This window comes from Capsicum annuum, chromosome 12, assembly GCF_002878395.1.
Source record: "Capsicum annuum cultivar UCD-10X-F1 chromosome 12, UCD10Xv1.1, whole genome shotgun sequence".
Lineage (NCBI taxonomy): Eukaryota > Viridiplantae > Streptophyta > Magnoliopsida > Solanales > Solanaceae > Capsicum > Capsicum annuum.
Window position 1 is genome coordinate 187292135 of NC_061122.1, and position 68321 is coordinate 187360455.

Sequence of the window (68321 nt, forward strand, 5' to 3'; positions counted from 1 at the left end):
ATACTTAGAATTTTGCAGCTCAAGACCCACCAAATTATAGATAATTGAGTCATCTCTTCAACAATACTAATTTTGCCTTAATCCGATACCCGAGAAAAAAGTTATGGTATTTTACGTGAGAGGCAGTAAGCTAATGCGATTGGGGCGGGGCATGCCTGTTTCTAGACATGATAAGTGACGCGACATGTGTCTGTCCCAATGCTATATTTGATGTGATGTAGAGCTTTTTCACTCGTTGCTTCAGTTCCTAAAGGGTTTAGGGTCACTTTGGTCATTTTCCCTCACCCAAATCAGTCCATAACACATGATTTTAGCCCTCAAGGAGCATTAGTTCCCCTTTACTCATAATTTCTCTCCAAGAAAGCCTCCCTCTCTCTGGAATAAAACCTAACCTCCAACCAATAACTTCAAAACTCCATTAGAATCTCTTCAAGATAAATAAGAATTTAAGTCCTCTAGTTCAAGAATTCTAAGAAAAGCTTTCAAGATCATCTCCAAGGGTTTCAAAATCAAGCTTTCTACATCAAATTCATGATTTCTTCAAGAATCCATCTAATTAAGGTATGTGGGAGTTCATCCATAGATCCCTTTTCACCCATGGATCCCAAGAACCCATTTTCAAGTTTAAAGGTATGATCTTTACATGTTAATATGAATTATATCCATGAAATTTTATGAATTTCAATTATGTATCATGTTTACAAATAGTTTTCATTGAAATTTCCTTGATATGTTAGAATGGTGATTTTCACATGTTAAATTCTTAACCCACATTTCTAATATTGAAATTTATGTGAATTTCATGGTTTAACTACTCCCATATTTTAAATCATGATCCCCATGTGTTTGATTTCAAGTTAAGAGTATATGTGTTTTCAAGTGGAATGAGCCAATGCATATTTTGAATGTTATAATCTTTATATCAAATCCCTAAGTTGTGAATTGATTCATGTAACCATGATATTTTCACATGTTTGCTCATTCCAATGCACAAGTTGATGGTCCTCATGTGTTTGATGAAATGCGTATGTTGAATATTGAACAATGATTCTCTTATATGGCTTCAAAGTTTTCATGTGGTCCTATTATTATTTCTATCAAGTCCCGGGGGTTATGAATACCCAAAACTTAGTTGTTTTCATAGTCCGTTATAGTATTTTCAGAATGGTTTGTATATAAACCTTAAACTATAATAGTTCAATCAGTTATTATAATCAGTTAAGCAAAGATCAATCCAGAAATCAAGGTCTTTCAGTTGGGAGTAGGATATTCCACCAAGCGAATATAGGACAGCGGCTTCTCCGTCAGTTAGGAGGATTCATTAGTAGTAGTACTTGTATTGTAGAACTACGTAGCCAATGTGGGTTATGAGGAGTCACTGATCAGTTTAGGCTTAGCTACCTCCAAGGAGTCACCCATCAGATTAGACTTGAATCTGCCAGGTTTCACCCATTATTTTAGGCTTGATATTCTAGTTCTTCAGTAGTTTAGTGGATCCATACAACCATTTTTAGTACCCATGGCATGGTACTGACACCCCCACCAACTGAGGTTACAGGTTGGACCCCTAATCAGTTCAGAGCGAGGCACGTCAGTTAGATGATACCTCCAACAGTCTCAGTTCTGTATTTAGTGTATTCTCAATTTAGGTTTGCTTGATCAAGCATACAGACTTTCAGATATTTAGTTATATAATTTACAGTCTTTTAGATTTTAGACTTATTTTAGATTACATATTTATGCTTGGTCTTGCATTCTCAGATTGTACAGTTTTCATGCATTCATGTTCAGTTATCTCATATTGTTCAGTTAGTCCTTACCTCATATGCATATTACTCCATAATTTAAGTCCAGTTGTTCAGACTAAGTATAGTTCAGTCTTACATGACCAGTATTCAACTATTAGTCATTCAGTTAGTCAAATAAGCTTAGTATGTTTTATGTTTGGTTTGTATGTTTATGTATTCGTGCTCAGTATAATTGTATTTTCAGATCTTTGAGTTATGCTAGTCTCCATCATATAGTTTCAGACCCAGTATTCATATAGTACCCATGTTTTACTATTTTCCAGCTCCAGTTCTACTTATATTTCAAGAGCTAAGTTTTAAGATACTAAGTTTAGCGGTTCACCAGCTTATCAGATTATGTTTGTTACTCATGCTTTTTAAGATATCTCATTTTTCAGTCTATTTTGATCTCTTGGTTCTACTTACACCTAGTTATTCATGTTTTAAGATGACGTATGAAACCAGTTTTACTTATTGACTTCAACCCGCTTACTCAGTATATTCCCGAAGTACTGATCCAAATATATGTCTATGTTCTACATTGTCTCATAATGTAGGTACCAATTATAACCTATACATCATAATCACACAGTTGTAGATTCCAGCCAGTAGGTGGTGAGTTCTCCTAGTTTGGGAACTTCAGCCAGATGTTGTTTGTGTAATTTATTTTATTACTTATATGTATTGATAGTGGTAGTTGGAGGCATGTCCCAACTACCTATAGTCAGTATAGTAGAGGCTTCATAGATGTCAGTCAGAGTTAGTCATGTAATTTCAGTTCTCTCTTTAGTATTATCATATTATAACCTTTATCAATATTGTATTTATCCATATTATTCCATGATTATGTTTTCGCACAGCAAAGTCAACTAGTTTATAAATATTAAATTAGTTGCTCAACAGTATGCTATTTCATGGGTTAGCTTGGGATAACTTATGGTTTCGAGCATCGTGTGGCGTCCAGGGTGTATTTTTGGTGCATTACAAACTTGGTATCAAAGACCAGAGTTAAAGTGTCCTAGGGTGTCTATGAAGCCATGTTTAGTAGAGTCTTGCAGAACGGTATAGAGATGTCTGTACTTTTCTTCAAGAGGCTACAGGACATTTTGGAAATGTTTTCCTTCTTTCATATCTCAGATCGTGCTATAGAAAGGTTCTCTAAGAAACTTATACAGATTCTCATCTTTCTTTATTTATGCCATCTCTGCCTTATTTTGAGGTAACAAAAATAGTCAAGCTCAAATTCCTACAAATAAAGTTCTCTAAGATAGTTCCCATAGATAATTATTGGATTGTATACAGGCTCAAAAGTATCCCATCATTGACCTTATGTTGTATAGTTTGAAATATTTCATTCATTTTCATGAAAATCGTACATTGAGCAAAAGTCAGATGTGCTTTTGAATCCCTTCTTAGAATTACTTGAGAGCATGTGATCTAGAGTTAAAAGCATGGATCCAGAAGTTTAGCAGTAGTAGAGTTGGGATACTGTTATCTAGATTGAGCAGATTATGTATTCATGGGGCTAGTTGTATGAATTGTGAATCACTAGGCTTGAAATAGTGTATACAAAAATTTAAGTTGTTGATTTGAAATTAAGTATGATGATATGTGTATGATCTAGAGGTGTACCTAAGGTGATATAGGATTTTAGTATTTCTAAGTTTTTAAAGTGTGCATTCTTAGATAGTATCCTTGAGTTGCTAAGCGTGAATGAAGCTAGTAATGTAGCATGTAAGGCTCTTACCAACTAATTTATGGGCTATAGAAAGTTAAAGGTTGTATATCATAAGGAAGTACTAGCAGCGGGTTCTACACTTTCAGGTGCAGGCTTTCAGGGTGAGTTTAGTATTTATGTGTATTGATATATCTCGGGCTCTAGAGTAAAGTAGTTGTAGTTCAGTTTAGAGTTATAAAAAGGGTCCACAAACTTAGAATGATGGCTTAAAGCTAAGGGGGAGATGATAGAACAAGTAACCAAGTTAGGCTCTCAGATTTTAGTAGTAATGCCAGTATGTGTAGAAAAGCAGTAAGGGAGGATGATTTCCAACCTATTTTTACCTCAGTGCAAAGTTTTTTAGTCATCACGACATCTACTCATGCCTTATATGTCAGCTTCACGATCATAACTCATATTCAGACACTTTCTAGTTCCTAGTATTAGGAGTTCCTATTTACTCAGCAGTACGAATCATGTTCATGAAATCATGAACTCCGAACTCAGGTCATGCAGCTCATAACTCATGCTTTACAGTATGTTCAGTTTTAGGTACTCATGCTACACTCCTAATGATCAACAAAATTCAGTTTATTGCCATGTAAGCCCTCAGGTTAGATCTCTTTGATGAATCCATAATATTGATACTCTATTTCTCGGGCCTCAGTTAAGTGTCAAAGTTATCCTTTCATGTTTCAAGTCCTCATGTTCTAACCTTTTAGTGACCTCTCTTTATGTACAAATAGTGGTGATGAGTAATTATTTGGCTAAGAGAAATTGTTGTATGCTTGTTTGATCTAAGGTTATAAGTGTGAAGTAAGATCGATGCCAAGTTTTTGATATATTTTATGGTTAGTTTGAAATTTTGTGTGTGATTTTCTAAAGAATAGTACATGGAAGTTATTAATGATAGAGGTTTAGAGAATGTGAGGAAGATGCTTTTATGGTTATTTGCTTAGAAGTTCATGTATGGTTATGAAGATAGGCTTGAATGTTATGTTTGTGTATAAGTGGATGAATACATTGTGCACTAGTAAATTCATGGAAAGAGGTTGAAGTTAGTTGTTGAAATGGGAATGAGTACTATTCTTAAGATAAGAAGTTGTGAAAATGTATGGTGTATTTAATTCATGATCCAGACTAGTATTACAGTGCTATGTGTGTACTTTGTAGATTGGAGTAGGCTTGAACATAGTGAGAGAATTCAATTCAGCTCAGACTTTAGTAGGTAGACTTATCAGTGCACATGTGAATATTGTCAGTAGCCACAAGTAAAGTGCAGTTTTGAAGTGGAATGTATAGTTAAGTATAAGCTTTTAGTATGAGTTAGTCCGTACAGCCAACAATCCAGTTTAGTAGTCAAGCAAACAAGTTCCTATGGTTTTTCATCTTTCCTATTCATGAGGTAATTCATTCATGAGTATGCAAGTCGTAAATTTAGTTCAATTCATGCATCAGGCATTAGATTTAGATTCTAGATATTCCATCATAATACAGTTAGTAAGTGTCCCGTGCATCATCTCGGCCATTCCTTAGTATTTTAGCCAAGTCGATATCATTCGGGGGATAAAGTATCCCAAAGGGGAGATGTATTATAATACCCCTAGTATTTATGTCCTAACCCTTTCATATTTTCTTCACGAAACAAGATCCATCTTGAAGTAATTGTTACTCATCAGTTGATTCTATCGTTTCTATCTTAGCCTTATAACCATCCTCATGTCATTGCATGTATTTATGAAATCGGTTAAATTCATGTATCATGCTCAGAATAAGTTATGCAGTCATGTTCCAAGTCATTCATGTTCAAAATATGATCTTAGTTACCTTCGTACAGTACTCTCAGTCTAACTAGTCTCACTCGAGGATGAATATTCCCAAGGGGGAGATAATGTAAGACCCCACATTTTTTTGCTAGTCTTTGAACCATCGTTCCTACGTGTATAAGCTATAATACAAATGATTCCCATGTAAATATAAGTTTTGTCATCTTTATCCTTGTAATTGATGTGCTTTCAAGCTGAAAACTGTTCATAAGAATCACTTAGAACAAAGTTGAGCTAAGAGCCTTTGAATCGTCCAAAATTTGGTATTTAATTCTACAAGGGTCGACTTTGAATGCGTATAACTTTTCATATACGCAGAATTTTGTAGCTCACGACCCACCAAATTGTAGATAATTTAGTCATCTTTTTAACGATACAAATTATTCCATAATCACATACCTGCGAAAAAAATTATGGTATTTTTTGTGAGAGGCAGTAAGCCGATGCGAATGGGGCGCGGCAGGCCAATTTATGGATGCTATAAGTGACGCGATGCGTTGCTGTCCCAATGCAATATTTGATGTGATGCAGAGTTTTTTCACACGCTGCTTTAGTTCCTAAAGGGTCTAGGGTCACTTTGGTCATTTTCCCTCACCCAAACCCGTCCATAACACATAATTTTAGCCGCCAAGGAGCATTAGCTGCCCCTTTACTCATAATTTCTCTCCAAGAAAGTCTCCCTCTCGCAAGAACAAACCCTAACATACATCCAAGAACTTCAAAACTCCATTACAATCTGTTCAATATAAACAAGAATTTATGTTCTCTACTCTAAGAATTCCAGAAAAGCTTTCAAGATCATCTCCAAGGGTTTCAAAGTCAAATTTTCGACATCAAATTCATGATTTCGCCAAGAATCCATCTAATTAAGGTATGTAGGAGTTCATCCATGGATCCCCTTTCCCCCATGGAGCCCAAAAATCCATTTTTAAGTTCAAAGTTATGATCTTTACATATTAATATGAATTATATCCATGAAATTTCATGAATTTTGATTATGTATCATGTTCAAAAATGGTTTTCATTGAAATTGCATTGATATATTCGAATGGTGATTTTCACATGATAAATCCTTAACCCATGTTTCTAATATTGAAATTTATGTGATTTTTATGGTTTAACTACTCCCATGTTTAAGTCATGATCCCCATGTGTTTGATTTCAAGTTAGGAGTATATGTGTTTTCAAGTGGAATGAGCCAATAAATATTTTGAATGTTATGATCTTCATATCAAATCCCTAAGTTGTGAATTGATTCATGTAATCATGATATTTTTGCATGCTTTCTCATTCTCATGCACAAGTTTATGGTCCCCATGTGGTTGATGAAATGCCAAAGTGTTGAATGTTGAACAATGATTCCCTTCTATGGTTTCAAAGTTTTCATGTGGTCCTATTATTATTACTATCGAGTATGGGGGGTTATGAATACCCGAAACTTAGCTGCTTAGATAGTTAGTTACAGTTTTTTCAGAATGGTTTGTAGATAAACCATAAACAATAACAGTTTAGTCAGTTATCATAATCAGTTAAGCTAAGATAAGTCCAGAAATCAATGTTTTTCTGTTGGGAGTAAGATTTAGCACAACTTCCCCGTCAGTTAAGCGGAGCCATTAGTAGCAGTACCTGTATTCTAGAACTACGTAGCCAGTGTGGGTTATGAGGATTCACCCATGAGTTTAGTCTTGTCTACCTCCCAGGGGTCACCCATTAGATTAACCTTGACTCCACCCAGGTATCACCCGTCAGTTTAGGCTTAACATTCTGGTTCTTCAGCAGCTTAGTGGATCCACACAACCATTGTAAGTACTTGTGGCATGGTACTGACACCCCTTCCAACTGGGGGTAAAGACGGATGGTGGTGAGGGAAATTTCTAAGCATACCCTTAAATCTTTTCCAAGCTTGGTAAAGATTTTCTCCTTCTTTCTACATGAAACTCAGAATCTCGGTTCTAAAACGTGTTGTCTTCCCTGATGGAAAGAATTGCCTAAGGAATTTTTTTGATCAAGATCATCCCAGAAAGTGATGGAATTTTGTGGTTCATCATATAACTATCTCTTCGCTTCCCCAATTAAAGAAAAGGGGAAGAAAGTCAGTCTGACATAATCAATAGACACCCCTGTTGGAATATAAGTATCACTGATTTCCAAGAAAGTCTGTATGTGCTGTTGTGGGTTTTCATGGGAGAACCCTAAAAATTGTCCACTTAAACACAACAACTGCACCATATTTTGCTTCAATTCAAACTGATCACCCGTCTCTGGCTTACGGATGCAATTTGTAGCATCGTTCGTAAGTAGGATTTCCACTTTATGAACAGGTTTGGCTTTTGCTCAAGCAGGAATAGCTGGAATCACCGAAGCTGGAACACGTGCAACATCGCGGTCTAACACACACGCAAGTTCATACAATCGTACAAGTAATATAGTGACTTGGATAGTCGAATATCGTACCAAGAAAGACTACTTAACTAGTAATTCAACTAACTTTTGTTTCGACAAGAATATTAAGTATTTCAGAGTATAAAAATGATTGTGAAGATTCAAGTAATGATATAATTAATATAGAAATAACAATGTATGACAATAGAAATGTAACAGGGTTGTGAACAATATTAGTGAGAATTCCAGGGTTGAGACACTTTTAACAATCTTACAAATCTCTATTCTTAGTGTAGCATAGTTTATTATCAGGTTATTGATTCCAAGGATTTAAAGTATGATCATGTTCTCTCAATCCTTTAATCTTCTACTTAGATGGACATTACAACTACATTATTGAGCGGGGATGTAATAATTCATTTAGATGCATTAAGATGTCATCTTGCAAGTGAACCAAACAAGGCTTCTAGGTATATCTCTATCCTAGACGCTAATTCAAATCCCTTATTTTAAAAAAGAATAAGAACCTTGCTCCTTAAACTTTTTGATCTATCCTATGATTCTCCTCATGGATTCACAAAGAAATATAAGTGTATTTAAATAGTGGTCAATCATCAAAATAGTAAGAACAAGATATTAAGAATAACCCATATGATAATTCAACAATAAACCACTCTAAAAATATCAAAGTGTAATCATGTTTTCGGCCTCAACCCCAGAACAAGGGTGTTTAGCCACTCATGTTCGAATTCAATATAAAATACAAATAATTAATCATACCAAAATGTAATGTTGAAAGAATAAAGTTCCAACATCCCTAAAAGAAGTATCACAGTGTTTTTAGCCTTTGCAGTACTTATGCAAAAGTATCCCCAATTGTGTTGAAGTGTTCCTTTTATAGTAGGACAAGTTTGGCCCAACAAATAGTCACTACCACATCGGACGCTCACTGGAATCCGTCATTGTATCCAAAATTACAAGGGGCGACGTGGAGCACAATCTAGGGGAATATCTTCTATACTGCATAACTTACTCCCCCTCAAGCTCATTGCTCTTTTACTTGTTTCTGTCTCTAAATTCATGCTTTTCGAGCTTAATCCAATTCTCCACATATCCAGAAAATCAATCCCAAAGCTCAATCATTATTCACTTCCCGTAATGCATCCAATTGCATCCAATTTCATCAAAAGTCAACCCTATGTCACTAATCATGTCCAGTAGCTAAATCCTGCAATTATAACTCAAACACAATAAGAACGACATATTTTAGCTCATAGAACAAGCCCTATTATGGGTAAATATTGGTGCTTGGACATATAAATATGCCCAAGATCATTTCCAACACCTGAATCCCACCCCATATACAGCATAAAATCATAATTATACTATGAATTAGTTCAATCTATGAAAAAGGTAAACCTAGCAAATCTGAAGAACTACTATACCGATGATTTACCCTTTTGAGAAGCTTTCTCAAGAATCTACGCTATCAAAATCATAATCTACTTATCAAAACAAGAACAATGATACCCATATTGCACTACTGTTCTTTGGGACCAAAATTTTATAAAAATCTTATGTGGGGCCCACTTGCGAAATCACACTTTCAAAATCGACAATACGTCCCTATATACTCAAAGAACAATTACCCTCAAGAATAGGTAAATTCCAAACTCTAATAGTGATCAAATCAACCCACCAATAGTCTAGGGATTTTGAAAAAGGATGAAGGATTTAATCATGAAATTAGTGGAACCTTATAATGAATTCGAAGAAAAAATACGTAACTCAAGCTTACAAACACTCTAAAATCACCCACTTATAGTTATCCTAAGTTTTCACAATTTTTAGGGATCTACACTCTTGGAAATTGGTGTAAAATGGAAGAAAATGGGCTAAGTGGGGAATTTATAGGATTCCCGGGTGTCCAGGTGCTGCTAAAGTAGGCCCTGCATTGCTTAAGCGGTACTCGCACTGATGGGGCGGGTCGCTTAAGAGGTCAGTTGTGCAAAATTGATTTGTACTTTAGCGGCCAACATACCGCTAAAGCAAAACTTGCAGAGCTGTACAAGGTCGCTTAAGCACCGGGAGACTGCTAAAGCACCTAAAGGTCGCTTTAGCAGTTTTACTAACTGAAATGCATCAGCTCGAGACTTGGAATTATTCTGAGTTTCAACCGACCCCTTAAGATTTATCCAAAATCCTGTACTATCAAATTTGAGATTTCAGACTCAATGGCGCAGTCAAAATTTCCATCTGAGGTCATTTCGATAAAAAGCAGGGCCCACATCCACATGCCATTTTTCTTAGCTTTTAGCCAATAGGCTAAAATGAATCTGGGATCCTCGGGACGCTGACCAAGGGTTAACCTAGCCTAAAATTGATAGTTTGGTATTTTTGGAACTATCAGAACTAGTATACGAGGTAGTTTGACTAAAGTTTTCACCCAACAGACAATTTGAACTAATAAAGGCTTTAAAACAGGGAATTGGATCTAAAGATCAAACAAATTATTCGGTAATTGAACTGTCAGCTCCAACTAGTCACCAAAGACTTAGGGTAGCTGTAGGAAAGCTCTAAATGCCAAAAATGAGCCAAAATAGAAGAAATGACTTGGAGCACCATTACAATATCCATTACTAAAAGAACTTTCATCCGCAAAAGTAAAGGATTAGGATGTACCTGAATCCTCGAACTGTTGAGGATACTGGGTCTGCATCTCACTCTCTATCTCCCAAGTAGCCTCTTCTACCTATCGATTACTCCACCAAACCTTAGCTACTTGAATCTCTCTAGTGCACAACCGTCTAATATCCCTAGAAAATATGAATACAATCTCCTCCACTAAGGTCAACCACTCATCCAACTGAATGAAGTCCCATATAAGTACATGCGACACATCATGAAAGTATCTCCACAACACAGAAACAAGGAAAAATGTATAGATAGCACAAAAATATGGGGGTAAGGCTAACTCATAAGCCACCTCACTAATTGTGTAAAGAATCTCAAAGGGTTCAATATATCTGGGGCTGAGCTTGCCTTTCCTCCCAAACCTCATCACAACATTAATAGGCGATACTTGGAGTAATACCCGACACCAATACCAAATCTCAAGGCATGAAGTCTATGATCTGAATAATCCTTCTGCCTGCTCTGAGTTGCCCTCAACTTATCCTAAATCATCCTAGCTCTATTCAATGACTCTTAAAGTAAGTCTGTGCCACCAGGTCTAATATCGGTGGTCTCAAACCACCCAATCGGAGAACGACATCACCTACCATACAAATCCTCAAAATGCACCATCTCTTACTGGAATAGTAACTTTTATTATACACGAACTCTGCCAAAGATTTGTGTTACTCCCACTGAACTCCAAAATATATAACACAGATTTGGATCATATCTTCAAGAACTTAAATAGTCTGCTCTAAATGGCCATAGGTCTGAGGATTTAAGGTTGTACTAATATCCACCTAAGTACCTAACTCCTTCCAAAAAGATCTCCAAAAGCTAGACGTGAACCCCGAACCTCGATCTGAAATAATAGATATAGACACACCATGCAAATAGACTATCTCATGAACATAGATATGGGCTAACCTTCCGATGATGAAGGACATTTAAGTAGGAATAAAATGTACTAATTTGGTCAACCAATCCACAATGACCCAAATACCATCAAAGCCACTAGAGGTGTGAGGCAAACTACTAACAAAGTCCATGGTAATCTACTCCCACTTCCACTCAGGAATGGGAAATCCTAAATCAAGCCACCAGGTCTCTGATGCTTGGCTTTTACTAGAAGACAACATAAACAATGAGCTATAATCTGCCACATCTCTCTTTATACTACTCCACCAATAATGCTGCCTTAAATCACTATATATTTTAGTTACACCTAGGCGAATAGAAAATCTAGAGTTGTGAGCCTCAGGTAAAATCAACTAGAGTTGTGAGCCTCAGGTAAAATCAACTAGAGTTGTAAGCCTCAGGTAAATGAACTAAATTAAGTCAACAACCCTTGTAACACAAATATGGCTATCAAATCTCAAAACACCCTCAAATCTATGGTAGCCCTCTTAGACTCACCACTCAACATATGATCACGGATGATGCAAAGTCTAGTATACTCAAACTAATGACTCCAAATCCACTCAAATAAAGTTGACCTCACCTTAACACTAGTAAGAATCCTCCTAGGGTTGAAATATCAAGCCTCACCCTCAAGTTGTCTAAGGACTAGATTTCATGTGCCAATAGCCTCTAAGAAACTAAGATAGAAGTCAAACTACCCATACTCACCTTTTTTGGCTTAAGGCATTCGCTGCCAGGTTCGCCTTGATCGGATTATACAAAATAGAGATATCATAATCCTTAAACAACTCTATCTATCTACGTTGCCTAGAACTAAACTCTTTCTGGGTAATAAAATGATCAAGACTATGATGAATTGTGAAAATCTCACAATGCACACCATAAAGGTAATGTTTCTAAATCTTAAGCGTGAAAACTATCACCGCCAACTCCATGTCATGAGTGGAGATGCCTCAATTTATAAGTAAAAACTTAACCCTGCTGCATTAATACACAACCCAAACCAATACCTAAAGCATCACAATACATGGTGAATCTTTCACCCTCGACGGGAAGAGCCAAGATAGGAGTTGCAGTGAGAAATCCCTTGAGCTTTCTAAAGCTCAACTCACACTTCTTGAACCATCAGAATGGAATCTCTTTTTTGAGTCAATCTTGTCATCGATGCTATAATAGTAGCAAAACTCTCAACAAACCGTCTATAGTAATTGGCCAAACCAACGAACCTATAAACCTTAGACGGAGATGTAGGCCTGGCCCAAATGTGAGTAGCCTCAATCTTCAATGGGTCTACCATAATCCCATCCTAAGACATCACATTCCCAAGGAATGTCACCTACTCAAGCCAAAATTCACACTTAGAGTATTTGGAAAAAAGCTTACGATCTCTCTAAGTCTGAAGCACAATCCTTAAATACGATAGATGCTCCTCTCCACTCCTTGTATACATAAGGATGTGGTCAATAGAGACAATCATTATATATATATATATGTATATATATGTGTGTATATATATATATATAAAGAATCCAAATAAGGCCTAAACACATAATTTATCAAATCCATAAATGCGGTTGGGCATTGGTCAACACCAAAGACATCACTAGGAACTCATAATAACCAGACCAGGTTCTAAAGATTGTCTTTGGAATATCCTCGACCTGCATCCTCAATTGATGGTAACCCAAACTCAAGTTGATCTTGTAGAACACCACTACACCCTGAAGCTTCTTAAACAAATCGTAAATGTGAGGCATAGGATATCTATTCTTCATCATCACCTTATTAAGATGTCGATAATCAATACACATATGCAAGGAACCTTTCTTTTTCTTCACAAACAAGATAGGAGATCACAAGGAGATCGACTCGATCTAATGAAATCCTTACCAAAAAGTCCTGAAGTTGAGAATTTAACTCCTTAAGCTCGGCAAGAGACATACAAAAAGGTTTCATAGAAATAGGTCGGGTGACCATCTCAAGGTCAATAACAAATTCAATATCATGCTAGGAAGAAGACCAGACAAATTGGTAGGGAAAATATCGGGAAACTCAAAGACTATTAGAACAAAGTCAAGCAACAGACTCTCTACACATACATCACAAATATAAGCGAGATAAGACTCATAACCCCACAAAATAAGTCTCTAGCTGGAACATAAGAAATAATCTTCATTGGCTTATGGCTAATAGCTCCCTACCACACAATCGGGGGGTATGACACGCATAGCTAGGGTGATGATCTTGGTAAAATAATCAAGATTGCATGATGGTAGGATAACCAGTCCATGAATAGATTCACATCAAAATCTTTCATATCCAACAAAACAAGATCAACCTGAGTATCAAACTCTTGAACATTCGCAACACATGATCTATAAACCTAATCCATTACTAAGGAATCACCCATAAGAGTAGATACACATAATGGCACAGATAAGGAATCCCAACATGACTCTAACCACGGGGCACAATAAGTAGAGACATAAGACTAAGTGGATCCCAAATCAAACAAAGCAAAATTCAACTAATGGTACACTAAAATTGTACTTGTGATAATAGCATTCTAAGGCTCAGCCTCAAGTCTAGTAGGTTTGGTATACAGTTGAACACACCCACTACCTAGATGGGCTTCTAACCAATCTTCTAATTCTACCTATATGAAAACATCTAAAAGCACCCTGGGATCACTCTAATGACTATGCATACCACATTTAGTTGGGGGAGTTACTGTCAAAATTAGTGGAATACTCTGAGCTGACAAAACCACCGATGTACAAATAGGGAACTCTCTCAAGAAATAGACAAAAACCCCATAAGTATAACATGCCCCAGGCACTGAATTAAAACCAGAAGATCCTACTGATCCATAATAACCAGCACGACTAGAATAACCAGAAAAAAAACTCCTTGAAAGCCGACTACTACCCTAGCCAGGATTATTACTGTTACTAGAATGGTCTCCATTAGTAATATGAAGTGCCACCAAAACATGCCTATTAGACTAACCTTGATATTGATACGACTAGCGTAGAGGATAAATACCCTGATAACTATTGCCTTTGAACCATAAGCCACTATGGCTCCCACTAAAACTACCTTATATTGCAGCCTCTTATCAGTGCCCCCTTAGGCCTCATGATGCATCTCCTCTATAACCTGAGCATGATCAAAAACCTCAGTAAAAGATCTACCTACAACAACCAAACTTTATGTAGGCATGCAAAGAGCAAGTGTCTCATACTCAATAGTCAGAATATAAGTAGCATGCCTAGCGAACTCATAAAATCGAGCTTAACATTCCACCAAAGTCATGAAGCCCTACACTAATCTCGAGAACTGATCCCTTAAATAATCCCTAAGACCAGGAGACATATACTTCTCCAAGAAGATCTCGAAGAACTGAGTCTATGTCAATAGAGAAGATCCAACTAGACTGGAATCAAGATGAACACTCCACTAATGTTGGCCTTCCAAATCCAATTAAAAATAAGTGTAATCCATACCACAATTCTTAATTAGGCCTAAATTATGGATCCTATCCTCATAAGAAATCATAAACTCATAACCATCCTCACCTGGTGCATCAGAAAATCTAAGCGAAACCAATCTCAAGAATCTACCTAACATCTTTTGCTCCTCAATAGACATAGCAGGTTGGGAAAAAACTAGGTGAGCAACTAACAATTTGGCAACCACCGTCATAGGAGGGACCTCTACTCTGAAAGCCACAGCACAGGTTGTGCGCCTACTTAGTACCACTCTAATCAATAAATTATGCACCATCAAATGGTGCACCACCAACCAATCCCAAGAGCTGAACAAATGGACCCCTAAGCATTGAAAAGGATATAAACCCCAGTAGAACCTAGGCTGGTCCCTAGACCACTGTCGATTAGGGCATAAGAACCTATGGCTCGAGGAAAGGAATAGGGTTTGGTGAATGCCCCTATCCTGTCCCCTTATCGGGGATACATCGTTAGGCTTTATATAACCTATAGGTCATCTACAAATAATTACAAAATCCCTAGGCTCGAATTCAGGATCCTCATCTCGTGTAGAGGTAGCACATTTCCTAGTCATATGCAAAAGAGTGAAACCAAAGGAATTCTCTATAAACCAACTCATACATTTAGAATAAAATGTCTAAAAGAAGTAAGGAACTCCTAAGAATGTCCTATATCCTCCCAAAGATAAGAAACGAACATCATTATTCTCATCTACGGGACTCTACTAAATATTTGCTCTTGTACCAATAATACTGGTAAACCTAAGCTCTCATACCAATTTGTAATGACTCAATTTGAGATTCATTATGGCACCTACTTTATCCCACTAGTTGGTAAGCCAAACCATAGCCGAGAGTATAAGCAATGGGCTAATTTGGTGGAAGAGGAGTGAAAGTCGAAAATCAACAATTTAGGACTTATAAAATAATAAGGCAATAATAATAGTCTAAAGGGAAGGTAAAACATCGACAACCGTCCCACAACCTAGTAGTGTAGGTATAAGAGCTACTACAAAAAAAAATATAAGTACTAAAATAGTCATATACAAATTCATCTTGAATAGTGAAAGACTAGAAATAGATAGTAGAAGAAAAAATGGACAACTCCGAGTCCTAGAGCTTACTCTATCTCCAAAATTAACTCAGCACGGCCATTACGTCAGTGGTGGCTGCAAGTACTCAAAGCTACACAAAAAAGATACAAAAATATAGTATGAGTACCAAAACCATGGGTACTCAGTAAGCTATACAGTCAACTGAGCTAAATCATAATATAAATAAGATAGGATGCAAGATAAATATGTTAAGTCAAAGTAAAAGGGAATAGTTAGAAAGAGTCTCCAACCCATAAATAAATAATTAGAACAACTATTATATGAAAGAAATCATAATTAATGCTACAATACTAGCCCCCATAAGACAGTAAGTGTGAAAAAAGTAAAGAACCCAATGCGGGCTCTCATAAGACCATAAGGTACAATCAAAGAAAATTAAATAATCAAAGTTCCATAAAGTTACCGAATATCAAGCCATAACCATGAATCCATCCATACCATATCACATCATAAATAAACTCTCAATGTTGAACTCGAATCAAAACTCAATATCATGATCAATATTAGCATCATTTGCCAGACTTAAACTGAAACTCATACCATCAATATCATAAAAAATTGTTGGACTTGAATTAGAAATCCATATCATCATAGGCTAAACAGTCGAAATAATACTAATGTTATCAATCATACCTCCAACACCAATATTCCATCCCATATCTAGCATAATAGTATAATTATACTATGAATTAACTCAATCTATAAATAAGGCAAACGTAGCCTACTTGAACACCAAAGAAAAGCCCAAAGAATCTGCTAAATCTATAATTACACTCCTCGAACATTTCTCCTATTCATATGATTTTCGAGAAAATCTTGTCTGTGACTGTTATTAGCTTGTCAAGGTACCGTGGCTCTTGTGCCTTGACAAAATATTCCTTCATTTGTTGCTCTTCAACTGAAGGCCGAGCTCTTGCAGCCTCGGCCTTCTATCTCATGGCGTATTCACGGAAGGATTCATTGGGCTTATTCCTCATTGCCTGTATGTAAGTCCAACTCAGAGCATTATCGATATTATACCCAAACCGATCAACGAAGCTAGACACCAGGTCGAGCCAACCTGCCGATCTTTTAATATCCTGCTCAATGTACCATGTAAGAGCCTCTCCCATGAGGCTCCTCATGAAAAGCTTCATCCAAATTTTCTTGTTCTTTCCTACACCCACTAGTTTGTCATAGTACACACGCAGATGTTCTTTAGGATCTCCAGTACCATTGTATAATTTGAACTTGGGAGGTTTGTACCCCTCTGGCAGTTCTACGTCTGGGTGGATGCACAAGTCTTCATAACTGAAACCCTTTATGCCCTTGTTTCCCTCTAAATATCTAAACCTTTTAACTACAGCCTGCATGGTATAATTATTCCTCAGGTTCTCAGATGCGAGTTGAAGACAGTTGAGGGGAAGTATTTCAACATAGATAGGGTTCAGATTATGGCTTTCAGATGCATGATGGGGGTATATATTTGGACGTGGAGGCTTTTGCGGAGTGGAATATTTTGGTTCTTGGGTAGGCATATATGGAGGAGCAATGGCATTTTGGATATTTTAGATGTTGGTAGGATTTTGGGGCTGGAGATGGGGTATTGGATGGTCTGAGGGATCTTGGTATTTCGGGATGGCAGAGCTATCGGCTTGCAGTTCTAGAGTATTCAGGTTGACGAAAAGTTTAGCCAAGTTGCACACTTGTGCCAACTCTGCTTGCAGTTCCAGGATCCTTTGTTCCATTTTCATTATCACCTCGTTCTGACCAATGATGTTATCCCCTTCTAAACTAGTACCTTATTTTTATCCAACGATGTGACGATCACCCATTTCTTCTTTTCTTGTAGGAAGAGGAGGAGGAGAAGGATGACCCCTTTTAATCTAGTATGATAGGACAGACTACACAAATCAACCTATGGGAAGGGGGAAACAAAACAACAAAGGTGAAGAAGTTAGTGCGTTAGTGATAAAAGAATGAACTAGATTAACACATAGCACCTTGTTTGACGTGTCCTATGATGGGAGCCTCTTTTGGGCCAAAGTTAGGCCTAGCATTGTTTGAGAGATAATTATGCCATAAAATAATGTCATTTTCTCAAAGATAAATCCCCAAGATCAAGTAAAACTTTACTTCATTAGAACTGTTTCAATATTGCAGAAAATAAAGTAAAGTAAATACAAGAATGCCTAAAATGAATGTTAGATTTTGAATATGTCCTTTTCTTACTCCTCCTTTTCATCTTCTAGGACCTTTTCAAAGCGGTGGCGGCTTGTAAAGAGATAGGATGATGCTAATTTTTCTTTCATGCTTTCCACATTGGTGCAATCTTGTCCTTGCTTGTAGAATTCATCTTGTAGTTCTATCACCTTTCTTTCTATTATCAAAGCACGACGCTTCCACGACTCCAGTTGTTTCCTCATGTTGACAATTTCTTTGGCATTCTCCACAATAATGTGGCGATAGCGTGACTTATATACTAAAGATCTCTTCTTGAATTTACAATAGAGGACTTGTGCTTTAGCCTCCTTGTCATTGACATGTCTACCTCTTTTAATACCCGGGGTCACCTTATTTTTTCAATCGGCATGTAACCACTCAATATATCCCACCGCATAGCCTGTGTTATATCTGTCTACCATAATACTTCCCTTGTTGAGATGAGTCTTTCCACTCCAAGATTTGGTCAGTTTGCTGGCATTTGGTATTTTGTCGTCTTCGTAGTCCATTCGGTGTGCGTCCATATTGGCGACCTTTAGGATTATTTGTTTTCTCCCCGCTTGCCTCATTACTCTAGCAGGTGCGTATGGTTGTAGTCCGTGAAGTCCGATCAAACCAAGTAAATGTAGCGCTGATGGTAAATTACAAAGTCCGTGCTAGGAAACCATTCAAACATCCATTGGACGTAGTCTTCCATCAGAGTGCCCAATATTTGCCCCCATTTTTCTGTCTCGTTTGGCCGCTTAATCTTTGTGAATCCCAACGTGACTCGGGTATCATGGGAAGAGATGTTGTCGATTCCAAATGACCTTGGCATGCTTTGTAGAACATGAATTTTATGGAGATGTTCAATCAACCATAAGTACAGAAACAAGTTGCACCTCTCAAAATGTTTGGCCCCATTTTTGCAACTTCCAAGGGACCGGTAGATATCTGCCACTATCATGGGTACGACTGTGCAAGGTTTCTTGTTAATCCCATTGCATAATGCATTAGCTACGGTGATCAGTCGAGTGTGCACCACTTCTTTTGCTCCAATTGAAAAGACCACCGTTCCTAGGAAGTAAATGATGAATGCAAAAATTTGTTTATCTTCCTAAGAAGCAGGGTCAAATCCCTCTGCTACATATGTATCTTTCCCTTGCTGGTTGGCAAATCTATTGGCGGGCATTTTCGACCTCATCACATAGGATACTAGTCGGCTGCCATGGAGACCCATTTTGTTGCTCACTTCCTCTAGAGTGACACTTTTAGGGATGATGACCTCAGCTTGTTACCATCTTATTGCTCTTGGAAACACCTATTTTCCACGTATCTCCCAATTTCTTCCAAAAGCAGTGTCATCTCCACATCACCAAACCTGAATACCGATCTCATTTCATCCCAAAATGCGGTGGCCGCTTCAATGAGTTCTCTATAAGGATTGATGTTCATAAGGGAGGGCAAACTTCCCAATGCTTGTTCGACCTTTATTCATCCAAAATACCCCAAGTCTGACCACCAATGTTCCATGTGCGGAGGCATGCACCAAACTATGCTAAATCTGGTGTATAAAGTTGGGATGGTCATTAAATCTGCAAAATAAAGTGTTAGTCTACCCTACCCCCAAAGATCAAATGGCATTATTTTGGCATAATTGTCTCTCAAAATACACATAATAGTGAGACGTTCATTTCGGGATCATAGGATCCCTTAGAACTTAGGGCCAAGTTTTCTAACATGCATCCTAGGTTTTTGGGATGTTTATTCCTTAATAAAGGAATAAACAGTTTGGCTCTAGGAATAAGAGTGGTTTTGACATGATCCTCCCAAGTGGACAACTTGGAAGTGGGAAATGCTTGTGGCTGTCAACACACCACTGATCGATCGATCCACAAGACATTTCCCAAAGGGTATTTTAGGAATGAACGTCTGTGTATTCACGCAACCGTTAGTAAGAGAAAATAAAAGAGGTTTCCAAGTGGAAGAGAGTATGAGCGAAATGCCAGATATATAAAGCAGTAACACATAGCACATAGCAATAAACAATGGCATGCTTTAGCAATATGAAAAATAAACATTAAAGCATATAACCAAGAATAATTAAGCATAGAGAGAATATGAATAACACATAAAAAGGGGAATGAAAAGGTATTAACATGCGTAAATTAACCACTTAAAAAGCAGGCATGGAGAAATATGAATAACACACAAAAGAAGGAGAGGGGCAAGGGAATAACATGTGTAAATTAATTACCAATAAAGGGACAGGTAGACATAGGGACACATAAAATAGAGAAGGAGAAGATACAAATAAATCATGCTATGAATAAACAATAAAAGGACATATAGGAAATAAAAACATGAAGAGAATCCCACATAAAGCACAAATTCTTTATGGTTAGAACCTAAGGTCCCCAGCAGAGTCGTCATTCTGTCGCGCCCCATTTTCTTCGCGGAAGGCAGGATTCAACTTGATAAACTCTCTTTTGGATGTGTTTGAAGGGGGTGTGAGAGTCTCCACCTAACGTATTAAGATGCATTAGGACACCGGTCTAGGATACTACGAACCTATTTTGTTGTTTAGTCTTAGTTCACAGAGTTTGAGTAAGGGCTCAAATTACCTCAAAAGGAAGGTGTCAGGCACCTTTCGAGGTCCACAAAGGTATTTCCCAGCCGAATTCATACTTTACATGGGGATTCTATGTGATCAAATAAAGGTCTCTTCTTTTATTATTAATTTAATGTTTAACTAAGTGAGAAAAGTAACTAATAAACAAAACACATGTTATTTGTTAATTCTAATTGTCGATTATCTAGGTGATAAAGATAAATAAAACATGTAAATAAGACAAGAGAGGAGAAAGAAGGCAAGACAAGTTATAATAACAGGAGACTGATCATGTAATAAACTAACTACCCCCAAAAAAACATGTAAAGTAAATAAAAAGAGTAAAAATGAAATTGTCCAAGTCAAACAAAGAAATGGTTTGATTTTATTCGGATTAGAAATCCAACTTGTTAATCATCATCCGACCTAAGGGGCCGAACTCTTAGACAAGTAATAATATCATTAGCCTCGCCGTTAATATCCGTTGGAATCATCACTTTCGAATGACTACCCGTCTTACCCCACCTAGGATGGATGTCAAGTCAGGGGGTGTTCAATGATAAGGATAAAATTAATGTTGTCTAGTAATACTTATCGTCCCACCTATCGTCCAAGAGGAATTGACTTTACTATTTTGGATTGGTGTTCTAGACGCAAAGAAAGCTATGTTGCCTAGGACTCGAAATGCATAACACGCTGGACCGCAAGTAGCGTAGAATTGTCCCAAGTTGATTAATTAATGTTAATTAATGTGATAGAAAGGAAAGACAAGAAATTATATTATCATTAAACTATAGGCATGGTGTCTAAATATTCAACAAATAGTTATAAAGGACGACTGTGATTCGTGTATGCAACAATGTGTTATTAAGGTGTCTGAAGTGTGGTAAAAGTGTCAGAAATGTGCTTTTAAATTAAGTGTTATAAGCTTTAATGAATAGGCGAAATCAAAAAGAACATTAAAAGGCATTAACATGTTAAGGATGCCATAATATACTTAATCTGGTATTTAAACATGTCAAAAAAAGCCTCAAAAATATGTATTTTTATATACAAGCGGTTGTATTATTGCAAAAATTTCATGGCGGCATATTAAAAATGAACCAACATACTAAGGGTGTCTAAAATCTAACATTTTGACATGTTGATATTATATTCAAAGCATGCTGAAAAATATTATCAAACATGCTAGAAATGTGCTAACGTGTAGAAACTTTAATTTAACATGCTGAAAGTAGTTTGAGCGCACTGAAATTTGTTTAGATGCGCAGAATCTTAGTGTTCTAATGATAATAACATGCTAAAATTGTGTAGATATACAGAAACATGATTTAAACATGCTGGGATTTATTTAAACATGCTGAGATTTGTCTTAATGTGCCGAAATACCATATTAGCATGCTGAAAATTGCAATAAAAATGCTAAAAATATGTTAATGTACAGAATTTTATATTAACATGCTATAGTTTCAACGTTGACATGCTTAATGTACCAACATTAGATATATGAGAAGACGCTCAAAAGAATGTTTTACACTAAGCATGCTCACTTCTAATGTTTAGGATGTTAAAGTTAATTAAGAATATGCTAAAACTATTATTATTGCAAGTAATTTAACGCTAACGTGTTTAACAATATTTATTTTAACATGATGAAATATGTGATCACGTCTAATGTACATTTAACATGTCAAAATTGCTTAAGCATAATGTATAACATACTAAAGGTGCCGAATCTGATTAGCTACTAAGTAGATTAAGTGTCGCGTATGTTGATAATCTATATTTGTGTGCCTAGATGACCCCCGCAACACGTATTGCACATAAACCTAAGTTGTGCCTATACCGTCCATAGAGCACGTAATTCCCCGCCCCCCAAAGAAGTCCCCCCAAATTGTTATTACATTATTAATAACTAAAGTGTTTTACAATAATATTACAGACCCAATGATACGAAAAATAAAAGAGAAAAAAAGCGACTAGCTTAAAGAATACATGGTTTAAATATTCCGGCGACTCTTCAAAACTGGTAAGTGTCTAAACCTGCGAAAACAAAATACAAAGGCAAGCAAACAAGAAAACAAACATCGAAACATTCCTAAAGGTATGCTTTCTAGAGGCTTTCACGACGTCAACACACAGAGAATGAAAATTCCATAGTTTTGAGAACGTACCAGTGAACAGCAGTAAAGAGAGTAAGAATAATAAAAACCAAGCACCCGTAATAGTGAAATATGCGAAATGCTTTCAATAAGCCTTGAAGGAAAAACCAAAGCACCTTTAAACTATCTAATTGCCTTATGTTTAAAGTAGTAGTAGTAATTGTAATTGTGGAACTGTCTGTTAATGAGAAGAGGGGTTGTTTATATAGTGAGAGGGATACAGAACACCAAAGGAAAAAAAATATTATAAGAAAATTTTCTTTCAAGAATTAAGGGGAGAATCTTTTCAAGAATCAATTAGGAGAGGGGGGAAATCAATTTGATGCCATATTTTCCATAAAAGAACAAGTTAAAATATGGTAACCACGTAATCACGATAGACAAATGTCCACCTTACGGAAAGAAAATTAACAATTGAATTAATCAGCTATTTGTGTACCATAAATAAAGGTACAAAGAAGAATTAATAATAAGAGCAACCTGTATCAACGATAATACTTACCATATATGATAGAGCTTTCACGTTATTTAGGCACAATCGAATCCCATCTTACCAAAAGTGTTTTACACACAGCAAGCTTTCCTGTTATTTAGGCACAATCGAATCACATCTTACCAAAAGTGTTTTACACACAGCAAATAACGGTAAATCAAACATCCGAATATGCCAAAATAAATTATCAATTTCGATTCTACAATCACGATAATCAAGGGATGAAGAAAATCACTCAAAAATATGTAAGTGTAATTCAATACTAAGCTTTCATACAATACTTGGCAAAACATATTGTTCAAAATCAAAATAGAGCAAGAAAGTTGGTAATTATGTCTGATAGGTGATCATAAAACAACCAACAAGAAATTAAAAGCAATTCTTAATCATACAGACATGCACAGTTAAAACGGATCAAAATCTAAGGATTTGAGGCTTTTCACAGACAGGCATTTTTGCTAAAACATATCAAAATAGAGTTTCATAGATTGTAGATTTTAAAAACTAATTTATTTAACGAAGAAAACAAACAAGCCACTTGAAGTATTAAGAAAATAGACCAAACAAAGATCGTTGGTGGCATGCCTGAGGTGGTGCGACGAACAGAGGGGGCTGGTGACGGCGGCTTAAGGGGTTCGCCGGTGTTGAGGGGCGGCGGTGGTAGATCTGGAGGGACGGGAGCGATGTTGTTTTTCACCGGAGGGGACAACGGCGGCGTGGCGATTGAGGGAGCTGGTTGGTCGGCTACATGGGGTTGATGGTGGCAGAGGGGTCGTTGTTCGCTGCTATTTTAGACTCGCCAGTCATCAACTCTGGTGAGTCATCAACGTGATGAGGAGAGCAGAGGGAGAGGCAAAGGGCGGCGTCGGTGATTTACTGACGGAGAGAGAAGAGGAAGAGGGGGAAGGAGGAGGGTTATTGGGAGAGAAGATGAGAACGAGATGAGGGTCATTGTGCAACTATTTTGGAAGAGTGAGGATTTTAAAAGGAATAAGAGGTTGAAATCATGTCAGCCATTAGATCAATTTGATCAACGGCTGGGATTAAAATAGGGTTAACACTTCAATCTTGATTAAAATTGACATATTTATGGCTAAAATTGACATGAGTTGGATTAAAATTGACTAGATTTGTAATAAAGTGAATAGAATTGGGCTATAAGATAAATACAATCAGGCAAAAGGACTTTAATTTTAGGCTATTATTTAAATTTTAGTATAGATAACAATATATGATAATAATAATAATAATAATAATAATAATAATAAATAAATAAATAATAATAGATAATAAATAATAATAATAAATAATAATAATAATTAAATAATGAGAAATATTAACAAAATAAATAATGTTGAATGATGGAAAACTAGATAAATGCATTTGCAAAATGTGAGTGTGCACAATTACGTGAAAAGGTAATTTAATTAATAAAATAATGTAAGATATCGTATTTGATTAAAAAAAGTTATAAAAGTGATGCTAAAAGATAATAAAAGAATTTATGCATTTTTTTAAAATCTGAATGCGATATGTTAGAAATTTGTTTGATGCAAGGAAAAATGTGCAAAAATACTAATATTTAAAAATTAACAATTTTGTTAAAATAACAGCCTAAATGTAGTATCGGGAGGTCAAAATTAGGTGTCAACACATGACTGAAAGTATCCTGCCACTGACACTGGCTCTAGTTAATCAGCTAAATGTTGGGTATTAAATACCCCCAGGACTCGATAGCATCAAAAGTAAAGCAAAGCATCTTGAATAACATAGCAATGTTCACTTGGTCATACTCATTCATAGAGACATTTCATCAAACACTTGTAATGCATTAACTTATACATGGATGGGGAATACATGTTAGCATGCTATAATGGCATTATTTCATTCTCATAGACAATTTATCAAACACATAAGAAGCATACTTGGTTCATTAAATCATAAACACTTAGGGTTAACATGGTTACAACAATCAACTTGCAAATTGAAGGGTTAATCATGAATATCATGTAATTCAACATATACTAGAATCAAATCTTGAAACTTGTAATCTAAATCATGGATTAAAACTCAAGCAACATCATGAACATGAATTTAATATAATTCAAACATGGAAATCATAAATCATAAATTTTATATTTTGAAAAGGGATTCTTGGGCTCCATGGAAGGTAAGGATCCATGGATGAACGTCTAACATACCTTGGAAGATACTTTCTTGAAGGTTCTTGGAAGAAATCCTTAGACTTGTTCTTGATTTCTTGAACTAGGGTTTTTGCCTCATTGAGAGAGAATGCTTTTTAATTTGGGGATGAATTAAATAATGAGTAGCTAAGGATGTTTTTAGGGAGTAAATATTATGTCTAGGCATAATAAAATCATGGGAAAGGACTGTTTTAACCCTGGGCATCCATTTAATATTTTATGAAAATTTTCTGAATTGGGCACCTGACGCGACGCGCCACTATCACGTCGTGCCACTGGAAAGTGGACAACTGGGAACTGGGCTGATAGCGCAACACGGTGCCATCCTGGTGCCTTAGTATTTGTGAATTTTCCATGTGGCGCGATGCGCCATGATCGCGGAGTCACACAGGAAATTGACAATTGGTAAAAAGGCTAGTGGCGCAATGCGGTGGTATCGTGTTATCTTACTGGAAAATGACAAATGCCATTTGGACTGCCTCTAGGATGTGCTAGAGTACTAGGTGGTACACTGTCTTACTAAAATGGCTTTAACTCTTCGCTCGGGTGTCGGATTTGGACAAATTTGGTATTGATGGAAAGTGTATTAATCTTTAAAGATAGTCTTTGACATTTTTGGGACGAATTTAAGTTAGGTAAAAGTAAGGGGTGTTACAGTAACCAAGAAAGTTTTAGAATTGTAAACTAAAAGTAAACTAAACTAATACGGAAAAGTAATGACTTTTGACAATCAATGAATAGAGATCCAGGTTTAAGGTTTATGAACAATCATACTACGCCATTGAACTTCATTCATTAGATTGTTTATCTTGGTTATTCATTCGTAGGGTTTATCGCATGATCATGGTCTCCCGACTGCTAATCGTCTACCTAACTTGGACATTACGGCTACATCTTTGAGCGGGGATGTAATAATCCAATTAAGTGAATGAAGCTATCATCCTAAATGTGAACCAAACAAGTCCTCTAGGTACATCCATGTCCTAGATACTAATTCAAATTTCTTACATTATAAAAGAATAAGAACCTTGTTCTATCTACCCCACATTCTATCTTCTTATTCTCCCTCTCAAGATCACAAGGTCGAAAATGAATGTATTCTAAGGATCATGAATCCTTAAAAAAGTTATAACAAGGGTAAACAAATAACCAAATATGATAAGCAGTAAGAAAAAACTCAATTCAAAGCAATATTAAATATGTTCTTGGCTTTAACCCCGGAAAGAGGGTAGTTAGCCGCTAATCGACATAACCGTAATCAACATAATTGAATACATGTTATAATCCATTACAAGTCTAATTTAAAGATATATAAACCCTGAAATAAGTGCTGATCAGCCCCTCTCCTAATCCAAAGATGGCCAAAAGGCCTCAACAAAGTGTACAAGTATTGTATTTATAGGTGGGGAACAATTATCGTGTGGGAATAGGCCATGCGCCGCCCATTCTAGAGAATGGGAGTAGAGTGGGAACACCTGGGGTATTTCACCACTCCAAAGTAGTCTCAGCCTACCTTAGAGAACCGTTGTAAGGGGTGGAATCCCCTATATCTACATACCCTCACTGGAAGTCCCCTTTTGGTCTAAACTTGGCCTTGTGCATTTGCCTTCTATTCTAAGCTTTTGGTGTTGTTTTGTTTTAATTTACAGCTTGTTAAACATCCATATATCACCATATTAAACTCACCAAGCATCCTACATGCTTGAACACCATGGATTATATCTCAACACAACAAAACATCAAGAACAACAAGCTAGAAACTCGAGCTAAGACTAGGCTTGCCCACATTGATCTTTAACTTATTGTATTGACTCTTGGCTTGTTCCAATTAAACTTTGCACACTACAAACAAGTTTTTCCACATAATATTACACATTATTATCATTAGTAACTCATTTTACACATTATAATCCATCACGATATACTAGAACAACACCTATCTCAAGCTAGTAAAACTAGTTTTCTTGTCTAGACGCTAAATGATCAATTTGAACCCAAACTTGTTTGAAAACACTTTGAAACATTGTAATAACATTCTTCAACACTTAAATTCTTATTTATATCATTATCAAATCATAAATTATATGAATTGTCCTCAAAATAAGGTTAAATAAGCTAGGATAATGACACTAAAGTGCATAAATACACCTAATATCACCACCTCACACTTAAAACCTTGATCGTCCTCGAAACACTCTTTACTCTAAGAATAATAAGCTGAGGAGACTCCCCACTTCTACTACATGCAAGACACTCAAGCTTGTACTATAATGACTACACAAAATGCAATTTCCACACTAAGCATGTTATGTACACAATTGAAAGTTCAAGAAAACTACTTAAAAACATCCTAACCTCAAGAATTGATTCACAAAGTTGGCAAACTCATGCACATTTCTCAATAAAAGACATCATACAAATCACCCAAATTCATCAAACATGTGCCCACACAATAACAGAGTTGCCCATAATCACTCATATAAACGCAATTTATCACAGAATGGGTACGAAAATCAAGTTACGCTCACTTTCACAAGGAATTCACAATTTACACATAATGAACCTTAGGATTGACCTTAGTATAGTACGCCACTAATATCAGAATGTTAAGGCTTAAGATCAAATAGGTCTTTAAGGGTTGTAATGTAGGCTAAGGGACAGGTAGGAACTATTCTGTCCAGTAATAGTGACTATCTTCCCTAAGTGTTTTAATGCATCGCATTTTACATTCAACTCAACTCTAACAACCAAATTACACCATTTTGTCTACCCAAATTTTTTGTTTTCACCCCATCTTATTATGCTTACTCATATACACTATGGTGGGAATGAGCTATGTACATATCATTCAATTTTACCCTTTTTTGCACCCAATTTATGTTATGCACCCCTATGATAGCTACTCTCAACTTAAGCAATTTGTCTTAATTGAGGTGCATAATGTACAAGGAGGACCAGGGCCAAAACAGGTTCATTGTAACACAACTGAGCTAAAAATGGGAACTTTTCAAGCACAAATTTCTCTAACTCCCAACCATAATACATAATGATTGCACACGCCAATAACTGTCACTTTGGGGCTTCAATATTACCTTTTAATTATTCAATTTCACACTCCTTAACTCACTAATTTTACACTAAAGCACTTAAGAGCTTTAGACCAAATTAAGGTCTATCAAAGAAAGGGTTAAGCTACACATGAGGCTGCCAAATAAAAAGTTAATCGCACAATGAGATTTACTAGGATTACGCATAAGGGTAGGTTACAAAGAAGGTATAAAACAAGGCTAATAAGGAAATGCCTATATCATCTCCTAAACCCACACTCTATATTTTACTTTGCATTCACACCAGGGAAGTTCTAGACATCACATGCTATAGGACTATACAAACAACCTTACATCACATATGGCACATGATCAACTCAAGTAGGATCATCATAGAATGTTAACTAAACAATCACGTAAATTCAATCATTAAGCCAACAAGTACAAGTGTCACTATCATGAGCCAAGGAGTCTCAAAAGCAGTAATCCACACAATCAAAATTCTCTTTACAACCAAAACACTTGCATCATGTCATGTAATCAACTATAGCACCAATAATAACATCTCACACAATTTTTTTAAAAAACTACTCCTAAAAATAAGAATTTTCCCACCCCACACTTACAAATCTACTTTGTCCCCAAAGTATAATTTAAAAGTAGAGATAGAAATACTTTTTAAGTCCTCTAGGCTTAGCTAGTGGCATCTTTATATATTAAGAGGGTCCGGGGACCCCACACTTAGTCTTCTCCATGCTCCTTAGATCAAGTTTTCCAGTACTCATACTTTTCATCAACTTGTGACTCAACAAAAACAAAAACTAGTGAAGTAAAAATGATAAGTACTAAAAATAAAACATACTTTACTTGGGTTGCCTCCCAAGAAGCGCTTGATTTAGTATTGCGGCATGACCTAATCAACTTTTTCCTCCACCTTGAGGATATAAATTTCGCCCTCAATTTTGCATTCATCTTTTTGCTACGCTCATGGGGTAGTGGTACAAAGATGAGGAAACCGAGTAATAGAATGTGCATAGTAACCCACTCGGCCTTGAAGTGAGGTGTGTTTTTATCTTGCTTTTCTGGTGGAAAATTAAGAATATAGGATTCTTGTTCCTTATTTTTACAGTCTCCCACTATTTCAGATGATTATACAGACAATACATCATCTAAACATAATGTAGAAAAGTGCTTTGAATGATTCCCAACCAATCCCACTTCAAAATTTACACAATCCACAACACCCTCACTCGTATTCACCTTCTTAATTGTAGCCTCAAAAGAGATATGATAGTTGAATGGCTGCGATTCTTGTGTTTGTTCCATAGATTAGCTATTATCCTCCTCATAATTTTATTTTCTTAGAATTTATAGACATGGTGGTGGTGGTATCTCCTTAACCTATTCAACAACTTTAGTTTTTGAGTACTCCGACTTTCTCGAATAATCAGTAATTTTGTCTGCAATCAGTTAGGGAGTCAACTCTACATCTACCTCCAGCTGATTATATAACTTCTTTATAGCCACTTGTTGGTTCTTCATGTCTACCAACAACTATTCATAAAACGTTAAAAGTTGTTTCAACATCTCTTCCACACTGCTAGTTTGAGTTGTGGCCTGCATGTTTAGTTGTTGTCATTGAAACTGTTGCTGCTGGTTGTTCCATGATTGAATTTATGGCTGAGTCTGCAACATTTGATTGTAGGTGTTCACATAATATTGCCTTTAAGCATAGCCAACAAATAATTTTGAATTGGGATTAACAGCACACATAGCTGTAGAATGACCACTATACCACAAACCATACACCAACTTGCAATTTCCTCCACAAATAGAAGAATATCTTCCTCATATTGTAAAGTTCCAGTCCACGCACTTTAATCAAAATATAAAAAATAAGCCTCATGATGGAATACCCACAAAAATAATAAGAATTGTCATCACTTAAAAACCATCTATCCCAAGCTGACATATCAAGAAATGTGATAAAAGAGAAATAAAAGAAACTAAACTATTTACAACTCAATATAGATAAACTAAAAATAAGATAGTTTCCAATTTACAAGTCTCCAACAACGGCGCTAAGAACTTGTTCGCACCCAAGCGCATCGCAAGTGTATGTGGTCTACCAAGTAATATAGTGGCCTTAAAGAAAAACGAATATCGATCCCACAGGGACTTGTGTTAAGTAACTATCCAATTCTAGTTTAACAATTGAGATAAAGTAACCAAGAAAGTTTTAGAACTGTAAACTAAAAGTAAACTAAACTATACAAAAAAGTAATGACTTTTGACAATCAATGAATAGAGATCCAGGGTTAAGGCTTACGAACAATCATACTACGCCATTGAACTTCATTCATTAGATTGCTTTTCTTGGTTATTGATTCGAAGGGTTTATCATATGATCATGGTCTCTCGACCTCTAATCATCTACCTAACTTGGACATTACAACTACATCATTGAGTAGGGATGTAATAATCCAATTAAGTGCATGAAGCTGTCATCCTACATGTGAACCAAACAAGGCCTCAAGGTACATCCCTGTCCTAAATGCTAATTCAAATTCCTTATTTTAAAAATAAATAAGAACCTTGTTGTATCTACCCCATATTTTATCTTCCTATTCCCCCTCTCGAGATCACAAAGTTGACAATAAATGTATTCTAAGGGTCATGAATCCTTAAAATAGTTATAAAAAGGGTAAATAAACAACCAAATATGACAAGAAATCAAAACAAACCCAATTCAATGAAATAGTAAACATGTTCTTGACTTAACCCCAGAAAGGGGACATTTATCTATTAATCGACATAACCATAATCAACATAATCGAATACATGTTATAATCCATTATAAAGCTAATTTAAAGAGATATTAACCCTAAAAGAAGTTTTGAGAATCCTCTCTCCTAAGCCAAAGACATCCAAAACTCCTCAACAAAGTGAAAAAGTATTGTATTTATATTGTCGAGAGGTTATGATGATATGCATGGCGGTTTCGGTTTTGGGGAGAGAAATGAATGAGGAGTTTTTCTTTTGGATTTTTATAGGTCCTTTGGGTAGTGGATAGAGAATGCAAGCTTTTTGAAGAAGGAATATCACCTTATTATGTTTCATAGTTCTATGGCCAAGACTCAGATAGACTTTTTTCTCCTTAGGAAAGGTGATAGTGCGCTATGTAAAAATTATAAAGTCATAACTAGCAAAAATCTTTCGACTTAGCATAGGCTATTGGTAATGGACCTGGTAATAAATAAGGGCTGAAAAAAGAGGAGTGTGAAGGTTCGGCTCAGGATTAAGTGGGGTAACTTAAATTTGGCTAGTGCTTTGGATATGGGGAAGAAGTTAAGGAGAAGGTGGGATTGGGAGAGTAGAGAAGATGTAGATGGTATGTGGGAGATGACATCCAGTTGTATTAGGGAGACTGTTAGAAAGGTGTTGGGTGGCTTGAGAGCTTGATCTGGCAAGTATTGAGAGGACTGGTGGTGAAACAAAGAGGTTAAGAGGAAGGTAGAGTCTAAGAAGATGGCTTATGCTAAGTTGGTTGAGAGAAAAGATAATAAGAAGAGGCGGAATAATAAGGAAAAATATAAGGTAGCTAGGAGAGAGGCTAAGTTAGTGATTATGGAAGCCAAGACGACAGCTTTTGAGAGCTTGTATGCGACTTTAGAGAAGAACGATGGGGATAAGAAATTGTATAGACTTGATAAGGACAAGGAGCGGAGGGCTCATGACCTTAACCAAGTGAAGTATATCAAGGGCGAGGATAGTACTGGGTTGGTAGAGGATGCTCTCATTAGGAAGAGGTGGCAGTCCTATTTTCATAAACTTTTGAATGATGGGGTGGGGGGCAAAGGTTTTGTGTTGGATGATTTGGAGGAATCTAAGGAGTGTTGTGACTATGGTTATTGTAGGCATATCGAGGTTAAGAAGGTTAAGGGGGATATTCGTAGGATGCATAGAGGTAGGGTGATGGGGCCAAATAAAATTCTAGTGGAGTTTTTGAAGAGCACTAGTAGGGCAGGTTTGAAATAGTTAACAAGGTTATTTAACATGGTTTTTAGAGCAGCGAAGATGCCTAAAGCATGGAAGTGGAGTACAATGATTCCATACTATGAAGGTTTGGGAAAGGGTGGTAGAGTAAAGGCTGAGAAGGATCGTAACTATCTCTAAAAATTAGTTTGGTTTTATGCGAGGTCCTTCGACTACTAAAGCCATTCACCTTGTGAGGAGATTAGTAGAGCAGTTTTGGGAGAGGAAGAAGGACTTCCACATAGTGCTTATTGATCTTGAGAAGGCTTATAAGAGAGTTCCTAGGGATATTCTACGGAGGTTCTTGGAGGCTAGAGGGGTGCCCGTGGCGTACACTAGGTCGACTTAAGACATTTATGATAGCGTGAAGATGGTAGGTAGAGATTTGGAGCTCTTTCTTGTTTAGATAGGGTTGCATCAAGGATCGGCTAATATCCCTTTTTTATTTGCTTTGGTGATGGATGTTTTGACATGACATATTCAAAGGGAGGTTCCTTGGTGTATGTTATTTGCTGATGATATGGTACTGATCAATGAAACTTGGGGAGAAGTTAATGACAATTTGGATATTTGGAGACAGACCATCGAGGTTAAAGGATTTCAGTTAAGCAGGACCAAGACGGAGTACTTGGGGTGTAAGTTTAGTGATATTTTTTAGGAGGCTAACGTGATTGTGGAGTTGGACTCTTAGGCCATTCAAAAAATGGAGAGTTTTAAGTATCTAGGGTCTATGATTTAGGGCAATGGTGAAAATAACGAGGATTTCATGCATCGTATTGGGGATGGGTGGTTGAAATAGAGGCTCGCTTTGGGAGTTTTATATGATAAGAAGGTGCCCCAGAAGCTTAAAGGGAAGTTCTACAGAGTGGTAGTCCGGCCGACTATGTTGTACGAAATGGATTATTGGCTAGTTAAAAACTCCCACATCCAAAAATTGAAGGTAACAGAGATGAGGATGTTGCAATGGATGTGTGGCCATACCAGGAAATATAGGGTAAGAAATGAGATTATTTAGGAGAAGGTGGGAGTGGCCCTAGTGGAGGATGAGATGTGAGAAGTAAGGTTACATTGGTTTGGGCATGTGATAAGGAGGGGCTCTGAAGCTCCAGTGCGGAGGTATGATACACTATCTATGGATGGTTTTAGGTGGGGTAGGGGTAGCCCGAAGAAATATTGGAAGGAGGTGATTAGGAATGATATGGAGCAGTTACATCTTACAGAAGACATAACCCTTGTTAGAAAGGTGCGGAGAGCGCGAATTAGGGTTAAGGGGTAGGGGAAGTGCGCCGGTAACAATAGGAGAGTGTTCTTTATTTGTGTCTAAAGTTTCTTGTGTGTGGTTTTTAGTATTATCTTGAGGATGTAGTATTATTTTGCATACTGTATGAGTTTATATGCATTTATGATTTGTGTTTATTATACTACTATCGGTCCAAAGCTGGGGGTCTATTGGAAATACTCTCTACTTTATCTGAGGTAGTGGTATGGTCTGTGTATACTCTACCTTCCCCAGACCCCACTATATGGGAATACACTGGGTATGTTATTGTTGTTGTTGTTGAGGTGGGGAACAATTGTCGTGTGGGAATAGGCCATGCGTTGCCCGTTCTAGAGCATGAGAGTAGATGGAGCACCACCTGGGGTATTTCACCATTCCAAAGGAGGATCAGCCTGCCTTAGAGCACCACTGTAAGGGGGGCACATCCCCTATATCTACATGCTTTCACTAGAAGTCCTTTTTTGCGTCTAAATTTGGCCTTGTGCATTTACCGTCCCTTCCAAGCTTTTGGTGTGGTTTTTTTTTTAATTTCCAGCTTGTTCAGCATCCATATATCACCATATTCAACTCACCAAGAATCCTACATGATCAAAAACCATGTATTAGAGCTCAACACAACAAAACATCAAGAACAACAAGCTAGAATCTCGAGCTAAGACTAGGCTTGCCCACATTGATCTTTAACTTATTATATTGACTCTTGGCTTATTTCGATTAAACTTTGAACACTACAATCAAGTTTTTATACATAATATCACCCATTATTATCATTAGGAACTCATTTGACACATTAGAATCTATCACAATAGATTAGAACAACACCTAGCTCAAACTAGTTTTCTCATCTAGACTCTAAATGATCAATTTGAACTCAAACATGTTTGAAAACACTTTGAAACATTGTAATAACATTCTTGAACACTTAAATGCTTATTTATATCATCATCAACACATAAAGTACATGAATTATCCTCAAAACAAGGTTAAATAATCTAGGATAATAAAACTAAAGTGCATAAATACACTCAAAAACACACAACATGTTGGAATTGAAAAATATGTTAATGAACCTATAGTGGCAAGGTTTAGGTGTACAACTGATATTTCATGGATTCTATATGTTTATTTTTGATTCTTAGGACCATGAATTTTGTTATGAAGACCTAAAATCCAGTTCAGAAGTGTGATTCTACTAATAGGAGAAACTTTGCAATTCCAAGTTCTTAGCCAGCCACTATAATGAGAGGATAAATGAATAATCAAATATTAAAAGTTTTGAGTTTCAACTACTTATTAAAAAGGAATTGGATTTACATATTGGAAGAATAGTGTGTAGAATAACTAAGAACATGATGATTGCAGAACTGATGGATGATTATAATCTTAAATATGGGAGAATTTTAGATTATAGGGATGAGTTGTTAAGATTAAATCTAGGTAGTACATGTGTAGCTAAGATTCAATATGAGACATCTGAAGAAGGCAGAAAAATATTTCAAGGCTTCTACATATGTTTTAATGCAATGAAGAAGTGCATTGGTTTGGATGGTTGTTTTTTAAGGGAGTATCAAAAGGATAATTACTTATTGTTGTGTATCAATATGAAAATAATCAAATATTTCCACTGACATGGATAGTGGTTGAGATTGAAAATTAGTTCATATGGAGTTGATTTATCATGATTTTAAAAGAAGATCTTCAACTGGGAGATAGACAGATTTGATAGAGATAACAGACATGTAAAAGGTAAGAATTGTATATTTCACTTCAAAACTGTATATATTTTGCCAATTATATGATATTGTTAATTGTTTTTTTATTTTTTTCAAGATTTGAAAGTTGTAACACAATATTTATCCAATACTGAACATAGGATGTGTGCTAGAATATTCTTGTAAATTGGTTAAAGAACTATATATATATATAGAAGTATTGAGAAGAAAAAATAGTTTTAGAGGTGTGAAAGGTCTACCTTTGAGGATGAGATGAGGGCCAACATCAGCTATATGAAGATGTTGGGTGGGGAGAAAATTCTAGATAAGATGATGTATTATAATCTGGACAAATTGAGCAAGGTTTTTTTCAGCTTTACCACAAAGTGTGATGTTATAGATAATAACATGGAATAATGTTTCAATGCATGGATATTAGGATCAATGTAATGATTATTTTTCTTGTTATGTATAAATTTTCCGTTGAAAATTTCATGTTAAAATTCTAGGCAAGGCTAGGATAGTTTCGAGAGAAATTAGAGTGAGGTATGGTCTAGGAAAATTTAGAAATGATTTGAGAAAATTTAATGGTGTTTATTTTATTTCTAGTTAGCTAAGACGACAAGGGATCTATAGGAATTTATGAAATTGAATTTGGGTAAGTAGGACTCTCAAAACTGATCTAGTGTAAAGGGCATTGATTAAAATATTCTTAGTTTAACATGTGTTGGAAAAATTGAGATTCTTAGGTAAAACTGAGCATTTTGTCCCGTCGATGCCGCTATAGTGACGTACAGTTGCTATATTAGATAAATTTCCGCCATAACAATGATCGAATCCGATTAACGACCGCTATAGCGGCAGGTATGTTTCTATAGCGGTGAAAGTCACAGATTTATTTAATCATTCTCCAAAATAGTTTATTTTCTAAAATTTACTTTGGGGAAAATAAAGAGTGATTCGGGGCGATTACCTCGAAATCTTCATCATTTGTCCTCCTTAAAGTTAGAAGTTTATACTCATTAACTAGCAATTGATATTTAAGTCTTAGAATTGCTAATTTACGGAGGCTGAAAGGGTTTTTAGAGATGATTTTAGTTGTTTTCTGGTGTAAGAAAAAAATTAAGTAATAAATTAATGGGTTTTGATTATTAATAGTTAATTTACCCTTGCATTCTGTTAATTCACAAATTTATCCATGAAATTGATAGTTTTAGGTGAATTGCAGTAGAAGATTCCTAGAACAGGAAGGGAATGATCATGACCTTGACCTTAGGGATTGGGTTTGAGTTATAATTTCCAACATGGTAGGTTATTTTATTAATTATGTGAGTATCTGAATGTTCTAGACTGTAACAACCTGAAAATTTGATAAAATATCTAAAATTTATGATTTTGTGTGATTTGATAGATTTACCCATCTTCATGCATTGTGGTATTTCTGGGGTGTAGAGGTGATTGGAACAATTCTCAATGCATCTTGGTGCATTTTGTGCGATATTATGGGTTTTGGTGGCTTCGAGAGCCTTATTTTAGACATTTGTGGATATCTTTTGATACGTGCAACAGATGACTGAATGGAATGCAACAACAGTTCCAGAACGTCAATTTTAGGGTGGTAACATATTTGGTGTGATTTTATAACTTTTAAATCTCATTTTGACCTAGTTTAAAAAATTGTGATTTCAGATTTTGAGGGTCAACTTTGTGAGAACAATATTTTTTTTTGAAATTTTGATATTTCCATTGAGTCTGGAGTGTCGAATTTAGTATGGTTACATAATTTATTTGCTTATATTGAACTCCGAACGAATCCGAACACCCTGTCGAAGTCCATTTTTGTACTTTAAAATCTGGTATAAAAAATCTGCAATGTAAAAACAACTTTACCCCTCTTTTTGCTCATTTTGCCCATTATTTCATCTTAGCTCTTGAGATTTAAATCCTAAAATAGTGCAAGAACTTAAAAGTGAAGCTTGTAGGAAACTTGGAAAGTTAGATTGACATCTATTTCTTGATACTATTACGGATTTAAGGTGAAATTTCATTCTCTTCTACTCTAATTCTTGATTAAATTATCAAAACCCCAAAAATCTTGGGGCTTAATTTTAAACCCCAATTTCACTCCTTTTTCCTAGAATAATATTTTGATCTTATAATTACAAGTCATCAATTTAACCTTCAAAACAACTTCGGTCCTTGATTTTAATACGGATTTTGAAGATTTTACCCAAGTAAAGCATAAAAATAGTTTTTCTTCAATTTGAACCTTATTTTTACTCGATTTGAATTGTTTTTATCTTTAGATTCTTAAAAATATGAAAAATATATTCTTAGAGTAAAGTTAAATTTTGCCCTTTTTTTCGAAAACTCGTTTTGGGGGCCATTTTAACTCCAAACTAAAAGTAATAAATATGGGTACCGTTATCTTTGTTTTGACGCATGGATTTTATATTTCTTGGTTTTAGTTAATTTTGGTACCGTTCGTGAGAAGTAGGGCTTTGTGGTTGAAGTGTTGCAAACTAGTTTCGTCTTCGAGGTAGTTTATGGCTTAACTCTTCAGACTGAGTTGGGTAGTTAATGATGGTACAAAATGCATGTTAAGGGTAAAAACTAATCATGAAAAATGGCTTTCTATGTGTAGTGTCCGTGTGGGGGCCTATATGTGATGTAATTATTGAAATTAAGAAATTATGTGATATGTGGGACTATATCGGGTCAGATATGATGTTGATAGCCTTAAATACATGAGAATAAGTGTATTCTATTTTCGAAAATTCTATTGTTGTATCATTGGTTTATTGTGATAGATTCATACGTTTGGGCATATGATACATTTGAAAATTTATGGATGGTTTGAATTAATGAGTAGATATTGGCTCACGTGGTTATAAAAATGTTTCATTGTGGTTGGTTGAGGAAATACATCACGTGGTTGGTTTTGAAAATACTCGTTGGGAGTGATTGTCCTCATGGCATCATACACATACTTTCACTTATTTGTTGTATGTTGCGTACATACTTGTTGTTGTTGTTGGTTCCACTTGATTTATGTCTCATGTCATGTATATGCTTTAGAAACACTGGAAATATTAGAAATATTGGAAATACTAAAAATTCTAGAAATATTAAAAACATCAAATTTTATAGACCTTTTTAAATGGTATGTGGAGAAGAGTCATGGATATTAGTTGTATACGGGTTGAAGAACCCCCCATGGGTCCTACATTGGCAAGCTTTAGCTCTATAGGTGAATACGGGTTAACGAACCCTTCATGGGTCCTACATCGGGAAGCTTTATCTTTGTAGGTGTATACATAGACTATGCGACGATCTAGTGCATCATCATCATCATCTCATACATTGCATTTACTTTATTATTATTGATGTTGTGATTGGATTGCCATATTGACTTTTTATATGTCAACTTGCTCTATATTATGTTATTATCCTTGAGCATATTGTATATATATGTTCTTCTCCATTTCTACTTGCATGTGATGTAATGAATACTTGTATTCTACATATGGTGTTGTTGTTGTAAATATAATATATTAGAACTATTAGTGCAAGTGGTGTAAGCTACCATTATGGATTATTTTTTGATTGCAGGTGGCGTGCCCTTATTGTGTTTTGGCATTTGTAGAAGCTAGATCTTCTTTGATGGAGCAGATTTAAGCTCATCAGTTTGATGATATTGGATTGAGGTTCATTCGAGATAACGTGTTGAGTGGCAAGGCTAAGGAAGCCTCACTTGATTCAAATAGAGTTTTAAGGATTGGGGCCCGAGTTTATGTGCAGAGAGTGGGTGATTGGATTAGGTTGATCTTGGAGGAGGCCCATTATTCCAAATATTCCATCCATCTAGGTGTGACTAAGATATATTGTGATTTGATACAACACTACTGGTGGGGTAGTATGAGATGAGATATAGCAGAATTTGCATCTCATTACCTGTCTTGTCAGCAGGTAAAAGCCGAGCATATAAGACCTGGTGGTTTGCTTCAGAGGCTACCACTCTCGAGTATGTGTGGGAATAGATCACCATAGACTTTATGATGGGTTTTCCTCATATATCTTATGGTTTTGACAGTTTTTGGATCATCGTGGATTGATTGACCAAGTCAGCTTATTTTATTCCAACTCAGGTCTTATTCAGTGTTGAGAGGCTAGCCCGTATCTTTATTCGTGAGATTGTGCGTCTGCATGTGTACCAGTGTCCATTATTTCAAATTGAGCCTCTATGTTCATATCTCCCTTTTAGAAGACTTTTTAAGAAGAGTTAGGTACTCAGGTTGATATTAGAACGGTATTTCACCCCAGACTGATGGTCAGAGCGGACTATTCAGGTTTTGGAGGATATGCTTCACGTTTGTGTGATGGATTTTAGTACTCAGTGGGAGAAGCATTTGGCTTTAGCAAAGTTTACATATAATAATAGCCACTCCCTCCATTTCAAAAAGAATGACCTGCTTTGACTTGACACAAAGTTTAAGAAAATAAAGAAGATTTTTTAATCTTGTGGCCTAGAATTAAAATTGTGTCAAATGTACAAAACTGCCCTTTAATCTTGTGTTCCTAAACATTCCATGTTGAAAGTTGAAACTAAAGTATTGCCAAAAAAGGAAAGGGATCATTCTTTTGAAACGTACTAAAAAGAAAACTAGGTCATTCTTTTTTAAATGGAGGGAGTACCATTCCAATATTGATATATCTCATTTTGAGGCATTGTATGGTAGGCATTTTCGTGTGCCAGTGGATTGGTTTGGTGTTTTAGAGGTGAGACCTGGAGGTATATCTTACTTTGTAAGTCTTTGGAAAGAGTTCAAATTATTCAGGATAGACTTCGAGCGGCTTGGAGTAGGAAAAAGTTCTATGAAAATCGTAGGCTTCGTGCCTTGAGATTTGGTGTTGGTGATTGTGTTTTCCTTCAAGTTTCACCCATAAAGTTGTGATGAGGCTTGGGAGGAGGGACAACCTTAGCCCTAGGTATATTGGTCCATTTGAGATTCTTTGAACTGTTGGTGATATGGCCTATGAGTTAGCTTTGCCTCCAGATTCATCTGTTGTTCATCTAATTTTTCATGTTTCTATTCTTTGTCGTTACATTCCTGATGAGTCTCATGTCATTCATTGGGAGTCGATTCAATTAGATGAACGGTTGTTCTTTATTGAGGAGTCGGTCTCTATTTTAGCTAGAGATGTTCGACAGTTGCGCTCTAGATTTATCCATGTGGTTAAGGTTCAGTGGTGACATCGACTAGTTAACGAGGCTACTTGGGAGGTTGAGTTTGATATGAGTAGTTCCTATCCCCAGCTTTTCATTGATTCAGGTATTTCTTTGCCTTAGTTCGAGAATGAACTAGATTGTTAGTGGTGGATAATGTAACAACCGAAAAATTTGATGAAATATGTGAAATTTGTGGGTTTTTATGATTTGATTGTTTTACCCCTCCCTGTAATTGCATTGTGCTATTTCTAGGGTGTGGGGGTGATTGGCATGATTCCCAATGCATTTTGGTGCCTTTTGTGCAATATAGTGGTTTTTGGTGGCTTCGAGAGCCTTATTTCGTACTTCTGTGGATATCTTTTGATTCATAAAACCAATGACTAAACGGATTGCACCAGCAGATCTGAAATGTCAATTTTAGGGTGATAACATGTTTGGTGTGAACTTATGGCTTTCAAATCTCATTTCAACCCTCGATTTGGAAAATCACGATTTTGGGTTTCGAGGGTCAGCTTTGTGAAAATGATATATTTTTAAAATTCTGATATTGCCATTGAGTTCAGTGCGTCGATGTGGTTGCATAGTTTGTTTGCACATATCGAACTCCAAAAAAATCTTGGGTACCCCATCGAAGTTCGTTTTTGGACTTAAAAATCTGGTGTAAAAAAATTACAATAAAAAAATAGTTTTTACCCCTCATTTTTTTTTCATTTTGCCTATTCTTTCATCTTGCCTCTTGAAAGTTAAACCCTAAAATAGTGTGAGAACTTAAAAGTGAAGGTCGTGCGAGCTTGAGAGCTAGATTAACATCTATTTCTTGATTCTATTACGGATTTAAGGTGAGATTTCATCCTTTTCTACTCTAATTCTTGATTAAGTTCTCAAAACCTCAAAAATCTTAGGGCTTGATTTTAAACACCAATTTCACTCTTTTTCACTTAAATAATATTTTAATTCTATAATTACTAGTTTTACATCAATTTAACCTTCAAAACAACATCGATCCTTGATTTTAACACAAATTTTGAAGAGTTTACCCTGTAAAACTTAAAAATGGTTTTCTTTAATTTAAACCTCATTTTCGGCTCGATTTGACTTGGATTTTTAGTTGTAGATTCTTTTGAAGTAAATTTACGATTTTGCCTTTCTTTTTTGAAAACTCATTTAACGGGTCTATTTTAACTCCGAACCAAAATTAATCAATATGGGTATCGTTGGATTTGTTTTGGCACGTAGATTCTATATTTCTATTTTTATTTAATTTTAGAATAGTTCGTGAGAAGTAGGGATTTGTGGTTGAAGTGTTGCGGACCAGTTTCAGCCTTCGAGGTAGGTTCTGGCTTAACTCTTTCAAACTGGATTGATAGTTAATAATGGTACAAAATGCATATTAAGGGTGTGAACTAATTATAAAAAATAGCTATCTACGTGTTGTGTCCGTGTGGGGACTCTATATGATGTAATTATTGAAATTAAGATATTATGTGATATGTGTGACTCTGTGGGGTCCAATATGATATTTATAGCCTTAAATACATGTGAATAATTTTATTGTGTTGTTGAAAATGCCTATTGTGGTACCATTGGTGTATTGTTATATATTCATACTTGTGGTCATATGAAACATGTGAAAATTTATGGATGATCGGAATTAATAAGTGGATATTGGCTTACGTGGTTATGAAAACTTATCATTGTGGCTCTTGTGGAAATACATCATGTGGTTGGTCGTCGAAATACTCGTTGGGAGTGATTGTGAATATTACATCCTCGTGGCATCATACGCATACTTTTACTTATTTGTTGTATATTTCGTATATACTTGTTTTTGTTATTGGTCCCACTTGATTTGTGTCTCATATTATGTATCCGCTTTGGAAACACAAGAAATATTGGAAGTATTGGAAATACTAGAAATACTGGAAATCCTAAAAATATTGGAAACATCAGATTTTATAGACCTCTTCAAAGAATATGTGGAGAAGAGTCGTGGATATTAGTTTTATATGGATTGACGAACCCCCCATGGGTCTTACATCGGGAAACTTTAGCTTTGTAGGTGTATACATGGTAGTATACAAGTTGATGAACCCTCTATGGATCCTATATTGGAAAGCTTTTGCTCGATAGGTGTATACGAGACTATACGACGGTCTCGTGCATTATCATCGCCATCTCTTACATTGTATTTGCTTTATTATGATTGATGTTGTCATTGTATTTCTATATTAATTTGTTATATATCAACTTGCTCTATATTCTGTTATTTATACTTGACCATCTTGTATATACATGTTCTTCTGTGATTCTACTTGCATAAGACATAATGTATACTTGTGTTCTATATACGGTGTTGTTGTAAATATGATATATTAGAATTGTTAGTGCAAGTAGTGTGGGCTACCATTGTGGGATATTTTCTGATTGCCGGTGACGTTTCCTTAGTGTGTAGTTTGTATGCTTTATTTACTACTTTGCTTGGTCGGCCTATGATAGCTACTGAGTACAAGTGCACCGTACTCACGCCTACTGTGCCATTTTAATACAGGTCTTAGATCGAGTGCACCTTATATTTGTTGATTTTAAGCGCCTTCAGATTGCTCAAGGTAGCGATTGGACATTCATGTGTCTTGAGTTCGCCTCTATCTTTCTATTGTATTTATGTCTTTATTTGTATTCAGAAACAAATGTTGACCATGTCTAGGTATTTCTGATGTATTTGACTCATAGTATGTATTCATAGTTCTTGTACTGTTGAAACCAGGTTTTGGGAGTTATGGCTACATTGTTATGCTTCTTTTCACATTTACTATACTTGTGTGGTTTACCTTTGTTCTAGAAGCCTTTCCTTGGGGGTATTTCTGTCTTTTTCCCCTTCAAGTATCAGTTTGAGTGATAGGCTTACTTGTTAATGTACGCCTCAATAAGTGCCATCATGACCTATCAATTTTGGGTCATGACATAGACCAAGAGCTAGCGAAAATTGCATGGAAGGAAAAAAGCTCCGGCTTAGAGAAGTGCAAGCTTTATTTGAGGTAGGTGATAGTATTGTAGTTTAATCCAATTTATTCTATACGTGCATGTTAAATACCTTGTACTGTGCGTTGTTAACGCATGTTGTTTAGTATGGTCAATGCAAATAATCTTACGTTATTGTATGATTTGCCCTACCTTATTATTTAATGTGAAATATTTCGATAATTGGAACATTCTCACAGGTTATTGGGAAAACAAGGTTAGCAAACACTTGTGTCTGCGATTTAGTAAATGGACAGAATTTTTCCCTTGCAGATCATGGCTAGAGGGTGGATGTATCACCTATAGCATGTATGTACTAGGGTCAGGTGAGTTTGGCGGTTCCATAAGTGAACCAAGAAGTATATTATATGGTTGATAATTTCTTAACTTCTTGACTTGGCTTGACTGAACTTAACTTGGTGATAATATGTTAACTTACTGATTGAAATCCTAAGTTTCTTAATACTTGTTGTGCTAAGTATATGTTAGTTGAATACTATATTTTAGTTAAGTATTCATAATCTTTTCTTGGGTTGGCCAAATGACCCTACCAATACACATTATTTTATTGTGTGTTGATACTGCACATGCTCTTACTTTTGCGAGTACAACACATATTTTGGCGGTTTCTACAAGACTTCACTTGTGATTCTAGCAGTTAACTTCAAATTTCAGTGTGAACGACAAATCTGGACTACCATTAGATCTCCTTATGGCATAGTTCTTTATTTTGGATATTATTCACTTTCTTTTAATTTTGGAATCGTATCTCCTTCTTCACAATATTAATATGAGCGACTTTTGAATCCTAAGGATGATTAGTTTTTAAGTAGTTTTTAAGTACAATATTCTGCATTTAGTTGTACTTATGTTTTTATTTGACTTGAATATCTTTATTAATGGATTAGTTCTGTTATTTCTTTTAAGTATTGATTTAATAATGGTATTTTAGGGTAGATGGTTATTCCACCGGATGAGTTGTGTGGGAGACACTCACGGTGAATTTGGGTCGTGACAAGCAAGGCACAAGATAATTATTAAAATGTTAGAAGATATAAGGGTGAAAATGATGAAAAGAGTAGAACAGATGAGGGTTTTTAGTGAAACTTGGATTAGTGATATTTCTCCAATGGCCATGAAAGTTTTATATGATAATACAACCAGGTCTATGAAGTGCAACATTGAATGAAATTCTGATACAAGATTTGACCTTCTTGATAGAGGATACATGAATATTGTGGATCTTCCCAGGCAAATTATAGTTATAGAGCATGGATGTTGAAGGGTATACCTTGTCCTCATGCAATAATTGCTTCAAAAGTTGAACCTAATTAACTACATCTCTCACTGGTGTAAAAGAGAAACCTAAATGAACACATACAACCACTTTATTCAACCAGTTTGAAATGTTAGGTAGGCCTGAGAAGAATAAAAAGAAATAGAAAAGTAAAACCAACAAGAAAATTGGGAAATTATCAAAAAGGGGGATTTAGATGTAATGTTGCACTTGTCATAACAAGGATATTATAAAAAATGTCCTAGAGGTGCACCTTCTGTTGATGCAAATTCTAGCCCAAGTTCATCATCTGCAGTAGGTTCAGGTGCAGACCTAAGTGTATGCCAAAGTTCTATTGGAACACCTATTGCTGGAAGAGAAAGAGGTGGAACAAAGTTGCCAAAAGTTGCTCCAATTGAAAGAGGAAGGGGTAGACCAAAGGATTCAACAGAAAAAATATGATGCTAACAGTGTGTGTTGTAAACTAGTTATACCTTTTACTTAATATTTTTCTTTCTTTATTTTTTAGGGTGCTGGTATTAGTAGACCAAGAGTGTATCAAATGGGAGTGCTACACAGACAAAGTGGATGTACAATCTTTAATGTAAGTTTCAATTAGATTTTTTCATTTACTATCCTAAAATCTCATTTACTAAAAATATAACACTTTCTTTATTTGAGCATCCTAGAATACCTAGTGAGAGGTTCAGAAATGCTAAGTCTTGCATAGTTGGGACTGAAAATCTTGGATATACACAAATAACTGGTCTGAAATGAAGAGAAAAAGAAGATATGACCTCCGGGCAATTACAAAAAATGAGAGGAAGAAAACAAATGGAGATAAGGTCCAAGGTTGCACACTTGAGTGAAAAATCTCTAATGCTTAATCTCACAACATATAAATTATTGATACATTATGTTAGTTTGGTGTAAATTATGACAGTTGTGATTACATTACATTTACAACAATTATTTTGGTAGTTCACTGATGTTGGATGTTGTGGTTGCATTTTAAGACAATTTATTAGTAGCTATAACTTGTGATTTTGATAGCTTTGACTGAGTTTTATGATAATATTTTGGAAGAAGAATTTATAATTCACTACAAAAAAGGGTTCAAATTGCGAGGGTTAATTTTATAGTAAAACTCCCACAAATTTCAATTCTGGGGGTTTCCAAAACCCCAACAATATGAGTCGTCATAATTAATTTGCGGCAGTTTTTTTCTGACCTACATAATTAATTTGTGGCAATCGACCCTCGTTACTCTAAATTTAACTCTTTTTATAATAAATTTTTATTTAAAAATTAATGAGGCTTAAAACCTCCGTAATTTTTTATTTTTTTTTAATTTAGTGGAACCCATCAATTTTAAATAACTAATAATAGATTTTAATTTTAGCTCAAATTTAATTGTTTCTTTAGGCATAACCTACAATCCAATATTTGTTCAATTTACATATCAATAACACAACATGACTAATTAAAAATTGTAATTAACAAGCATATCAAAAATAAATTGAACAGTAAACTTCAAAATTAAATTTTCAACATTAACATTAAACTCCAAATTTTCAACATTAACTAGTATCTTCAAACTCCAAAATAAAATTTAAACACAACTTTTAATATTCTAAGATTCACTCCAACCATACAATTACATCATAATGATTGAATATCCAAAATAATTTGCAACGAAATCAACAACTGTCATTAGGATCACAATAGGATAAATAGTTGTTTGCTCACACTTTTCGCAAGGAAGAACATCGAACTAAACTTGGAGTAGAATGCCTCTTTGGGGTATTACCAAGAGAACTCAAAAGGTGAACTCAGTTGTTATCTTCGGGCTTTGTTGTTGAATGTAAATATATCGCTACAGAAACAACGCTGTAAAGAAGCATAAAATTCATATTCAGTTATGTGTTGTCAAATTTGTGGAAATTTCCCCAACGCCTAAACATAGCAGAAAAACAAATCTTCACACTTGTATTGAACTAAGGAAGAAGGCAAGGGAAAGATGAAACCAAAATAGAAATACAGAAACAACTGCAGTCAGTAGCATTGCAACTGTTGTTGAATAGACCTATAAACAATTACAAACTATATTAAAATGGCATCCTGTAAGCTCTCAGCTCATAGGCAGACGCTGTGTGTGAGAGACTAAAATGCTCGTCCTTCCTTTGCGTGGTTGATTATTCTATATATGCATATGATAAATATAAAATACTCGTAGAAGACAAATCAACATCCTGTGGAGCAAGAACTAACCAAAAGAATAGATTACCTCCTAAAAAACACGTCAACTTAAAGCAAACGAAAAGGAAGAGAAAATCGCATTGTCAACTGCAGCACAATAATTTCTATACTCTTAAAGACGTGTGGACATGAGTGCATCCTAGAACTTCATGAAGAATCTAAGAGGCTATTGAAATAGTAGATAAACTTCATTATTGATTCAACCAATGTTTTAGCACTCCAAACTTTTAGTTGCCTAATCATTGCCCTAATTTTCTATTGATATCTCAAATATTTTGGAATGTCTATTTTCCCTGTAATGCATTTCAAGCAATAAATTAGCAGCTTATTATACATTATTTCAATTAGAAAAGCAACATAGCACAGGAAAACATAAAGCATGTCTAACGTTATGCTCGCAACATAGATATACTAGGGTGATCTCAAGGCGTATGATACTTGTCACTACACTGATTTACCCATTTAAACACTAACGAATGCAGATGAACAACCAGAGTCAGCCATACCTTCACAATATTGTCAGCGTACTTCATCACTATTGATACTGCAATACCACTGCAGAGATAAATTTTGTTTAGTAAACAATTAAAAGGTGACTGGTCCATGATGCAATCAATCAAATTTAAAACATATGAATGACATAATTTTAAACCAAAAAACACAAGTGAATGAAAAAAAGGAATAATGCAGCAGAATTGGTCAGTAAACAATTGAAAGGTGAATGATCCATCATGCAATCAATCCAATATAAAATAGACGAATGACAGAATATTAAAACAAAAAAAAAATAAGTGAAAGAAGAAAAGGAATAATGCACCAGAATTGAAACTTACACTCAACCTATGTTGCTCAGACTCTCCAAACAATATGCCGCACCCGTGTGGAACCTCAAAAAGTGCACTATTTTTGGAGGATTTGACACCCACCTGGTGGTATTTTTAAAGAGTCTGAGCAACATAGCATCCAATGTTACCCTATCTAAATAACCCAGTTTCAATATGTAGACAAATCATGTTGAATGGTTAACTAGGATTGCAAATGAACACATTGTATGACTAATTAAAAGACAGCACATTGAGCAAATACAACAAATGACAATTTAGGAAAAAATGCAACATGGCAGTTTTTACCTAGTGGAAATGTCACTCCCTACAGTATCGTTTATGTCAATCAATTCAGCCAATACAAAGTAGCTCCTTCAACCTAATGCTTATCAAGAGAACAACTAAACAACTAAACTAAGCAACTGCAGAACACAATATTTTGAATAAGTTTATGCCTCAGGAATATGAAATAGCTAGCAGAAGAAACACAGTACTTCCCACTGATCTTGTATTATTAGACAATGTATCCATAATCTTGAAATATAAACAACCACTATGAAGATTGAGAGATTTCATTATCTAGCAAGGGATTTAACGCATCATGTAAGGGGATTGTACTGATGTCGAGGCTCTTACAACATGAGATAGAGTTGGACTTGCTGATGAAGAAGAATGTCCATTAGCATCATGTGGTGTATGAGCTGATTTTAATGGATTTTGAAAACGCTTAACCTTTGGCATGGTTGTACAGTCATAAAAAAATATTAGAATCTGTAACCCCTTTTTCAAACGATTTTCTAGGTTTTATTTAAGCTAACTTAAGGGTCTATCCAAAAAGTATAACGTTTTCATCAATAAAAATATTAGAGCCTACAATTAGAGATCCTAAACAACACCTAATACTCAAATACAATATTTCATTAGACATACCAGCAAACACTAACTGACTATTAATTCAAAAACTCTATCACATGTGCAATTAGAGAGTCTAAGCAACACTGATGGTGAAGGTTACCCATTTTTGTTTCACTTCAACATGGTAATATAACACTATCCCATTATTTTACTTCAAATGAGCATGTAAATATTCCAATTCAAATGAGCATGTAAATATTCCAATTCCTGCAATTTGAGCAACCAATAAAATTATCTAGCCAAAGAAAGCATGTGTATTTGTTAGAACTTCCAAGAGTATATAGAAGATGACCAAATTTTTTGTCAAGAAAATAAGTTCTCTACAACATGATTATCTGTTATACTCGTTAAAACTGTTTTGGTAGTAAAGCCCAAAGCTATAAATATGTGAGAACTAAATAAAATAACCTTTCTCGAAGTATTTGTACAAAACTTTATTAGTTAGTACATCATCAAGATTCAAATCGCTACCAAATAGAGCTACAGGACCTTTGAAACCAAAGTAGAGATTAGAGTAGGTTAGCTACAGAACATGCTTTGTTGACAAGATAATAATAATGATAACTAACGTGCTAAAGTTGTAAAGGTTAACTATACTTGAATGTTTTCTTAAATGCTTTGAGTTGTTGGATTTCTTTTTAGTTACAATGCTCAGTCAATAACTAAACTTGCTAGCACACCTCAGTGGAAAAGACTGGTGTAGCAATTATGAATCTTGAATCCATTTTCAAATTCAAAATAGCTTGGCAAATATGGTTTAGCATATAGTTGAATCCAAAAACATTGTGTCGGTCCAAGTAGGTTTTTGAATAGTTTGACTTCCATACAATGATAGGGTGTATGCCCTCTGTTTCAATTTGTTTGTTTGGTGTTCACTTGATACAAAATATAGCAAAGTAAGAAAGACTTTTGAATCTTGTGGTTTTAAACTACTAGAATATACAAAAATGTTCTCTAATCTCGCGATCGTAGATACATAAGTTAGAAAGAAAAATGTATTATCACTATGTATAAACTTAAATCTGCATCTAAAGGCCTTAATCCTTCATGTCCCTTTCCATGCATTCCAATTTAGACACATAACTCTTTAAAATTAACAAGTCCCTGCAGTACAAAGATACTTGTAGCCGAACAGGTGGACACGAGCAGTATGGGAGAAATTTGGGTATATATATATATATTATGAGTTTTAAGACACCTCCTCCATTGTAGAGGCGAAAAAATTAGCTCATAAATTATAATTCATTTAATCCTTTGCTCTTTTGTTCGTTGTAAGATTACTGAAGGAAAGGTTGGTCATAAATGAGAGTTTGCTTTTACACGGAAACAAAGACCTTTGAGAACAAACAGTGGACCGGAAGCCCTAACCCTACCGCCAAAAAGCCTTCTGTATAGTGCAGGTGCATTCATATTTTTTGGCTTACTCTTTCACTTTTATTTTGAAATCTGGCTCGCTCCTGACTACGGTTTGAAATCGGCAGCTCTTCAAGGTTAACCCAACTTTTTCTTTTTCTTTTATTATTTTGATCAAATTGTAGCCTCCAATTGGCTCGGTAGAAAGAGTCTAATCTCAGAAAGATATAATCTTTCTATTATAACCACCATCTTTACAAAGTTAGTCAATAAAAATAGAAAGTTAAACAAACAATCAACATGAAAACTTAGAGCCACTGTATATAGACGTAAAAAAACACATACTTATTTTTTCAAAGAAAAAAAATAGACACTTTACACAGAGAAAAAGTTGATAAGAGAATTTAATTTAAAATCTAATAAAGTTAAGGAATAAGGAGTTGAATACATACCTGAACTTAACTCTAATTAATCTCGAAATTGAAAACGCATAACTCTAATTGATCTCGAAAACCTGAATTACCAAATTTATAATGGAGAAAACTGATTAATAGCGATAGAAACAAAAAATTGGTTGACAATGATTGTACAATCAGTGAAAAATAATTTAACAGAGTCAACAAAAACTATTTTCTTCCAATATCGGCATAATTTATGTTTCTTTCTCTAGATACGCAAGTTGAACACATAAATGAAGAGATAAAGAAAAATAAATAATATCCCAGCTCACTACAATCAACAAAAATTCGAATAAGAGCCGCAATGTAGTTGGGAGATGAATAAAGGAAAAGGGAAGTAAATAGAAGCTTACAATTTCAAGTCGAGAGGAGAGAAAAATATCGCTGCTGAGAGTTGAGTGCTGAGAAAATTAAAAACCCTAGAATTTGAAACTAAAACAGGGAGAAAATTTATTAGAGAAAATGAGGGAGAATTTGCCGCGTTCGTTTTGCCGCAAAATGTCAAAAGAATAAAAAAAAAATAGGTCTTATATTAAATAAGTAATAGCAAAAATGAGATACTGTATTTAAAAATAATAAAGTAATATGACCTCGACAACCCCAAAAAGTAAATTAAATTGTGAGAATTTTCAAAGCGCCACAGTATAATAGAATCTATGGGGGTTTTGATAACCCCCGCAAATTTATCTAGTTTTTATAGTGATTACAACAGTTTTATTAGTTGTGCCTTTTTGTCCTTTATATATAAACACATTTATCAGATAGATGTAAATGCACTTACTTTTGGTTAATGACTATGTAGTTGTGGTTGCCCCCTTTACTTAAAGGTTGGTGGTATAATGGTTGGTAGTGCTGATGCAGCTATGACTTGTCACGATCAGATACTAACCCCTAGTCATAACACAGTGCTTAGAATTACAAGTGACTGCAAGCTAATTCATGGTCTGACATGACACTATGAACGCTGAAATAAACTACAAATCACTAATGCAAAAATTATCAATCTGAATAATAAGTTTGGCAATAAGCCCAGGTGATAGTATCTGAATAAAATTTATAAAGCTAAAAACATAATCTAGCATACTGTCTAAAAGCCTCTAAATAATATGAGTTGTTGGAACAAGCCCCCAACTAACTATAACTATTTGAAAACTTAATGGCTGAAATAAAGAAAGGAGAAATAAAACTTATCCTCAAAAAATGAAGACTCACCACTATCTGTTGCGCATATAAGTAGGGAAATAAGTTAACCGTGAGCTAGATGATGAATGTTTGAACCTATATTATAAGATTATGTAGAGAAAACAAATACGCAGTTAGTACTTTAAATATACTAAGCATGTGAGATTTACACTACACTATATATGCTGAACATAGAGTGAGGAACGTAAACTGATGCAATGTCCAAGTGAATAAACATATAACTGAACAATAATAATTTGTTGAATAAATTAAGTCAGAGTTATGCAATATCTATGTCTGAACTATGGGAGTATAAGGACATTCTGATTATCATAAAGAGGTGTATAAAATAACATACTGACAATAGAATATTTAAATTAATTATATATTATTAAGGTATACTAAGATGTAAGGACCCATCTGGATAATCACATATACTGATTTCATAAATATTCTGATATATCAAAGATACTATGAACTAGACTGAACTGAGGGTCATGCAAATATCAAAATGTGAGACTGTTGGAGATAGTATTAACCGCCATATAACAATATGAGATAAACATGAAGTTTGATGTATAATCCCCATTGGAAAGGGCCCAATATACCATGCTAAAGTATAAAGGCTACTGATCTAATATAGTATAGAAAAATCTAGGTGGCACGTAGTTCTGCAACTTAGGGGCTGCTACTAAAGGTCTCAGTCTAACAGGCGGGTGAGTCTTCATCGGTTCATCTTCTCGTTTCTAAATACTACTAAAGGTCTCAGTCTAACAGGTGGGTGAGTCTTCATCGCTTCATCTGCTCGTTTCTAAAAACTACTCCCAACTGAATATAATTGATAGCTCTTGAGAATATTGATAATGAACGGATGTCAAAATGTCCATAATCATGGATGCATATCTGATTGTCATACTACTGGTGAACTTTTTTATAAGAAAAATGACCCACGGTCATTGATTGTTTTTTGGATATCATACTAATCGTGAAACATACTCTTGATAAAAAGTGCTCAGAAGCATTGTTGGTATATATGGATGTCATGCATGTCATGCGTCTTACTGATTTGAGCCGAAGCTCTTGATTATAATATGAGTATATATGTACATACACACATATATACATACATACATACACACACACACACACATATATATCATGTATGTCTGAATCATGAGATGTACTTTTATTGGGAACATAAGAAGGATAGAGTAAATACATAAAAAAATATACGAGGGCTGAGATCTTGAAAAGAATAAATAAGGATGAACCTAAATCTTAAATCCTGACTCGTAAAATACCAATGTTCTAATAGTATATATTATTTAAAAGTACGATTAAAATATTCTTTATCACAAATCACTTGAATAGTCTACTAAATTGATAATACGGAAGTCTACTAATTTTGATGTCTGAGACTAGTAAGAGATACTTTAGCTGAAAGCATCCTCAAATACACAAATCTGAAGGAACAAGTGTTCAATTAACAATGCATGAGATCCTAAGTTATTGGATATTCATAACCTTCTATCTTTGAAGAATGCAACTATTCATGATAATTTCTATAATTTGAATGATATGTGAAATCACAAAATACAAGTCCAAAATCATGAATCATTATATTTAGGGTTCCTGAATATGTTACTATCAAGGTATAAAGTTTCACGGGAAAACATGTATTTATAGCTTATTAGCTATGGTGAACTGAGATGCAAGAGGAACCATGACTGTACAAAAAAATTTAATTTTGAGATCATGAATTAACTGAGGAACTTAGTGTATATTGGGACTCAATGGGTGAAAGGATACCCATTGATAAATCCCACATATCTGGAGGAAAATTTTAGTGAATCCTTTGAATTCGGAGTTTGAAGAAAATGAACCCTAATTATGCCTTGGAGAAGTCAAATCACCTATTTTTCTCTGTTAATGCTACGTATTGATAAGTATTGATTGAATTTGAGTAATGAGGGACTTAGGATAAACTTAGGACAATTATTTAACCTTAGAGTAGCTTAAATGATGTAATACAAGGGTTCAGATATTGAGAAAAGACTGGAAAACCCTTTATAAAACATAACTAAAAAAGTTGCAGAACTTGACATATGAACGATCTTACGATCGTGGAACCCACTTACGATTATGGGTGATGCTCGTGGTTGGAAGGCTAATTGAGTCTCTCTGGACTTCATCAGACGAGACTTGGAATTATCATGGTGCCCACCCACAATCATGCCTTGGTTTGTATGTTGTAAGCCGGATCAATTTTAGGAGCAAAGATTATGCCTAAAATCGTGGTTTCTAACCATGATTGTGGTACCCTTTTGTGGTTAGGAGGTATTCTGATCAACTCTTAGGTTTTTGGGGTTATTTTATGCAGACGAGACCATTGTACAATCGTGATTTCTAACCACTATCGTGGTTTTTGTTTGTTGGTTTTCACTATCGGACAGTGCTTTACTGAAATCATAACTCTTAGCCCCAGAATAATATTAAGGCAAAACTGAATACATTGAAAAGAAGACTCAAATACCTTTAATTTGTGGTTCTTAAGCTTAAAAAACTTTATAAGCTATAAGGTATGCTCGTTTGAAATTGACTACAGAAAAATTCTTTGAAAGAAAACATCTAGTAAGGAAGGTTTCAAGTTGATTGTGAGCTAGGAGTTACTTATGTTTTTCAGACAAGTTTAAATCACTTTCCGCACTATCAAAATATGATGTTTGATTCTACATTTACTTGAAGCATGGTTCTTATCTTAGCTTGAATATTTGGGGTGTTACATGATTGCTCCCCTCCCTTTTATTTAATGTTTGGTGTAAACGAATGATTGTGATATTTTAGACAGTGGTATTCCGACTACACAAAATGTGCAAAATAAGACAAATCAAGCTAATCAAACCTTACTATTTTATTACACAAAAAACTGTCAAGGTTCACTACAAAAGTAACAATTGCAATGCCTTACAACATGGCAAAAATACCTACACTGACATTTTATGATAGCCTTCTTGGATTTTCTTTCAAATACATGTATTGAAATAAAACCTTAACACCTATAATACAAATACAAATAAGAGTAATCCAAAGTTGTTTCTCCCTTTTCTTGAACTTAACCTCCTTGATCTTTCATTTCCTCTCCCTTTTCTTGAACTTAGCCTCCTTGATCTTTCATTTCTTCTCATTTGTCTTCATCTTCTTGAAATCACCTTCAAAATTATCCAACTAAAACTCTATTTTGTTCACATCTATTTTGCTCTCCACAGATTCAGTTGTTCTAGAAGTAGGCTTGTCACCAACTCTATAAGTTCCCATTTTTTAGAAGTTTCAACTCATTGCTCAAGCTCACCAATTCTTTCCAACAGTCTGGGAATAACAAAATTTGATTTTGAATCAATACTTCCTTCCTTTCAAAGAGAAAAATCTCATGATCTAGCACTCTGAAGTGAAAGCTATTAAATTAGTATAGATTTTTCAAGATCAACGCTAATAAAAATTCACTTACCTCATAGTAAGGACAACTCCAATATCTTCTATCCGAGTTTCTTGGGGTCCCATGATGTAACACCCCGTACTCAAGTACGTGTATTGGCATATTCAAGTATGTGTATTGGTCTTATTTATATGAAGTTAATTTTTTTTATTTTATTTATACCGGAACGATAGTTCCATGCGAAGGTTATTGAATAAGCTTTCCAACGATATAAAGATTTCTAAAAATGGATAGGTTTCGGATATAATCGAGCACGTTCGAAACTATAAAATGGTGGCTGGGATATTTAGGAATAGTAAATGTGCAGGAAAATTTCCTGCACACAAACTACTGAGGCCATCCAAATTTTTGGGTCAACTTTGAACAATCATAACTCCCTTAATATAATGAACTGGGAGATATGCAACCTATGAAAATAAATATCATTGACTCTTCTTTCCAATGCAATTGGTTTCATCCAAATCCAACGTCTGAGTAAGGAGTTATACTCGTTTTACTTCAGCCTATCAAAACAAATTTTTAGGGTCAACTTCAAATGACCATAACTTCTTGTACAGGACGAACTGGGTGGCCTACTTTATATGAAATGAAAGACCTTTGAATTATCATTTCAACGATACCAATTTTACACAAATCTAATATCGGAGCAAAGAGTTATCATCGATGTACTTTAGCTTATCAAAACAGTCCACCAAGGATAGATTTGACATTATTTAAATTTTAAAGGCATTTTGGTCATTTCCTATTATATTATGGACGGGAATATGTGTATATATACATGTATATGAGTTCAAAAACTCATTTTCATCATCAATCATTGAGAAAGAACAAACCCTAGCCAAATTTGACCTTTAAATTACTTTTGATTCAACCGTAGAAATTTCAAAGTAATCTGATAACTGCGTTTGCCATCTCGAGAGCTTTGAACGACACCTATTATTTGTGCAAACAGGATTGCATAATTAAGAGGTGAATTCTAAGGTATGAATATTATTTGCCTTTGTTCTTTTCCATATGTATATGTGTGATAGAGAATTATATGTATTGGTTGTTATTGAAAGGTGATGGAAATAGGGTTATGGACTATTTTGCATGGTTTGGTTGTATTGAATTATGGAAGGTGAATATGGTAATTGAGTTATGGAAGATGGATATGGTAATTGAGTTATGGAAGGTGGATATGGTGATATACTATTGAATTGATGATTATTTATGTCTATGACTTAATTTGGTTTAATGGATTGGTTAGAAGGATAAATGAATCCAAACTTGATATTGGAGGATGTTGTATGAATATGCATGGCATGTGAATGTAATTGGAGTATAAGAGGGTTGAAGTGACACCCTTTATGATTTAATTAAGGCTTACTACTTAACCACTAGTTTGGTGAATTCAAATAATTGAATTTTGACGTTTGGTTGCTAATATTAGATTGCTATATATGTTCATTGTAGATAAGTAATTCGAAAAGATGGAAAGTCTATTTGGGACTAGTATTGAAGGTTGACAGTCAGGTATGTAAAGCATACTCTATACCATATCTTTGGCATGAAAGTGAACAATTGTTCTATTAAGAAGTTTCCAAAGTTATTCAATAACATGTGATTCATAATGGTTTTGTATGATGTCCTACGTTACCAATGAACTTGTTTCCACCCTACAAGATGTCAAGACATTCCAATACTTACTTGTTTTTCAAATCTTACATGTTTATTGCACTAATGAATGTCAGAAGGTATTTGGTTACTCAAACAAGATCCATGTGCTATTAATGACTCCAAAACGTTTCATTGATGTACCAATAAGTTCCTACTTCATTGTTATGGTGTTGATGACTCCAAAACACTTCATTAATGTGTCAATGAGTTCTTACATCATCGTTATTGCATTAATGGTCTATTTATATATCTCTTATTGATGTATCATTATTTCAAAGTATCAAAAATGTGGTGGCGACCGAAATAACAATCTCAAATATTAATTGAACTAAGTGATGGAAGTTTTCTCTTATCGGGTGGTATCCCAGGGGCATAAGCCTATCATAGGTCGATCCCTATTTATGTGTTTATGGGTGGTATCCTAGGGGCATAGCCTATCATGGGTCGATCCCAGTTGATATGTACTGGAGGCAGCCTAATGGTCACAGTACAGTACAGTAATGATTACAAAGATGATAAGAACGAAGGTAAAGTGATTAAATAAATACAATGTATAGGTTGCCACAAGTTCTAGTAAGTGTGGTCCACTCCTATTATAATTTATTCACTTGTTTTTTATTTCTATTGAGCTCCTATATCATATGTGATTATCTACAGCTTAACATACTCAGTACATATTTTGTACTGACGTCCCCCACGAGAGACCTACATTTCATGCTGCAGGCATAGGTACCTCAGCTCATACACCGCATAAGTGGGAGCCAGGATATCCAGCTGCTTTTGGTAAGCTCCAGTTTGCTTCAGGGCTTTCCGTTTCATATCCAGTCACTTTTGGTATTGTATAGAAGTTAGTTATATGGCGGGGTGTGTCCCGACCTTAGTTAAACTCTGTGTATTGTCTAGAGTCTTTGCAGACCTAATGTACAGTCAAGGTGGTGTTTTGTTAATAGACGTGATGGCTCCAATGGCCTAGTATTGTATATACATATATATGTGTGCTCGAGCTTATACAGGTGATTATTTCCTTTTATATGTGACATGATGTTGTTCGAATTTCGGGTTGTCATAGAGGTATGCATGGGAAGTATAAGGTTATGAGCTGGTTCTCCTGGGCCTCCTCGGTTACGTGTGCCAGTACGCCCTAATAGGATTTGAGGCGTGAAAAAAGTGGTATCAAAGAAGTTCGTCCTAGTGAGTCCACAAAGTCGTGTCTATGTAGAGCCTTGTTTATCGGTGTGTCATGCACCGCATCTATAAACAGGAGGCTATGGATATTTAGGAATTGTTTCTTTTCTACATGTCTTAGATCGTGCGATAGAGCCTATATTGTATATGAAGTCATAGTTGACTACTGAATCCGTTTGTTTCTCTTATTATAGTAATGATGCCGGTTACCAGAAGCAAGAATACTGGTAAATAAGTAGATGTGGCTGCCGGAGAGGAGACTAGTAAGTCACCCACTATACCAGCTAATCAAAGTGAGGCTCCAGTTGAGCATGCATCAAAAACTTCTTCCACTCCGGAAGAAATAAGAGGGAGGAGAACTATATCCCCAGAGCCACCTATTAATGCTTCTGATCAAGATCTTAGAAATGCAGTGCAACTTTTGACTCGTATAGTTGCTGGGCAAGCTTAAGGGCAAGCTATTCCTACCACAGGTCCTAGTGGTACAGATAGGGCGGCTAGCCTTCGAACACAGAATTTTCTTAAGATGGATCCTCCCACTTTTACTGGATCAGATCTTAACGAGGACCCACAGAACTTTATTGATCAAATTCAAAGGGCCTTAGATGTTATGCATGTAACGGGTAGAGAGACAGTGGAGTTAGCGGCGTATAGATTCAAAGGGGAGGCTATATATTGGTACGAGGAATAGAAACGATCTAGGTGTATTGATGCACCCCCAGCTACTTGGAAAGAGTTTAAAGAGGTATTTCTTGATCATTATCTTCCATTCGAGATTCGTCAGGCCCATGCAGATCAGTTTTTAAATCTTCGTCAGGGGAATATGAGCGTAAGTACAGTCTCCAATTTAATTCCTTATCGAGATATGCTCCTAATATTGTAGCTACTATAGATGACAGAGTTCATCAATATATGGATAGGGTGGATCCATATCTGGTTAGAGATTGTACTATTGCCGCTGTGAACAAACATATGGACATAGTGAGGATCCAAGCTTTTGCACAGAAAATGGAAGATCAGAGGTAGAGAAGAAGAACACAGGAATTAGAAAGAGGATATTCCAAGAGAGCCAGATCTACAGGGCAATTCATAGCATCCCAAGGAGGGTTCAGACCACAGTTTTCTGCTAGACCACCTAGGCCATTATCTTCTTATTCTGCAGCTATTGCCCCACCACAGTTCCAAGGGTCCAGAGAAAATCAATTTGGGCACAGAAGTGAGAGTCAGAGTTTGCGGACAGTGGGGTACCAAGGGCAAGGGAATATGATCCAATCGAGCCCTCCTCGAGAGCCATGCAATAAATATGAAAGGTATCATTTGGGCGCATGTTGGCTGGGGACCAATGTTTGCTTTTGGTGCGGTATGTCGGGGCATATGATGAGAGAATGCCCACGAAGGGGCATAGGGGGTATGGCACGACCTACGGGGTCATTTGTTGCATCATCATCATTGATGCCTTATTCAGGAAGGGGTGCATAACCAATGGGTCATGTTAGAGGTGATAGAGGAGCCATGAGTTCTAGCGGGGCTCAAAATCGTACGTATGCTCTAGCGAATCGACAAAATTTAGAGGCTTCCCCAGATGTGGTTAGGGGTACGTTGTCTATCTTTTCATTTGATGTATATGCCTTAATTGATCCCGATTCTACATTATCTTATGTTACTCCATTGTTTGCTGGAAAGTTTGAAAGAATACCCGAACTGTTAGTTAAGTCATTTGAAGTGTCCACACCGGTTGGGGAATCTATTATAGCTAGAAGGGTTTACCGAAACTGCATAGTAATTATTTGTGGTCGTGATACGATGGCTGATCTTATGGAGTTAGAAATGGTAGATTTTGATGTTATAATGGGTATGGACTGGTTAGCGTCTTGTTATGCCACAATTGATTGCTGCACGAAAAAGGTATATTTTCATTTTCCAAATGAATCAGTCCTTGAATGGAAAGGTGAAATTGGCGCACCAAGAGGTAGATTTATTTCTTATTTTAAGGTAAGAAGAATGATTTCCAAGGGATACATATATCATTTAGTTAGAGTAACGGATACAGAAGTGGAGCCACCAACTCTTCACGTTGTTTCGGTGGTAAATGAATTTTCTGATGTATTTCCTGAAGATCTTCCAGGTTTGCCTCCTGAACGAGAAGTAGAGTTTGGTATTGATGTAATACCAGGCACCCAACCAATCTCCGTTCCTCCGTATAGAATGGCCTCAGCAGAATTACGAGAATTTAAAGAACAATTAAAAGATTTGCTAGAGAAGGGATTCATAAGGCCTAGTATGTCCCCCTAGGGAGCACCAGTATTATTTGTGCGCAAAAAGGATGGCTCGCTGAGGATGTGTATTGATTAGCGGCAATTGAATAAGGTGACTATTAAGAATAAATATCCTCTCCCAAGAATTGATGATTTATTTGATCAGTTACAGGGCGCCAAGTGCTTTTCTAAGATTGATTTGAGGTCAGGTTACCACCAAGTGAGGGTCAAAGAGAAGGATATACCAAAGATAGCTTTCCAAACACGGTATGGTCATTATAAGTTTCTAGTTATGTCATTTGGGCTAACAAATGCACCCACAGTTTTTATAGATTTGATGAATAGGGTGCTTAAGCAATTCCTGGATGTATTTGTGATAGTTTTTATAGATGATATTCTAGTTTATTCTAGATCAGAAGAGGACTATGCCAATCACTTATGACAGGCATTACAGACTCTTCGTGATTGTAAGCTTTATGCAAAGTTCTCTAAATGTGAGTTTTGGTTAAAGTCGATGGCATTTTTGGGTCATATTATATCTAGTGAAGGGATAAAGGTTGATGCTCAAAAGATAGAAGCTGTGAAGAACTGGCCAAGGCCCACAACGCCTACGGAGATTCGTAGTTTTCTCGGGTTGGCCGGTTATTATAGAAGGTTTGTTGAAGGCTTTTCTTCCATTTCAGCACCTGTAACCAAGCTAACCCATAAAGCATCCAAATTCCAATGGAATGATGCCTGTGAGAAGAGTTTTCAAGATTTAAAGAACAAGTTGATTTCTACACTCGTGTTGGCACTTCCAGAAGGCACCGAAGGGTATACAGTGTATTGTGATACTTCCAGAATTGGTTTAGGATGTGTATTGATGCAGTATGGTAAGGTAATAACATATGCTTCTAGACAATTGCGGCCATATGAGAAAAATTATCCTACACACGATCTTGAGCTGGCAGCAGTTATTTTTGCTTTAAAGATATGGCGCCACTACTTATATGGGGTTCATGTTGATATATATACTAACCATAAAAGCTTGTAATATATTTTTAATCAGAAGGATCTAAATTTAAGGCAGCGGAGATGGCTTGAACTATTAAAGGACTACGATGTTGATATCTTGCACCATCTAGGGAAAGCAAATGTGGTAGCTGATGTGTTAAGTTGTAAGGATATGATGGCGCCTATAGAAAGGAAAGAGATGATTAAAGATCTTCACCAGTTAGCTAGTTTGGGAGTTCGCCTTCTTGAAACTTCGAATAAAGAGCTTATCGTACATAATGCTGCGGAATCTTCATTAGTAGCTGAAGTGAAAGAGAAGCAATATGCAGATCCTATTTTATTATAGCTTTAGGAGAATGTTCAGAGTGGTACGACCAAGGCATTTGAACTTACGCGAGAAGGAGTACTTCAGTGCCAAAACCGATTGTGTGTGTCGGAGTAGACGGGCTAAGAAAGAAGATTATGACAGAGGCACATTGTTCAAGGTATTCCATTCATCCAGGATCAACCAAAATGTATCAAGATTTGAAAGATATGTATTGATGGAATGACATGAAGAAGAGCATTGCAGAATTTGTAGCTGAATGTCCAAATTGTCAAACAGTTAAAGTTGAGCACCAAAAACCCGGAGGTTATATGCAATGCATTGATCATCCAAGCTGGAAGTGGGACATGATCAGCATGGATTTCGTTATTGGTTTGCCTCGTACATCCCGGAAGTTTGATTCTATATGGGTGATTGTTGATAGGCTTACCAAATCTGCACATTTCCTACTAGTTAGGACCACTTACACAGTTGAAGAGTATGTGAAGCTGTACATTAAAGAGATAGTCTGATTACATGGAGTGCCAATCTCTATTATATCAGATCGGGGAACCCAATTTACCGCAAACTTTTGGAAGTCTTTTCAGAGGTGTTTGGGAACACAAGTGAAGTTGAGTACAGCTTTTCACCCTCAAACAGATGGACAAGCAGAACGTACCATCCAAACACTTGAAGATATGCTACGAGCTTGTGTAATAGATTTTAAGGGCAACTGGGATGATCATTTACCTCTTATTGAGTTTGCCTACAATAATAGCTATCATTCAAGTATCAAAATGGCACCATATGAAGCTTTATATGGAAGGAAGTGTAGATCACCAATAGGATGGTTCGAAGTGGGTGAAACTCTTTTGTTCGGACCGGGTCTTGTCTATCAAACCATAGAGAAAGTTAAAGTAATTCAGCAATGACTAAAAACAGCCCAAAGTCGACACAAGTCATATGCGGATAGTAGAAGGAGGGGGCTAGAGTTTTCTATAGGTGATTGGGTATTTTTGAAGGTATCACCAATGAAAGGGGTAATGAGATTTGGCACGAAAGGGAAGTTGATTCCACGTTATATAGGCCCGTATAAGATCACCCGAAGGTTTGGACAAGTTACATATGAATTAGAGCTACCCCAAGAGCTCTCATCAGTACATCCGGTATTTCATGTGTCAATGCTTCGAAAGTGCATCGGAGATCCATCACATATCACTTCTACTGAGGATGTGCAAGTTGCAGAAGATCTTACCTATGAGGAAGTACATATTGCTAATCTAGATCGCCAAGTTAAGAAGATGAGAAATAAAGAGATAGCATCTGTGAAAGTACGTTGGAGAAATCGTCAAAGGGAAGAGATTACATGGGAAGCTGAGGAAGCAATGAAATATAAGTACCCTCATTTTTTCAAAGAAGAAGAGGAAGTTTAAGAAACGGAGTTAGAACATTAACAAGTAAGTTTTTTTTATATATGCATAGTATTTATGTGATGATGTGAATATGAATGATGGACTTGAACTTGTTTCGGTTGAATAACTACGCTAACATTCGAGGACGAATTTCCTAAAGGGGGGAAGGATGTAACACCCCGTATTCAAGTACATATATTGGCATATTCAAGTACGTGTATTGGTCTTATTTATATGGAATTAATTTTTATTTTTTTTATTTATACCAAAATTTGCCCGTTGATGGTTCCATGCGAAGGTTATTGAATAAGATTTCCAACGATATAAAGATTTCCAAAAATAGATAGATTTCGGATATAATCGAGCACGTTCAAAACTATAAAACGGTGGTTGAGATATTTGGGAATAGTAAATGTGCAGGAAAATTTCCTGCACACAAACTACTGAGGCTAGCCGAATTTTTAGGTCAACTTCAAATGATCATAACTCCCTTAATATAATGAAATGAGAGATCTGCAACCTATGAAAAGAAATATCTTTGAGTCTTCTTTCCAATGCAATTGGTTTCATCCAAATCCAACATCTGAGTAAGGAGTTATACTCGTTTTACTTCAGCCTATCAAAACAAATTTTTAGGGTCAACTTCAAACGACCACAACTCCTTATACATAATGAACTGGGTGGCCTACTTTATATGAAATGAAAGCCCTTTGAATTATCCTTCCAACGATAACAATTTCACCCAAATTTGATATCGAAGCAAAGAGTTATGGTCGATGTACTTTAGATTATCAAAACAGTGCACCAAAGGACAGATTTGACATTATTTAAATTTTAAAGGCATTTTGGTCATTTTCTATTATATTATGGACGGGAATATGTGTATATATACATGTATATGAGTTCAAAAACTCATTTTCATTATCAATTATTGAGAAAGAACAAACCCTAGCCAAATTTGACCTTTAAATTACTTTTGGTTCAACCGTAGAAATTCCAAAGTAATCCGATAACTGCGTTTGTCATCTCGAGATCTTCGAACGGCACCTATTATTTGTGCAAATAGGATTGCATAATCAAGAGGTGAATTCTAAGGTATGAATATTATTTGCCTTTGTTCTTTTCCATATGTATATGTGTGATAGAGAATTATATGTATTGGTTGTTATTGAAAGGTGATGGAAATAGGGTTATGGACTATTTTGCATGGTTTGGTTATATTGAATTATGGAAGGTGAATATGGTAATTGAGTTATGGAAGGTGGATATGGTAATTGAGTTATGGAAGGTGGATATGGTGATATACTATTGAATTGATAATTATTTATGTCTATGGCTCAATTTGGTTTAATGGATTGGTTGGAAGGATAAATGAATCCAAACTTGATATTGGAGGATGTTGTATGAATATGCATAGCATGTGAATGTAATTGGAGTATAAGAGGGTTAAAGTGACACCCTTTATGGTGTAACTAGGGCTTATTACTTAACCACTACTTTGGTGAATTCAAATAATTGAATTTTGATGTTTGGTTGCTAATACTAGATTGCTATATATGTTCATTGTAGATAAGTAATTCAAAAAGATGGAAAGTCTATTTGGGAATAGAATTGAAGGTTGACAGTCAGGTATGTAAAGCATACTCTATACCATATCTTTGGCATGAAAGTGAACAGTTGTTCTATTAAGAAGTTTCCAAAGTTATTCAATAACATGTGATCCATAATGGTTTTGTATGATGTCCTACGTTACCAATGAACTTGTTTCCACCCTACAAGATGTCAAGACATTCCAATACTTACTTGTTTTTCAAATCTTACATGTTTATTGCACTAATGAATGTCAGAAGGTATCCGGTTACTCAAACAAGATCCACGTGCTATTAATGACTCCAAAACGTTTCATTGATATACCAATAAGTTCCTACTTCATTGTTATGGCATTGATGACTCTAAAACACTTCATTGATGTGCCAATGAGTTCTTACATCATCGCTATTACATTGATGGTCTATTTATATGTCTCTTATTGATGTATCATTGTTTTAAAGTATCAAAAATGCGGTGACGACCGAAATAACAATCTCAAAGATTAATTGAACTAAGTAATGAAAGTTTTCTCTTATCGGGTGGTATCCCAGGGGCATAAGCCTATCATGGTTCGATCCCTATTTATGTGTTTATGGGTGGTATCCCAGGGGCATAAGCCTATCATGGGTCGATCCCAGTTGATATGTACTGGAGGCAGCCTAATGGTCACAGTACAGTACAGTAATGATTACAAAGATGATAAGAACGAAGGTAAAGTGATTAAATAAATACAATGTACAGTTTGTCACAAGTTCTAGTAAGTGTGGTCCACTCCTATTATGATTTATTCACTTGTTTTTTATTTCTGTTGAGCTCCTATATCATATGTGATTATCTACAACTTTACATACTCAATACATATTTCGTACTGACGTCCCCTACGGGGGACCTGCATTTCATGCTGTAGGCACAAGTACCTCAGCTCATACACCGCATAAGTAGGAGCCAGGATATCCAACTGCTTTTGGTGAGCTCCCGTTTACTTCGGGGCTTTCCATGTCATATCCAGTCACTTTTGGTATTGTATAGAAGTTAGTTATATGGCGAGGTGTGTCCCGACCTTAGTTAAACTTTATGTATTATCTAGAGGCTTTGTAGACCTAATGTACAGTCAAGGTGGTATTTTGTTAATAGACATGATGGCTCCAACGGCTAAGTATTGTATATACATATATATGTGTGCTCGAGCTTATACAGGTGATTATTTCCTTTTATATGCGACATGATGTTGTCCGAATTTTGGGTTGTCATAGAGGTATGCATGGGAAGTATAAGGTTATGAATTGGTTCTCCCGGGCCTCCTCGGTTACGGGTGTCAGTCCGCCCCAATAGGATTTGAGGCGTGACACATGAAGTCATCAAAGATAAAAAATGTACATGATTGCATAACACCTCTTTCAACTCATGATCTTCTTCTTGCTTATTTTAGCCATTAAAATACCTACATTAATAAAAATAATACAACTGCTCAATCGAGAAAAAGTTAATCCAAAATCAAAATCCAAAATTGCAGAAAAATTGTAGAGAAGATAATGAAACTTTCTCTCAATAGTGTAAGTAATCAAATGGGTAAAAAAAATTTAGTTACCAATTATTCAAGAAAAGAAGGCTTATATTTTAATTTTGGGTGAGCAATTTCAAAATTGAATATTAGGGTTCTTCAATGAGTTTTTTTCTCAATTAGGCAGGTTAAAATAAAGAGGGGGGATAGCTTTAGTCATTGGGAGATTTGTTTAATGCATTTAAAAGGTTTACCCCCCTCCCCCCTCCTTTTTTTTTCTTTAAGTTTAAAATAGTGAGACGCGTTATTTTAGAGTGTAATAAACGTGCCTGAGCATGGGTATCGCGGAGGATAAATAAATTCATTTTTATATAGTAGAGGTGTGTAATATGTCACCCCAATAATTTGAGTGTGTCACTTTTTTCGGGTATAGTTAGTGTGATTTTGATGCATTTTTTCTTTTTTTAAATTCTATGTCAAGTCAAAATAGACCATTTTTTTTAAACAATGGGAGTACCATAATATTTATTTATATTTTTTTCAATTAATTTAGTATCCGATATCATTTTAATTGGAACTAGTTTAGATGTACGCACCTTGCGCGTGTACCTCACTTTAATGAGTTCAAATGTTACACTAAATAGAATATTTATTTAAATAATAAATATGAATATAATAATTAAATTCAACATCTTTTGAATATGTAAAGATGGAGAATTTATTTAATTAAATCTAATACAACAACAACAAAAAACCCAGTGTATTCCCACATCGTGAGGTCTGGGGAGGATAAGATGTACGCAGTCCATACCACTACCTCCGGAGAAGTGGCAAGGCCGTTTTCGATAGACTCCCGGCTCAAGATAAGGAATAGTAATAAAATCCGTACAAAAGGCATAGAATAAGATGGCAAGGCAATAAGTACGCCACGTATAGGGAATAGTGAACAAAGAATAGTAGGCAATCGTAGCACAACATGCAACAAGGTATCATAACAAGAATAATACACCCACCAAGTAATGCCCTACCCTACTGACCCAAATTGGCACTAACCTTCTACTCTAATACGCATCCTCCAGATCTTCCTACTTAGGGTCATGTCCTCAGTAAGCTGAAATTGCTCCATGTCCCGCCTAATCACCTCTCTCCAGTATTTCTTTGGCCTACCCCTACCCCGCCTGAAACCATCCAAAGCAAGCCTCTCACACTTACAAACCAGAGTATCCGTGCCCGTTTTCATCACGTGTCCGAACCATCTCAAACGTACTTCCCGCATCTTGTCCTCCACCGAAGCCACTCCAACCTTCTCTCGGATAGTTTCATTCCGAACTCTATCACCCCTAGTAAGCCCACACATCCAACGCAACATCCATATTTTCTCCACCTTCAATTTTTGAATAAGAGAGTACTTGACCTCCGCTTCATACAACATGGCCGGACGGACTGCCACCTTGTAGAATTTGCCTTTAAGCTTGGGCGGCACCTTCTTATCACACAGCACCCCCCAAGAGAGCTTCCACTTCATCCATCCCGCCTCAATACGGTGAGAGACATCCTCGTCAATCTCACCATTCCACTGAATCATGGACCCGAGATACTTGAAGCTATCCCTCTTACACACCACCTGAGAATCCAACCTCACTTCCACCTCTTCCTCTTGCCTCAAGCCATTAAACTTACATTCCAATTATTCGGTCTTGCTCCTACTTAACCTGAACTCTTTAGACTCAAGGGTCTGTCTCCACACCTCTAATTTAT

General features: G+C 35.7%; 2 long non-coding RNA genes and 1 other non-coding gene across 3 annotated transcripts; 1 reads left to right on the top strand and 2 right to left on the bottom strand.

Annotated features, from left to right (window-relative positions):
- Positions 1-7183: 7183 nt before the first annotated feature.
- LOC124889940 lies at positions 7184-7289 on the top strand. Its single transcript, XR_007048852.1, has one exon. It is a non-coding gene; the product is annotated as a small nucleolar RNA R71 (small nucleolar RNA).
- Positions 7290-8451: 1162 nt separating this feature from the next.
- LOC107851737 lies at positions 8452-23958 on the bottom strand. Its single transcript, XR_001669144.2, has 3 exons — positions 23389-23958; positions 15942-16002; positions 8452-8940 (listed from the first exon to the last, which is right to left on the bottom strand). It is a non-coding gene; the product is annotated as an uncharacterized LOC107851737 (long non-coding RNA).
- Positions 23959-47945: 23987 nt separating this feature from the next.
- Positions 47946-51505, bottom strand: LOC107850228. The gene is made up of 3 exons (XR_001668525.2): positions 51343-51505; positions 50984-51045; positions 47946-47994 (listed from the first exon to the last, which is right to left on the bottom strand). It is a non-coding gene; the product is annotated as an uncharacterized LOC107850228 (long non-coding RNA).
- Between the last annotated feature and the right edge of the window lie 16816 nt (positions 51506-68321).